This window comes from Aricia agestis, chromosome 10 (assembly GCF_905147365.1).
Source record: "Aricia agestis chromosome 10, ilAriAges1.1, whole genome shotgun sequence".
NCBI lineage: Eukaryota > Metazoa > Arthropoda > Insecta > Lepidoptera > Lycaenidae > Aricia > Aricia agestis.
This window is the reverse complement of record NC_056415.1, coordinates 10048937-10121025: the sequence shown is the minus strand read 5'-3', so window position 1 is coordinate 10121025 and position 72089 is coordinate 10048937. Positions and strand designations below refer to the sequence as shown.

Sequence of the window (72089 nt, the reverse complement as noted above, 5' to 3'; positions counted from 1 at the left end):
ATATAAAATTCTATCATTGAGAGATCGACCTAGCGGATTTTTAAAATGTTGTATATTTATCGAGTTATTGCGAAAAAATTAATTTGGCGATGAATGTGCTTGAGCAGTGCGCTCGACTATTATAATAAAACGCTACTACTACCCCCACATACATCTTCGAACGCGCGCGCTCCAACGGCGCTGCCGAAAAGCTTCACGATAAAACCAGCCTTAGAGATCTTTTCAACGTGCCGATAAATGCCGACTGGACGTCAAACGGATGAAATAAATTGGTCAAACGGCCGGACGGACGGACGGACGGACAGACAGACAGACAGACAGATAGACAGACAGACAGACGGACAGACACACTTTCGTATTTATAATATTAGTATGGATAGCCAACAATAAGTAACGTTCGATCGAAAAAACAAAAGGTATAATTTAAAAGCAATTAATAAATAAAAAATCAATTTTGACATTTTCTGCCCTTTTAATTAATCACCCAATCTTAGGGCAGATTAATGCTTTAACCAATAATTCTAAAAATATAGCCCTTCTAATCGGATTGAGTAATATTGAAATTTCAATGGGTATAATTCTATTTGAATTCCTCTATTGTATATTAATTAACCCGTAAATCGTTTTATCACTCTTGTATTACAATGCGCTCGAATTTTACAATGTTGACTTAAGTGCTGCAAGTTCAAGAACTCTAACTTTTATGATTTCATACACAAATAAATTTTATATCACTTCATCACTTTAACCAGAGGTGTGCAGTGAGCACTAATTAATAATTATTGTTATCATAATTTTCATGTTACTAGAATCTAGACGTTCCGCCATAATTGCGCGCAGAAACCGCACAAATTACATAATAAGGGATAAAAAATATCCTATGTCCTTAAAGTATCTTCATAGCAAATTCGGTCAGCGGTTTGGGCGTGAAGAGGTTACGGACAAACAGACAGACAGGCATACTTTTACGTTTATAATAAGTATGGAACTGGTCAACTGGATTATTTACCTTTTCAAGTTTAAGTGACTCAATGTTTGTAGCGAAAATTACACATTAGGGCCTGTTTTACCACTTTCTGATAAAGTGCTTAGTAGGCTATTCACAACTTTTTTGACAGATTCTCCATACTTGTTCTGTCAAGTTAATTGGTGGATAGCCTTATCAGGAAGTGGTGAAACAGGAACTTAAAGTCCTGTTAGTGCTAGAATTCGTATCACAAAAAATGTGAACGATGGCAAAATGGTGAACGAAGTTGTAAACGACGGACGAAAGCTATTAAATAAATATTATTTAACGTTTTCAAGCAAAACCTCAACTATGTTTTGTAAACTTCCTAGTAAATAAATTTGCAACTGTCCTTCTGCAAATGAAGAAACACTTTTTATACTGTATATTAATGAAGTCGGGTCGGTACAATCCGTAGCGATATCTAAATAATTTATAGCCAAACCAGGTGTCAGCCCGAAGGTAAAATACATAAGTAAAGAGACCTATAGGCTGTAACAAAGTTAATATCTTTTGCGACCCCGTCAAACTTATTGGAGTCGTTAATAAAAAATGTTTAGATAAAATTACAGCCATGCGCACCGTAACTTTTCTCGGAGAAAATAAACTTCGGCTTCTGATTTTATTTAGTTTTTATAGCAAATGTTACTTAACTTAAATTATACACTACAAAGTTACAGTTCTACTCGTACACGTTAAGCAGGCCATACACGCAAGGGTACCTGTACCTGACAGGTTTTCCTGAACAGGTCAACTATTCAGGTAAACCAGAGCTCGGGCAACTGCACAGGCAAACCTGTTAGGTACACCCCTGCGTTTAGCGGCCTGATTTATATTTAACTTCCATTATAACTCAACACCTGCATGCTAATTTTTATTTACAGAAATACTATCATCATCATTTCAGCCTATTGTCGTCCACTGCTAGGTATAGGCCTCCCTCAATGAACGCCAAGATGACCGATCTCCTGCTACTCGCATCCAACATGGGCCTGCAACTAAGCGGAAATACTATCAAAACCCCTTAATTAATGACCCGAATTAATGAAACCCAAAGAATTAGCCAAAATAAATGAAAGAATGAAAGCAAAATTAATAAAAAACAATAATTACAGGTTACAATTACGACGAAGTGATGCCGCCGTAGATTGTAGACTAGAGAGGGTCGTAGCGGTGACGAGACGAGGGCCATTTTGTCAGGCTAAGTGCTACTTTCTTACGAGAGCATTCTACTCCTCTAATATATTTATTTGATAACGGATTTAATTCGGCAAATATAAAATTAATTATGAATTCCTTTCGTCGAAACGTACCAAATATGGCAAATATTTATACATGATTTTTTTTCCATTTAACAAAATATATGTGTTTAGATTTCCAGCAGTAATTTAAATTTTGTTTAATGGATAACACAAGAACGCGGTATTCCGACGCATCTATCAGCCCGGTACGTTTAGATGGGCTCCATAAATTATTTAGGTTAGGCACTCACATATTTTTCGAGTGGCTTCAGTCTATTTTACTCCGCTTTCATTTATGAATAAGTAAAAAGGAAAATGTCCGTAGCAATTGAAGGGAATACAGGAATACGTTCCTTTTTAAATTTCGATAGCTTTTACTTTGTGGTCGACCTAGCGTATTCTTCGCTCGGGTCTAGTTTAAAAAATAAAATCTTTTGATTTCCTTGGTTCGGTAGGCAACAATAGACTGTATTGAAGTGGATTTGGGACGTATTCTGGGTTAGCAAAACAATACTTTAATGTAACAACCTAAAATTCTGGGGATATTCTTTAATTATTTAAATTGAATAGACGTTAAAAAGTGAAAAGTGCCACACTGGCCAATGATGGACAAAATATATTTAAGGCTTATTATAGGTTGGTCAATTATTGCCCATAACTAACGTCGATTACATACTAAGAACAGCAGCCATCATGATGTCAATCATGGTTTGTCTATCATGCCCAACGAAACGTCTTAATATTTAATCAGAGGTTGCTGCCCCTGAAAAACGCATTCTCATCCGTACCGTGGATGGAAGACTCCCCTCATATGCCTCCATTCATCCATCGCATTCAAAAAGTACCCAAACAAAGAGCCCATATACACGGTAATAACAATCGGAAACCGCTGTTAGAATTACGGCCGAGCGGGCTATTGCTCCTCGACTCTCGAGCAAACAGAGAAGCAATAAACCTTCAAGACGACTGTTACGCTCCCACTATCTTAATAGTGCTTTTATCAAACGGGTGGGGTTACACCATATCGTTTTGTCGCGCCTTTGTCCGCTCACTCGTGTTTTATTACGCTTGTTAAACTTATCTTTTTATATCACTTTACACCGAGGATACTTTTATCGATAGCTGTTTGCGTTAGAACCTATTAAAATGCTGTTCAGTTGTGGTAACATTGTGAATTGATTCCATATTCAAAATTGTTTGTATCACAATGTATTTATATGAGTAAAAAGCTACGAATAATAAAAACTAGTAAAAAGGAGTTGTACGTAATAAAGTTGTGGACAACAACTCTTTAATTGATTATTTATGTCATTATAATTGAAAAAGATTTTTATTATTTTGACAAAATAGATGAAATTTAGGCCAAGGCCAAAAAAAAATTTGTACTGGCTGTAAATTTTAGTATTGTAGTGATGTCGATTTACGTGAATTATTTTATATTTTGTAGGTTAAGTTAACGTTTCTTCGTTGTGCCAGAGACCAGATATTTTATTACTCTATGGTTGTGTCGACATAAAACTTTTTAAGCTCAATGTATTCAGAAAAATAACATCCACTGGGAAGTGAAAAGTCAATATTAATTTATAAATCCAAACATTATGTAAAATTCTAGGAATGTTTTGATAAAGTAATGGTCAGATATAAAATATGAAAGTCCATAAATTAAATTCGAAAACCATAACAATATTCAATCATTTTTACAACGCTTATACAAAAATATATTATCCATCACTAACATTTTTCTGATTTTAATCCAAGTTTGGATGTCACGAAAATGTGTAACCTTTTTTTCATAGTTCGGGGTGATAAATTAAGAAGCACCTCTGAGAACATAGTTAATAGAATCAGGCGTTACTTTGCGGAAATCCATGGCTTAAACGTTAGTTTACGCATATTATTATTTTTAGCAATATTCCGCGAAATATTGCTAAAAATAATAATATACAAAATTTTAACCTCTGAGAACGACCATTGATCGGGGGTCAAATACATGAACGATCGGGGGTCAAATAAATAAAAATTAAATTAAACAACCAAAAAATGCGTAATTTTCCATAGTTGCAATCATCCAACGTTATTCTCCTTTACAACCGTTGCGAAAAACAAATAACTTAATACTTTTTAAGATTCATCATTTGAAACATAGAACTATAGTTTAAAATTCATCGAAAGGTTATCTTGGATTAGTTAATCCGTAGCGATAGTTGGCGTCTATCTTATCGACGCAGTTACCCTCGTTGCGTGTTTCGTGGACACGTGGGACTTGACAGGGCTTTGTTAGTGTGCCGCTCGAGATAAGCCGTAATATAATGATTAGTTGGGGACAAATTGCCGTACTTAGCTTTCAGTCGTGAAGAAATAATAAAAAAGAATACCATAAAGGTGCCCCCTCACCGGGAATTTTCGAGTGTAATGTATCATTATAGATTCAACCTTGAGTATTACATCACAATACCTACCTCCCTGACTGATGAGCATTTGCGTGGTATGGTGCAACAGTAGGTATAGATTCGACTTTGAGCATTCCATAGCAAGTTGACTTCACGGTCACGTAGCATTGATGTTACAAGTTGTATCAAGGTATTACATATTGTAATATCATTACAAGGTGCGCATTGTAATGCTCGGTTCTCCTCCCTCACTGATAAATAATTAAATAAAACTTTAATGTCTTTTATTAAATACAAATTTAGATAGGCACACAAATATTATCATAGCACCAAGGTTTACAAATTAAAGTGCGCAACCCCTACACTAAGAATACTTGTGATGAAGGGGTTGACTAAAATAAGGGTAAATAGAATTCAATAATCGTATTTATAAATTGGTAACTAAGACGTGTCTTTGTGTGTGTGTGGTGTGTTTGGTGTGTTTGATGTAATGCTCGACTCTGTAACGTTACATTACAAGCGAATGCTCCCGGTGAGGGAGCACCTTAAGAGGTATTATTCTAAGATGGTTCGATTTTTTATGTGATTACTTCTAGAGCATTGTGTATTAAGATTGGGATGAGTAAAAACATCGAAAATACGTTAGACGCAACGTAGTGGAAAACCACGTAGAAATTGTTTTCTCTTCTGTCTGCACTCCCGGGATGCTTGCTTTTGTACTATCAGAGAAGTTGATTATTAGGCAGATTGCGGACCTACTATACTTAATTTGGTTGCGTTTTATCAAACCCAGCTGACACACAGACAAACAGACATGCTGACAGACAGACAAACAGATCACGAATTACATTGAATTGACATAATCCGACCAAATGACACAGGTCTGTTAACTACCTATGGGTGTTCGATGGTTTTATTATACAGGTTGTTAGGGTTAACACTGTTATCGTTAAAACCGTCAAATGAGCCCGTCAAAATGAGCAATTTTTTCTATGAGAACAATGCTGAAAACCAAAATATCCATCGTCATACCCATATGCCGATCCGGGCAATTTGTATGGGTATAACGGTGGATTTTTTTTGAGTTCATTTGATGGTTTTAAGGATAACGGTGTCAACCCTAACACCCAGTATTAGATCAGTTAGGAAGGAAATAAACGTGAGTCCATTTTAGGTTATTTGGTTACTCAACATTAAACTTTATCTATACAATTTCTTAACGAGAATTAATATTACCCCAAAAAAGAAAAGTATTCCGACAAATTTAAAAACAAAACAAATTGCCACTGCTTTACCTAATTACGGACAAAAATATTCACGATCTCCCGCTTCAGTTGTTCTTTATAATAATTTATTAACAAGATACCTTTTTACCTTAGCAATATTTTTCTTCAAATGTTGTTTTACTGAATAAGAGAAAACCATTCCAGAGTTATTCAAAATTTCTTCTCTTTAAGACTATCAGATTTTGATAAATTTTGGGAATAAAAATTAAACACGTATAATATAATATAGGTACGAGTCAGAAAGGTTTATCATGTTCTAAGGATGTTTGACGCTTGGCCGAAATTGAACGTAGTACTACCATCCAATATAGTAGCAATTATTATGAGATAGCTGCTTAATTGTGATACCCATGTCCTAATGTCAATTTAATTCAATTGTTTTGAATAATGTAACTAAATGTTTTGTTTAAGGTTTGGAACAAACCTTATAAGTACCTAATGGTTTATGTTAAATAAGTCATCTGATGGTTTAGACCATACGCTGCTTTCAATGACGCTAGCCAACAGCAGATACTGCAGTAGTGCTATCGCAGAAATGAAATTCGCAGGCAGATGGCGGATCTATGAAATTTGGGAGACTAACATTGATGTGACATAAAGCCGACCAAATATCCTAGGCCCATCATCTCCCTATAAATTTCTCCAATGGTACCGACTTAATATTTAATTCTTCCTCAAAAGCAAAGTGCAAATTACCACATGACCAACATACCTGTATTTATTAGATTCGGAAAGGAAATTAACTCTCTACGTGCTTCAGCTCTAAAGGTGCATCCACAGTACGTGCTCCAATTCCTAAAGGTGCATACATACCGCAGCTTGTGGAGCGTTTCCTGCGTTGCCAAGTAGTGCTTTACAATGATATGGTACATTATTATATAATAATACCTATATGTTAAGGTAATTGTAGATAAGGTAGTTATGGGTCTAGAACAGGGGACACCAAATGGCCGACCGCGGTCCTCATCCGGATCGCCGACCCACAAGCATTTTCGAAGATGAACTTCGTTAAAAATAAATTTCGATCTCGACTTACGATCTCCAGGATTTATGTAATGTCAATAGCTTGCAACAATTTCGCTCCAAACACCAGAGAGATAATAATTTAATTACAAAAATTGACACAATTCTCATTGATAATAAGTAAATAAATACGTTTGATTTCGTAATTACCTGGGTTTATTTATTAACCCCCGACAAAAAAGAGGTTATAAGTTTGACGTGTCTGTCTGTCGATCTGTGGCATCGTAGCATCCAAACGGGTGGACCGATTTTGATTTAGTTGTTTTTGTTTGAAAGCTGACTTAATTGAGAGTGTTCTTAGCTATAGTTCATCATCATCAGCCTGCTCCGTGCTGACAAATCGCGGTTCATCTGGGTCGTGAAGGGCCGATTAGCAACTTGCAGTCGTTTGGTGGGCTTTATTGCATTCTAGTTCGTGACTTTTTGTTTTTGTTTCGTGACGTGATTGTGACGCGTGATTAATGGAAAGTTGACCTGGTGCTGCAGCATCACCTGGTAATCAATAGGATACCCAACTCTTCACCAACTTAGAGCAATGGTTTCGTGTTTGGGCTCATTTTAAATGCGACAACTAGTGAGACGTAGATAACCAATAAATGTTTGCATGCTGCTGCTGCAGCATCACCTGGATTCTATGGGAGCCGAGCTCTATATGAACCCAAAGTAGAGGTTTCATGTTTGGACTCATATTGACGGACTCATCCAAAAGGACATTCGTAGATGGTATTCATTGGGATATAATATGATCCTGTCGATAGAAATTATTATAACCAACACAAGTTTAAAAATCATGAAATAAAATAAAATTATGAAATTAAAAAAACCCCCGCCAAACAACTTTAAAAAGTAATGAAATAATATATTTTATTCACTGACTTTAAGTTTAAATAATTCCTAAGTGTGAAGTGATATTTTAGTCCATAATTGTTGTCACGGTGTGTCGGGGGACCGCCAACAGTGTCTTTTGCATTTTGTATCGCCATGTCACTGATTGTCTCGATATTTTGGTTCACTGAAAACTGACCCCTAAACTATAATGTTAGCGGTCCCCCTACATACCTTTTTTTATTATTTCAATATTTTTTTCCCAAAAAAAGTGTACTTATGTTTAGTTTAGGGTACAATTATTTCACTTTTAATTTATAACTTTGTTCCTAAAAAAAGGATAATCAAAACTCAACAATAACGACGCGATAACACTTCCACGAGTTTAGGGGGGTGCAGCCCCCCCAAGTTCCAGCCTAGCCCTCCATATTGATAATTAAATGATAGTCAAAAAGTGTATGTTTAGTTTACGGTACAATTATATTTCACTTTTAATTATTTATAACCTTGTTTGTAAAAAAGGAGAATCAAAACTCAACATTAACAACGCGATAATACTTCCACGAGGGAGGAGGGGTTTGGGGGGGCGCAGCCCCCCAAGTTCCAGTCTAGCCCTCCATATTGGTAATTAAATGATAGTCAAAAAGTGTATGTTTAGTTTACGGTACAATTATATTTCACTTTTAATTATTTATAACCTTGTTTGTAAAAAAGGAGAATCAAAACTCAACATTAACGACGCGATAACACTTCCACGAGGGAGGAGGGGTTTGGGGGGGCGCAGCCCCCCAAGTTCCAGCCTAGCCCTCCATATTGGTAATTAAATGATAGTCAAAAAGTGTATGTTTAGTTTAGGGTACAATTATATTTAACTTTTAATTATTTATAACCTTGTTTCTAAAAAAGGAGAATTAAAACTCAACATTAACGACGCGATAACACTTCCACGAGGGAGGGGGGGTTTGGGGGGGCGTAGTGGTTTAAAGTTACGAGGGAACAGATGAACATCCATATCCACATACATACATACATACATACATACAGGCCAAAATCATAACCCTCCCTTTTGCTTCGCCGTAGTCGGGTAAAAATATATTGCAACATTGTACGAAAAGTGTTATGACAATATGTTTCGTTTAGTAGAATATTAGCATAAATTATACCCATACACAAAAAACATAGACGATGAATTTGCCAAACATAATACAATTTTCTAATGCAATACAGTAACAATAATTTTATTGAGATCAGTTAAGTCTTACCACACAGAAGTTATATTAAATGACTGTTCCGTTCGCTTACGTAACGATTAATGAACGCTGTATTTCAGAATGCACTAATAATATGGACGAACTTAAACCAAAGCAACTGTAGATTAAGCCGGCAGCATTCTGAGTTAGTTTCCTTTGCAATAAAGTTATTATCGCTCAATTGTTTTGAAATTTTCAATTCCTTTTCCAAGGATTTAGAAAGCTTTTGTCCTAAGCGGTTCTATTATTCTTTATTTTGAAACGAAACGGTTTATGAGTTGATCCTCTTGAGTAAAATAAAATAAAAATTTTAAAAAATATCCACGAAAATATAGAAAGCATTTGTATTAAGCTAAATGGAACAAAAAATAGATTAGTTTATTCAGAGTTCAGACACAAAACCAGACCAAAAGTTACAAGAGATTCTAATTCTAATTACTCGTTTAAGTTCAAAGATAAACTTATAAATAGAAGGAAATTATCTCTAACTCCATCTTTTGAATCTTATTTAATTAACATTAATTATGGAAGTGGGCTCGAAAATGAATGTAGAGACGTCTTCAATCCTCTTTGATCTCGAGACTAAGCGATCGTATAATAACTGCGTATCATAAATGGAGAAAATTAGTGAAAATCCTTATAAATGTATGAAATATTAAGTCTATTAATTACAGCAGATCACAAAGGAGGCGCGACGCAAGCGAGTGAACGCTCAGGATCTTAATGATGATAATATGATCCCATTCGCCGGAGATTTGTGGAGTCAACACAATCGCGTAATGGAATTATGAGGGTTGCCTCATAATTGAATATATTTGAAATTAAAACGAGTTGAGCACTGGAATTGACACGGATCACAAAAGGGATTGAGGTGTTTCCGAAAATCAGTTAATATCTACATCCCTAGTTTGCATATTGCTTTTATTACCTTGTACAGGTAAAGTTTCAATCTAATTGGATTCGCAAATGGTGAAAAAATATGTTTCATAGTGATGATACAAAGTTCACCATATCAGTTACATAATTAACGAGCTTTTGCCCGCGGCTTCGCTCGCGTTAAGAAGTATTGGGTGTGCGTTGATAGATCACCATGTCAGTCAGTCACCTCATATAATATATATATATATATATATATATATATATATATATATATATATATATTATGATGAGGTTAGAATGGTATGTTTAAAAAGTATAAAATATATAATAATTAAAGAAACATAAGCACGCAATAATCAATATTTTGACTGATTTAAAAAAAAACAATATTTGAAGAACCAATTGAAACTTACAATTATCCAAGCTAAACCTTATCGAAGTTCAGACACGTCTGAAATCTGAATCCATACTTCCATACTATCTATACTATACATAATATTCATAACATATTTCCATACTAATATTATAAATGCGAAGGGTGTGTCTGTCTGTCTGTCCGTCTGTCTATCTGTCCGTCTGTCTATCTGTCTGTCAGTCTATCTGTCTGTTACAATATCTTCACGCCCAAACCGCTGAACCGATGTCGCTGACGCATTCAATAATTGAATGCGCCAATATGAAAGTTGATGACGAAAATTGAAGATGAAAGTGTACAGTGTGGACTCCTAAGCTATAAAGTCGAAATGAATTGAAATAATTCCGGCCATCAGCGCCAATCTAACGATGTTTTGTTCCTTTGTTCGAGTTATTATTACCTTGATCATTATAATGTCAATAATAAGCGAAGGAGAAAATGCCTTCCAGTTAATATTTACTGATAATGAAAACTTATAGCTATTTGTAAAGTTGGTTTCTCGATCAAATTAATCCGTACTAGTGCGATTAAATGCGAATGTGTCTGTCTGTTTGTCTGTTACCTCTTTACGACCTTATCGCTGTTTGGTATGGAGATACTTTGAGTCCCGGAAAAGGATATAGGATACTTTTTAACCCGGAAAAATGTACAGTCTCCGCACGATAAACGAATTTTGGCGCAACGGAGATGCGGGCGTCATCTAGTAAATAAAATAAATTTATTATTAATAAATATATTTTTAGGCATACTTCTATGCCTAAGATTTTGAATATTTGCACATACGTTTTAGGTTGCTATTCTGAACCTGGCACGTTATTTACTTTTAGTGTCTAAACACACCATGCCAAAGATACGCGGCCGAAGTTACGTGGCCGATATTACGTTCCGGCGCATTCGGCTGATATGACACACGAGAGCCGAAATTACGCGGCGTGAAATTCAGTTGCGTAACTTTGTCCGAGTACTCAGTACCTCGAACGCCACTGTTTTGGCGAAATTGATGCCGAAAAAATAACTTTACCGCCGAATCGCTGCCGTACTTACGCTTGACCGAAGTTCGGCTGTACGCTATAACGAGGCGTAATTTCGGCATGGTATGTTTCGGCATGGTAATTTAAAATACATTGCAGACGTAATCATGCCGACTTCAGCCGCCTATTTTTGGCATGGTGTGTTTAGACACTAAGACTTTTTCTCCAATTTAGACGTTCTACAAACGAGCAAACGGGTCATCTGATGGAAAGCAACTTCCGTCGCCCATGGACACTCGCAGCATCAGATGAGCTGCAGGGCGTTACCGGCCTTTTAAGAGGGAAAAGGGTAATAGGGGATGGTAGGGAAGGAAATAGGAGAGGGTAGGGAAGTGAAAAGGGTAGGGGATTGGGCCTCCGGTAAACTCACTCACTGGGCGAAACACAGCGCAAGCGCTGTTTGACGCCGGTTTTCTGTGAGCCCGTGGTATTTCTCCAGTCGAGCCGGCTCATTCGTGCTGAAGCATGGCTCTTCCACGTCAAAGATAATACGCGATACAATCAGTCTCGTCGTGTATACCGTATATCACCTTAAGGACCTTACCGCGACAACAACTGCAAACGCACACCAACGCTAGTTCCTAAACTCGGTTCCATATCAATTTTCAAAACAAACTGCATACAGATGCGGCTAATGACGTCACTACACGGCGGATTTATATGAAAGAGAAAGCATCCTCTGTTGAAATTTTAATGAGCACGCCAAATGAGCACGCCACGAGAGCCACGACATACGAATGAATATTTCCTCACTTTTAATGTAATTAATTACTATATTATGATATCCAGTTTTCGTGATGTAAACGGCTGCTGCATTATTTTAATAAATGTACTATAAAGAATATTACGTTTCCAGAATTAATGTCGACGGTGTTTCCTTTATTAATTCTCCACTCGGTCAGAACTCTGAATTTTTTTTTCGAAAAAGACAAATTGATTAATTTTACTTATTTGAGAATATTATTTTTACTTTGGTCGCAACTTGTTTACTTTTTGCTGACGAATTTTATTACGTGTATTATTACACATAAAACTGATACGATATCAATGTTGAAATAACATAATATTAACAAATAACAAGAAATTAAGTTTGTTTTGTTGACAATAAAGCTTTTGTTACACCATCCTAACTACGATACACCTCAATATAAGTGTATCCACCCCTTTATTTTAATATTCAGAAACCCAAGCGTGCATACAGCTTTACCGCGCTGTACCGCACACGGTGCAAGATTTCAACATCAATTCGAGGGAATATCCAAGTCAGCAGAAGCGGCTACCACCATCGTGCGACCAGCGGAGGACCTCATTCTTTTACTTCACTTCAGTAGGGAATCACTCTTAATTTGTAATTTGTAATTCATAATTAGTAATTTTAATTTTAATTAATGTAAAAGCTATAATTAATAAACTATTATTTAAAATTTGCTTTTTTTTGGCACCCACGGCTGCAGCTATCGTTACTCTTTATTAAACAAGTATTAAAGTATTTTTGACTATTGTAAGCATACCAAATAAACATAATTAATAATTATGACTTTAAATATGTCTCCTTAACATTACTTTCTAGTTAAAGTGGTAAATGAACATTTGTTTAGGGTAACGAAACAATTAAAACACATTTCACGTACGCGAATTTGGCTGTAACCCAACCAAAACCACAGGCCAAACAATATCCTACCAGAACAATCTTTAAGACTATGATCTACGTAATAACTTTGCTACCTCGAGTAAAACAAAAGTGTTTTGGTCGCCGCCATAAAGTAAATATACCTAGCGGAATAGAGCAACAATCTCGAGCTGTCAAACGAAACCGAAATTGGTTTTCATCTGTGTGAAAAATATGTGTACGTATACACTTACACAAGCATGATTGAACATGAAGTCTATTAGATTAAATTGTCAACGTGCGGCACGGGCCGACTGGACGTCAAAAAAGAGTGCTGCTGTCATGTATCACACGTCTCTTTTTACCACGAAGTTTTACTGATGGTGACATCTCGCTTGCTCGTACCTTTGTTTCTTTATTCCTCTAGGTATATTAACTTTATGGTCGCCGCTGTAATAAAATGACTCATAATAATGTCATATTATTGTCATATTATATAAGTAGCATAATATCTCAAAAAGACTAGGTACATAGGTGTTTAGGAACATAATAGTGTGTGTATTTACGTATAAGATTATTTTAAAATTCATGCCACAATGTAATATTTTAAATCTAATAAAAATTGTTTATCAGTGAGGCAAAGAACATTAACGCAACATAAACTTGTGTATTTAAACCATACATTATAAGAAAGAACAACGGAAAAACTGAACAATGAACAACAATTTTGCTAAGTAGATTCTAATGAAAATAAGGCTTAAATTTTCGTGAATCAGGGTCTTAATCCAGCTTGGATGCATGCAACAAAGCCATTCACAAAATGCTACCATTTTCCCACCTCGCCTTCGGAAATGCAAACATCGCTCTATTAAATTAAGTAGTCAGTAATGAAGAGGCTAGGCTGGTATTTTTATGTTTGTTATCTATAGATAAAGCGTGCGATTCATACTGATTTGTTGCTGCGATTTTAAAATTATTATGTAAGATATATTATTGTTTACTTGAAAGTAATGAAAATAACTAACAACTATATTATCATCCTATCTTTTGTAGATAAATATTCATAAAAGTCTTGTAAAATAACATTTTGATTATAAAAACAACAGAAGTACAGTAAGTATGAGTAGATGACTATTGTATTAAAAAAGCTTATATTTTTTAGTATGAGTTTGCATTATCTCTTTATTATTTAAATAAAAATGAGTAAATAACTGATAAAAGAAATTACTTTTTTCATAATGTTTGATTTTAAAATTATTTATATTGGTTTCGCCGTCGGCATAACAGTTAACAAACGTTTGAAACGCAGCGTAAACGCACCCCGTATGAAAGTGCCCAGGTGTCAGAGAAGGAACTGAAGAATGGTCAGAAAGGATCGCGTGCCCCGGTCTGCGTGACCGCCTCCCATAGATCACGATTCCTAGGAGATACGACGCGAAAGACATTTTTTTTCACACGAATCGCCCCAACCACCGAAACGTTTACTCTTCAGCCTTTGTCATCGATTCCTTTGATCCGAAACCAACACCTTTTATCGAATCCCGGCTCGTTATCGGAATCAGTGGAATAAGCACGTTTTTTGTGACGTAAGACCTCGTCGGTGATGTTCGTAACAGATATTGAGGTCAGAGTAGACAGAACTAAGGAGTACCTCGAAATATACGCGAGTTGGGCGCAACTGTCACTTTCAACATGTTTCACAGCTGAGTACTGCATTAAGGGGGCGACTAACCCAAAATTTTCGATTTTATAATTCATTTTTATACGTCTTGAAAATAAGTCCCGAATTGTTTTCTAAAATTAGATACTAAATATTTCCAAGAATTCGACATAAGCAAAAACATGATATTATCTTAAAATTTTCTCGATAAAAAAAATCACAAAGATGCATCTAATTTTCACAAATTTTTCATTTATTGCCATAACCGTGCATTGAACTTAGTTAGTATTTTAACACGTTGTATAAAATTCTATCATTGAGAAACTGACCTGGCGGATTTTTAAAATGTTGTATATTTGTCGAGTCATTGAGAAAATACTAATTTGGCGATGAATCCGCGTCGTCCTTTTTCACCTGGCATATGAAAAACGGGCGTGAGTGTGAAGAGAGAAGGACGAATTTTTTTTGGGTTAGTCGCCCTCTTAAACGGCGCGCGCCGGCCGTTATTATGACATACTACCGAACGTCAAACGTATAAATTTCGAGATCTCTTCTGAGTTGGCCTACTCGTTAGTTCTGTTTACTCTTTTTATGTGCTGCGTGTCACTTTATGCCCGAAGTGTCATCAACACTCCTACTAGCGTGTCAGGTGGTGTCATTTACACAGAGGCGTATAAAAACCCGGCACTTCGTATATTCCGTAATCAAAGGAAACTTTGTTTAGTATTTATGTACTAGTATTTAAGAAGTGTTATAAGCATCAGATGCATACAAACATAAGAACAGAATGATGCGATATATTTTATTTGCTAGAAAGTTATAACGAACTAGCTGGTGCCCGCGACTTCGTCTGCGTGGACTTTGGTTTATAGTAAGAATAAGAATAAGAATAAGAATAAGAATAAGAATATGTTTATTTTAACACCACACAACACATGTAAATAACACAATAATACAGCTGAAGCGCATATTTCTACAATACCTACAATACATATATTGTGTGATGTCAAAATTGGCCCAGGCTCAGCTATACGCAGCAAGCTAGATCGCTGCACTGGTATTCTGCCAGGGCCAATGAGTGACTTCACCACAAAATTAGGCTAATCTATACTATACCTACTTACTCTAATAAAATTAAAAAAAAAAAAACAAAAAAAAACAAAAAATAAGAAAAACAAAACAATAACGAACATACAAAAATTTATAATATGTAACTACTAACAATAATATTAATTAATAAGAAAATAAAAACTAATGAACACACCCCTTAGACCTCAGTCCTGCAGTTGGCTCTTTATGACAAAAAACACTTTGCAGTTTGCAGTAGCCATCCTGCGTTGGCAATTTGTTAAGGCCGCCATGAGGAAAGGAAGAAGAAGAAGATTCAAGATCTAGGTACATAATATATACCGTATACTATGGTGTAACTATTTGTAAACAAAATGTTACTTTCTAGTTTCTACAATAGTGATTTGTGAATTATAGTGATTCAACTTAAAAATGGAAACTAATATTTTATGAGAAACAGCACGGGTCGTTTCGATATAATTAATATGAGTAATATTTATATAAGAAATGGTTGGTGCAACCCACCCTAAGAAATAAAGAAAATAGATTCATTAGTGGACACCAAGAATCTTATATATTATCAAGTGTTTTTTAAGTTTCTTGGTGGACACAGGATAGTACGTTATTATCTCAATAAAACATAGGTACAGAACACCAATAAGCTTGTAAAGAGTGGCATCGTCTAAAAACAAAGATTAGTAAGATCGCCCCGCCGTTGGATAACAAAACAATGCAGATCGAGGTGCATAAGTTTCAGGTATTGTATTCGCTTGTTTTTGAGAAGTAAGTAAGTAATTTTTATAGTGGCGACTAAACGAAGCTTTTGATTTCAGCGCTCGGAGAGGAGGTGGGAGGTTATTCCAACAGCGGGAGGCTGCATATCTAAACGATCCACGGAATGCTGCTGTTCTATGCTCTGGTGTTATGATCTGATACTGGGGGGCTCTGGTACGCATACTCACATCGCTAGCCCAAGATAGTTTTTCATACAAGTAAGAAGGCGTTCGAGTTAGTATAATATCAAAAAGCAGTGAGGCAAAATGCAACTTCCTACGCTCCTTCATCCTCAGGAAGTTTGCATTATTGATGAAGGGAGTTACATGAGCACGTGGAGGGACTGTAAAGCAGAAACGGACACAAGCATTTTGAACTCTCTGCACAAGCTTCTCTGTTCTGGCAAGTAAGTTTACTCCTATAGCAGTGTCCGCATAGTTCAACCTCAAAAGTACAAGTGTCTCACAAAGTCTGATTCGTATGTCCTCACTGAGATATGGTCTGAATCTGTAAAGACTTTTTAGACGGAAGAAACATGTGCTGACAATATCCCAGATGTGTTGTTCGAACTTCAATTGTGAATCCATTATGCTGACAACATCCAAGATGTGTTGTTCGAACTTCAATTGTGAATCCATTATGACTCCTAAATTACGAGCAACATTTACGCGTTCAATTTGCTGTCCGTTTATTGAAACAAAAGGTTGTTTATCCAAGATATCAGCAACCTGCTTCTTGGTCCTAAAATCATGAATTTTGTTTTAGTTGGATTTAGGACCAGCCCACAAGACTTAGACCAATCTGATATACTTCCTAACTCATCATTGATCTTATTAACAGCTACTCTTGTATATTGTGGATCAAAACTTATATAAATTTGTGTGTCATCGGCGTAAATATGGTGTTTACAGTGAACCAGCCTGTGCGACATGTCTGCACTAAAGAGTAAGAATAGTAGAGGGCCCAAAATAGATCCCTGAGGTACACTTTTGTGTACTTCCGCGCAATTAGAGAATGTCCTAGTACCATCACTAGCTGTAACTTCCACCTTTTGTGACCTCCCTGTTAGATAACTACAGAACCATTGGACTACGGATGGTTCGAAACCATAATATGATAGTTTAGAAAAAAGAAGTGGTATGTTAACCATGTCAAATGCCCTGGAATAATCCAAGAGTACTAGGATAGTCCCCATGCCCTGATCTTGAGCAGAGATAACATTGTCAATAACGTCAAGTAGAGCAGTAATTGTGCTGTGCTTACGTCTAAAACCAGATTGATACTTAGGAAGAATTTTATTGGTCTCAAGATAGTTAACCACCTGGTTGTAGACAGCTTTCTCAACAATTTTTGAGATACAGGGTAAAATACTAATGGGGCGGAGGTCACAAGGGGAGGTAGGGTTCGGTTTCTTCGGGATAGGTTTTATCAGAGCTGTCTTCCATATAGAGGGAAAGGTAGATGTTAATATATATCTATTTACTATATTCGTAATGGTACTTAGGGTATTAGGTAGTGTTAAGGTCAACATCTGCAAGGATACATTATCAGCACCAATAGAATTAGATTGAAGCCCTTTGTATAATTTTCAGTACAGTAGTTTCAGAGACTGGGGAGAGACTAAATTTGGCCTCACCTACTGTGCATGACTGGTAATGATCCATCAATGATGTACAGTTTAAGGGGTCACCGGGTACATTGAGAAAATGTTGATTTAGGATATTAGGGTCATTACAGGAGTCAGGTAAAAAGGAGTCATAGGATTTGGTTAGGTTTAAGTTGTTTTTTTAAATTTTTCCATAAAGTTTTTGGTCTATTTATATTTCTGTTAATATTTCTATTAAAATAAGCATGTTTCTCTGAGTTGATGGCCGATGCTGCAAGTGATTTTAGATCTTTGTATACTTTTTTGTGAGCCATAGTTTTAGTAGATTTCCATTTGGAGAAACTCTTGTCTCTGAGAATCATCATTTGTTTAACTGTATCAGTCAGCCATGGCGGGGATTGCTTTTTAATACATACTTTTTTGACTGGGGCATGAAGGTCAAAAAGCGTGATGATGACTCTGTTAAGCTCAGTGACCATTTCATTGAGGTCCTCTATATTTAGAATATATCCCCAATCTATCCTATCTAAGTCACGGCCAAAATTATCCAACAAAATGTCCTTGAATTGCCTGTAAGAAGTCACAAAAGGTGCAAGTTTAGGCTTCTTAAAGTTGATAGTAATTGTTCCCGTACATCGATTGAATAGTTTACGCGCAAATCAAAAAAGCATGGAATCGCACATTTTTCCGGGACAAAAAGCATTCCTTGTCCCGAGATTCGAATTAGTATCTAGATGCCAAATTTCATCAAAAAAGATGAAATAGATTAGGTAAAGATAATATAAAAATATTGTGTGGGAACCGTACATTTTCCGGGACAAAAAGTATCCCTTGTCCTTTCCCGAGACTTAAAGTATCTCCATACCAAATTTCATCAAAATAGATTGAATGGTTTAGACCAAAATCATAAAAGTTAATTGTGCGGGAACCGTACATTTTTCCGGGACAAAATGTATGCTATGTTCTTTTTCGGGACTCAAAGAATCTCTATACCAAAATTTCAGCAAAATCGGACCAGCTGTTTACGTTACGCGTGATGTCGTGACCAAGGGATATATGGATTCATTTTTACATATTAAAAATATACAGGGTGTAGCAAAACTAAGTGATAATACCTTAGGGTGTGTACGTGTTCCTTGTAGAGAGTTCACTGTGATAGTAGCAGCGCTGAAAGAGCTAATTTTTTTGTGATTTGTATGGGCATTGGGCAAGCGCCCCAGCGCAGCGTCACGAGTTTTCCCAAAGTGAAATAAAAATTTGGTCTTTCAGCACTGCTACTTTCACAGTGAACTCTCTACAAGGAACACATACACGCCCTAAAGTATTATCACTTAGTTTTGTTACACACTGTAGATATGTATTTATACAGAATGTAACAAAAATATGTGACAATATTTTGAGGTATCCCTTATATTTATACGTGGGAGAGTCATGCTTCGGCACAAATGGGCCGGCTCGACCGGAGAAATACCACGTTCTCACAGAAAAGCGGCGTCAAACAGCGCTTGCGCTGTGTTTCGCCGAGTGAGTGAGTTTACCGGAGGCGCAATCTCCTACCCTATTCCCTACCACCTCTATTCCCTTCCCTTCCCTACCCTCCCCTATTACCCTATTCCCTTTTAAAAGGCTGGCAACGCACTTGCAGCTCTTCTGATGCTGCGAGTGTCCATGGGCGACGGAAGTTGCTTTCCATCAGGTGACCCGTTTGCTTGTTTGCCAACTTATTTCATAAAAAAAATATATAGAGTTCACTGTGAAAGTAGCAGAGAGGAAAGAACATTGTTTTGGCGATTTGTATTGGACCGCGCACGATCTTTTTTGCCCATACAAATGTTTAAAAAAGATAATCTTTCAGAGCTGCTATTTTCGAAATTAACTATATACAGGGAACTCATACACACCCTAAAGTATTATTATTTAGTTCTGTTACACTCTGTATCTCTATAGTTAGTTTAGGAGTAACTAAAATATGAGAAAGTAATAATTACTTTCGTTATAAAAATAACGAATTTGTTGCATGCTTTTACATGCAATAAAATTCTCGGAAGAAAAGTGCAAGTGGCCAAGTTCTAACAACGGTACTAACTTGACAACTTAGCAGTAAATGGTTTTACTTTAGCCTCAAATTAGCCTTTGTAGTTAATACCTACGAGTTAGCCTGAATTACATAGTACGAAACTTAGCCGCATAATTAGTGCCACAATCAAATACACATTTGAAAAATATACGTTTACTCAAATGAACATGTTTTTATAAATTGTCTGGCAGTTTTGAGTAATCTTTCCTCAATTAAGATTTTTGTCCAAATGTTTTATTGATGTAGCATAGTCTTATTTCTATGATACACATTAATTACCTATATGTATTTTTCTTTAGGTAGAAACGAAGCATTGTAAATAATAAGAAGAAAACGCAAGGTAACAATTAATATTGAGTTAATTCCATAAGCAATTTATTCATTAATGACGAGAGTAGAATGATCGTTCCACCTTAATTTGTATTGATGCAGTCCAATTATAATTAACCTACTTGGCGCCTTGTTTAAATTAAGAACAAAGATTGAGCGGCGCTCCGTTTTTCCTATTATGAAATGCTCAAATTTTCAATTTTAGAAACGCTTCAAACAATGACGAGCATTCAAATTTAATAAGTGCAAACGAGTAGCAACTCCGAGTAGAATGTATAGTCGAGGACTCTCGCGGCGCACCACCTTCGAGCCTTATTGTCGTAGTAATAAGGTTGAAATGTGGTGCACCTGAAATGCCCGTGGCTGTACTGGACGTTAATCTACTTAAGTGGCGACTAAATGACGTTTACCTGTGCCGACCAGAGCAAGTTACCTTTGAATATTCATTCATTATCGTTAAAACCGAAAACTTCCCCGGTAAATGTACAATTAAAGGTATTTCTGTTTTACGCCGTAATACAGAACAGCTATTGTACAGCAACAATTTTTAAGTTTTGTGTATATTTTTGTAAACAAAACCGAAAAATTGTATCTCCTTTATATTAATAATAACTGTACTTAGAACATAAATGTATTTAAATGTAAATTGTCTACAATAAACTTCTAATATCTTGGCACTTGGCGTTTTTGTGCTTTAAGTAGCTGACTAATAAAATAATTCTCTAGTAACTTAAAATAACAATAGCAGACTGACAAAAACATATTTTTTATTTATCAAAATAATATGCGTATTAATCCATAACCCCTCTTAAGATCTCTCCAAAAAAGGGTAAAGATAACGGATTAAGAATTAAAAATACGAGAGTAATCTTGTTAGCGAGATCGTATTATGTTTATCCTGTACAATCGAACTCCTTGAGTAATATTCGGTTCTTTGTGAGCTCGCCATATGCGACGAATTACTTTCTTTTGTGAACGGCTTGCGGGCTTCATATTGTCTCTTCAACTGGGAGCAAAACATCATTCGGCTTACTCGGATATCCTCAATTTATTCCATTACTATAATAAATACATGGAGCGCTAAAATGTTGCAAATACGTGCCTAATCCATAGTATCATAAATGTTTAATGGTCGAACCGCTAAGCCTATTTAGATGCTGTTCTTGGAGGAGGGCATAGTATAGTTTTATGTAGCAATTGGTACGGTTGCCGCAAAAAATCTAATTTTCCCATAAAGAAAAGTAATAGCAACATATATAAGTCGTCATATTATGTGACCTTTTCGCACTTTATTCGTGAGTCAGACTCAGACCAAAGCAAATCAGCTTTTGATGTCAGCTCTGTGGCTCAGTTGGTGGGCTGTTGGTAACTTGGTAACTCAAGCAGGGGGTCGCGGGTTCGAATCCCGCCGACGGAACAAAAAGTTTTCAAAGTTCCTGGGTCATGGATGTGTATTAAATATGTGTGTCATTTGAAAATCTTAAATATATGTAAAGTATAAAAGTATTAAATATATTTCCATTGTCTGGTACCCGTAACACAAGTCCTTCAGGTACTTACCACGGGGCCAGACTGACGTGGTGTGAAGCGTCCATAGATATATAAAAAAAATATTTTTTCTGACATTATAAGAAGCCTTCAGCCCACCACTATATAGGTAGCTTTTTAGTTAAAAGTAGGTAAACAACGTTCGATGTTACCGTTTGTCCCAACTGTAATTAGTAGTTTGCGGCCAAATTACTTGGCAGGATAGCGCACTAAAGCACTCTAGTCGGTGTTATATTGTTTTTTACAGGATTATACCCTTCTACATCCCCTTCTTTAGACGTACTATATCTGCAGTAACTATGTCATTGAAAAAAGATAAACATTATGAAAAACTATAATACTCTGAATAATTTGTTGTAAAATTAATAAGAATTATATTTTGAAGTCTTAAAATTGTGAAAAGTGATCTTGATTTCATAATCGTACGATACTATAAATTAATATCATTCAGAGTCATGGTACTGAATTATGCAGTTTAAAAATATAAAAATTAAAAACTAAATAATATATGGGACGGGACATATTACCCGCATGCATCCTGACCACTGGGCAAAGATCACCATAGACTGGAAAGTAGATGGCGAGATGAACTTGACACATACAAGCCAGGTTGGCTGACGGTGAAAGGAAGGACTTGTCGAGGCCTTTGCCTAGCAGTGGGACAGCATAGGCCCTTAAAAAATAATAAAAATATTATATGAGATTGGATAATTGTGTAACAATATTGACTATATTATAATACAACATTTCAACCGACCCTATTGACCAGTTGCTACGAGCGCCGTAGCGGCGTAGCCACGCGTAGCACCTTTTAATTATATTAACGCTACGTCCATACTGTAGTTTTAATTATTCTGTTACGTCAATGATAACCGATGATTTTTATATAATTGATTATAGAAAAATATATATTTGTATAATTAAGTATCTATTTCATCATTTTGTAGTAAAGTGTTTATGATTTATACGAATGATTGATTGATTACGGAGAAACATTCTAGTACTTTCTATTAGCTTTCAAAATAATCGAATGCTACACATTAAAAGACAGAAAAATATTATACGGTTTGGATTTTAATTTATTTTTGATACACGATAAACTGTTTAAAATTACTAAATAAACAATAACCATTGAACTATTTATCATTTAATACCACAAAATATTATTTATTTAAAACTTTAATACGACAAATACGCCGCAGCTGTAAAGTTAACAATGAGCAAGTCAAGGTACAAAACTTTATTCAAAACTGGACACGCCCGCAACTCCGTAGCGCCGAAATTCGTTTATCGCGTGGGCACCGTACCTTTTTTTAAGGAACTCAAAGTATCTCCATTGTTCATACCAAATTTCAGCAAATTTGGTTTAGTGGTTTTGGCGTGAGGAGGTAATAGACATACAGCTGTGTATCAGCTGTCGCATTTCTAATATTAGTATGGAAGTACGGAAGAGTGTCAATATTCGTAACAAATTCTGAGCCCAATCTCGTCTCGTTATTTTGTTTAACTGACTTCAAAAAATGAGGTTATTAATTCGACGCGTATGTATGTAATACTCTCAGAACTGCCCAATTTTTGCATATTTTTCAAAAGTGTATGTATATAATATGTATGTTTGTGTTCGCATATCTCTGGAAGTAACATTCCGATTTCAGTAATTATTTTTTTGTTGTACTAGATATTGTTCAACTTAGGGAATAGTGCAAGTTTCATAAAAATCGGTTCAGTAGTTTTGGAGAGGAGAAGGGTTAATTCTCAGTTACGTATAATTTTGAAGTCGGTTTTATCTTTTTAAAATACATTTAGCAACGGTTATAATATCTTTACTGTGGCAGTACTGTGGACGCAGCCTAAGCCATTGAGCCACCGCGTGGGCGAAGCCAAATAAATAAGGCGAATTGAAACTTTTACACGAGTACAGAACTCATATTGTTTTAGTATTTCACTTGAAATATTAAGGTCAGCGGGGTTTTGTTATATTGAAAACCCCAAAGTTCGTTATAAAATCTAGTTTATTGTACTTTAATAATTAGACAAAACGTTATTAAAAAAGGATAATATTTTTTCACACAAGCAATCATTCTCTATATTTTGATAATAAAGATTTTTACTCTTTAACATCTTATCTTATCTTATATATGTCACCGTAAGATTGTAAACACAGCGACATTGTAATATGACGAAGTGATGGATTACAAACAACCAGTTTTCCGGTGATTATAAATTAATTATTTTGTATTTAAAATAACTTCAATTGCCTGAATATTTGATGTATTGAATATACTTAAAGTGCAGTTTGAATTATAAATTAGGTTAATTTTAATAACCGAACATTTAAAAAGCACTTTAAATATATCTAAATTTTATTTTATGTTATACATCTCATACCATTTGGCATTAAAGTTATTTTAAATAGGAAATAATTAATTCAAAATCACCGGAAACCTGGTTGTTTACAATACATCACTTCGTCATATTACAATCTCGCGGTGTTTACAATCTTACGGTGACATATATAAAATTCTCGTGTTACAATGTTAGTTACCGTACTACTCCGAAACGGCTTCACTGATTTTTACCAAACTTTATATGCATATTCAGTTGAAATTTAAAATTTTTAGTTTAGTAATATTCAGTTGGCCTGAGAAACGGCTACTGGCTACTTTTTATATTGATAAATGGACTTGTTGAATAAATAATAGTAAATTAATACAATCGAGACTCACCGCAACCATTGTTTGTGCGACGGGATAGCGATGGACGTTGCCATGGTGCCATACTTATTTAGTCACTTCAATAAAATAACATGGGCGAAATACTTTATGTCGAAAAATAACGTTTGCCGGGTCAGCTAGTAATTTTATCATATTATATCCAATATACAGCACAATAAAATTACGCGGTATGCATTGTAGTACAGAACAGTGTGAAATATAGTGAAAAAAGCAGGAATGTTATTTAAAATTGTTTAAAACATTTTATTCCGGAATAATGTGAGTCTAGTTCGCCCAGTTGAATTCATATTGCTTTTTCAGCGTATCAGCGCAGCCGGACGTTGTTTTTTGGTGTAAAAAATAAGGTCACTACAGCATTCGATTAAAAAAAGGTATTTGATTAATGTCATTCGAAACATTCTTTTTTCAAATACAGTTTTGTTTTTTTTTCTTCAAAATAGTGGAATATAAAACCTACTTCAATGGTCATCCTTACCGATAAACATTTTTACGCAGTGTTTAACTATTCAAGGTTCGCTCCCTCTGTCTGTCGTGTCATTTCAAATATGTCAAACAAAGACAAAGACAAGACTCTGTGTAACTATTTGCTTTGTAAAGATCAATACTAAGTGGGGCATACTATAATAGTCTTCTTTATACAATCTTGTAAGGTTTCTATATTATTACCAGCTGCTAATCCAAGTCTTGACAAAAGTTGTTTCGTCACACCTAATTATATAATAATATTTTCTACGTAATTTTCCCCAAAAAAATATTCAATGTCCAAACCCCCTCCTCCTGAATCCGTACATTTTTTTTAATTAAATCTGTCCAGCGTATATTAAATCTTAGTAACTTAGTTATTTAATTCCTATATCGTAATTGTTCTAGCTAAAGGATGGAATCTTACTCAAAAATTAAACATACATTTTTAGGCAGTCTCTATAAAATAATGTACCTTTCTGGCACAAATTAAAAGTGTGCCCTTATTTTCTCCACGTATATCAGGGTCAGGCGAATGAATTGTTATATTTTAAACCTGTTAAAATATCTATTCTTAGTGGAAGGCCATAACTTCTATAAGAAGATGATCTAGGCCAATGAATATAATTGTAATCTTCTTATTTTCTTTACTGCACTATTTTCAGTTTTATAAACTCCTCTATTTATTCAACCTTTTTTTTACCACCTCATGTAATACGAGCTTAGCACCTACTAAATGTTGTCCGTATTTCGCATATAGCGCAAGAACTGTAGATTTTGGCGGTCTGAGTCAGAAAAGGCCCGAAACTCAAAATATTATAATATTATATCGTCTTACATTTTATGCAAACCGTTTCAAAAGTTTGTCAGTGAAAGCAAATGAAACATCAGTACATTAATTGTGCTAAAAATATTGAATTTCAAATATGTATATTTGAAAGTACAATCAAATTATACTGATACCCAAGAGTGTGTAACTGACAACTGTATAACACCCTAATAAAATCACATTAATACTTATTTGTGAACAAATTAGTAAGCCGGCACCTAAAGTATTTAACTCCTATTTCGAACCATCCGGAAAGTTTTAAATTCTCCCGACGTAAGATTTAATAAAACAGGGGCTTACTGTTCCATCAGACCCTTGGCTTTAATGACATTTCTGTCACGAAACGACCGCGTCTGATGACATAATTGCCATTGTTTATATTATTGCCAATCTATTTTTAACCGACTTCCAAAAGGAGGAGGTTATAAATGTTCGTCTGTATATTTTTTTTGTATGTTCAACGATCACTTCGCCGTTTGTTGACCGATTTTCAAGATTCTTTCGCTATTGTATAGGCTATAATCTGAATTTGGTATTGTTCATAATAGTAGTAACTTGATGATGGGATCCATAAGTAATCGAGGGAATTCCTCGAAATTTATACTAAAAACCACAATTCATCTGGATGACATTGTGATTTCGATTCATCTGAAGTATTTCATATAAAATGGAAACATAATATTATTATTATGCTTTTGGTTATATATTTTAATAATATATATTTTATGTTTAATATGGTACATACGATTAATCATCATTATCTTCACTACCCTTATATCTTGCAAAATCACATTACGACTCTATTATTAGTATTGTTAGTGTTTTTCATAGTTTTATATATCGAGACAGCTGATGTATTTGATCATTATTCCTCTGTTTGTGGGCCGATTTCGAAAATTATTTTGTTGTTGTATAGGGTATAATCCGAATTCGGTACAATGTTTTCGAAGATGATGATCTGATGATGAAATCTATGAGCAATCGAGGGAAATTCTTGAAAGTTATTAAAACACACATGGTGAATGTTGTTTCTAGTAACTCAAACGTAAGTTGCAAATAAGTGAAATTTTATACGAAGGTGTCTCTGGATCCAAAGGCACTGAACAGAACTCCTAAACCTTTAAAGATAAAACTTTGGAAATTTCAGCATCGCTTAGATAACTGCAAGCGTTTACCACAATTTCGCTTACAGTAATATAATTTAGGTAGGTACGCATAAGATGGTCTTATAGATAACTAAATAGAGTAAAATTATAATTTTTAACAAAAAATTTAAACCGAATTCCAAGGCAAAAACGATATTCTTGAAATGATCTAAAAAGTATGAAATCTCGTAGAAGTGGTGACAAAACCTTCACATTTCTTATTCACTCATGCAATAACTAGGTGTTTCTTGCGACGCGCACATAATAGTGTATCCATATTACGTCATAATAAATGGATTCTGAAGGCAGTTTGCTATATTTTGCAAATGTGATCGTTTCTACGAGTATTATAAAACTGAAACATAATAATAATTGCTACTAACACGTAAAGAAAATAACCTTGACCATCGTCCAATATTTCATTTAACTCGACCTATTTAACCGTTTTAAAGCTCTGATTAAATTATAGCAATTTTCTTTACTGCCAGTCGTAAAAATAGTTTCATATTTCCTAATTTATTCACAACACAAATATATGTGTACTTTTCACGCACTTTAATACTAAGCAATGACTACACCCTTTTGCGTGTTTCCAGTTATTAAGTCGCAACGCGTGTTTCGAATACCACTGCCGTTTGATCTGTGGTTTTAGCAAAATAACATTTATTTCGCTCACCTTACGGTCTACTTTGCGGAACGCGACGTGCCCACGTGAATTGGCCATCTAATTATATTAATGATTATTATAACACCATGCTATTCGAGCGAATGATTTTTCGTGTTGTGAATCGACAATCTGTTTTAAGTTAAGTGTTTTACTTTTGAATTAATGATAGCTTGCACGAGCTGTGATAAAAGCAACATTAATAATAATGTTTACTCAGGCTTTTGGAGGACTTGAATATTAAAATTCAAGAGTCAACAAAAAGAAATTTCCAAAATTATTCTCAAAATACTCAAACTTTGTAATTTCTTCAAAGTATTGTTAACTATTTTTCACGCTACAACCAAGAGATCGTAACGATCTAAACAAACTTGTTAATTCAATCGGGATGGGTTAAGCTCATTAAAATCATCAGCTGAAACTAATCCTTATTGGACTGCTGCTAAAAGGGTCAATAGTGATATTTTATTAAAATATTATACCTTTTCCCCATTAATAGGGAGCATAATCCGAATTTCTGGATAGTGTAAGATCACATTGCGCTACCTGATACTTGGAGCGTGTTGATAGATAAATTTTTAATGATAGGGCTTAGGTGGGTGTAATTTTATTCGACATTAGATGATATACTTTTCTCTTACGTGATTTATAAGCATGTCTAGGAATCACAATGCTAATTTAACGGCTATATCTAAGCTGAGTTTTAGTTAACATAACTTCTGAGATGTTATTCAATTACATTCTTCTCGGCGGGGTAGTTCCCGAACCGGTGGTAGGCCTCATGTAGACACGACGTTTTAAAAGTGTTAACTTTGTTAACCTACTTAGAAATAAATATTTTTCATTTTATTTCATTTCATTTTCATTTCATTTCATTTAATTTCATTTCATTACATACATATTATAAGTGGTAAAATTACAACAAGACATATAAAAATATAACATACGTAAATAGTACCTATAACATAAAAAAAACAATTTTGCTACACGTCTCGGAACCAAAAGCTATAAAGATTGATTGTTTTTATCCACTAAGTACTTGTCTTAACCGAAAATGTCTCTCAATATCTTGAACGTTTTATTATAAATATTGTTTCCGAGAGCGGAGTCATTTATCTTCCATATTTTTTGTCTACGACGTAAAGCTCTTTCTAAATATCCTCTTACATTAATACTCGTACATGTAACGAAAAATGAATTCGCTTTCGATATCGTATTATGGCGATTGAATTTCGTACGAAATATCACAAAGACCGGTACACAAGTGTGCAACATTGCTGACAAAAGAACTTAAGAGATAGAGTTTGTACGGTCCGATCGAGATTTGGGATAAAAATGTGCTTTGTGAACCTCTAAAAGATTTCCTCTTAACACAGTTACATCGTAATAAAAATCTACATTATGTTATGGGGGAGATTTGTGAGATAAGAAATTAGGATGAAAGTGATTTTTCTTTTATGTCCTTTTTAGAGTCACATCGTGATCGGGCGTTTGATTATTAAGTCGTTTTATTTATCGACGATTTGCTTTAAACAGGAAGTAAGAACTTATATTTAGCAGGTAAGTAGGTTACCATACTAATCCTATTTAATAAAAAGAACAACAATGTTTAGTTCCTAAAAACTTACCTGATATTAGTCGAATTTAGTTGCATTACCTGTCTTAATTAACTGCAATCAGTTTCGAACCAGCGAGCTTATCTAATCCCAAATAATTAAACTTTAATTATTCGGTTAACATTTTAAGGCGTTCCGATAGCTAATATTAGAATTATTAGAAGCCGAGCACGTGCTTATATTTCAAGTGTTCACTCAGAAGTTACATTGAAGTAACACTGGTAGGTTGCGTTCAGGCACGATGCGTTGTTGAAACGGACAACGGAATAACATCTGCGTTATAGCAACGCGTGAGGACAGACGGTGAGTAATCTCACCGTCTCTGTGTTCCTTCCCGATTCATCTCTTGTCCGTCGTTCCAACGACGTCCGACAACACAACGCATGACAGCGCGTCGCTACGACAACGCAGCGGAGCAGTGCGACCTCGCTGTTATATGGTAAGTAATACCAAATGAAACTGACATATCTAAGGCCCCCGGCTACCGTAGCCTGGCTGCGAAATGTGTGGACATATTTTGTGGCCGCCTACGACTTGTCCACTGCAGCGTCATAATATTATGCTTATCTGGCGCTATGCGGCTTGGTTGTAGCAACCAGGATAACTATTTAGTGCGTGGTGGGCTAAATTTTGAGTGGTTACAGCAAAACAAAAAACGTAAGAAAATAGACACAAATCGATTGAGAAAGTAGATAAAGATCCAGCATTTTTTATTATACGTATGGTTGTAACGGAAAATGTATGACCAAAAATCTGTTAACGTTGTTTCTAATCTTTAAGATTTATCCTCATTTACAAAAGTAACTAATGTTAACTGGTTTGTGTATAATATGTATCACATATAAATGCATGACCCGGATCAAATACATAATAAACCCTCATCAGTGATGAGTCAAATTCCTAATCACTAATCCTCGACGGGTAGAGAGCCCATGGTTTTTATTACAAAGCTATATAAGAAGTCCAAACTAATGTTTACTTTCAATTTTGTGACTCTCGGACTTCGAAAAAGTTGTGTGACATGAATATTCGAAATAAGTTTATAGGAAGTAGTAATTAAAATTTATCACAAGGACCCGCACGTGGATCTGGTCCGTATGAAAGTTATCTGCATCCTATCATTTCATTCATGTTTTTCCTGTCCTGGGAAACATGCGCTTAGCCAGAAGCATGCACGAAAATCTGCTTTAATACTTTGATTTAAATTTACTTTAAGTATGTTTTTATATTTATACTTTCTTTTAAATCTAACACACGCGTCATACGCATGCTGACCAGGCACCGTACCACGAAACCGTTTTGAGAGTCAAATAATCGTACGACAATGCTGCGTCCTACTCTAGCAAACGAGAGTTGACGTTGTTAGAGCAGGACGCGGCATTCTCATTCGATTGTTTGACTCCCAAAACGGTTTCGTAGTAGGCCCGCAGATCCGGAAGCGTCACGTGAGTAAGAAAAAGCAGTTGTGCAAAAAGCATGATAGTAAAAGCGTCATAACAGGCATTATTGTGGTAATCACAAACTTAAAATTATTTTCGAAATACAGATACTTAAAATGTACCTCTGTACAAATCTAATAAATGATGAATTATTTTGTTCCGTTCTTAGGCAGTGTTCTTAGGTACTAATAATCCAACTCAATAAATTGCACTGAGTCAGCACTTTGATGACATGGCGATTCGATGTATAGAAATTAACCTGTTATGCAAGTCTCCACATTTACAAGATTTAGTCAACAAACTTTGTAGGAAAGCTTAAGTCAAATATTTTCTTGCGTGACCTAAGGTACTTAATGTACCTTCAATACTTTAACGTCGGGGTAGTCAACTGTAATAAAAGGCTTATTTCGACGATATTTTTCGGGAGAACGAACAAAAAGGCCATGTTGTTAAGTCATGTTTATTTCAAACAAATGATGTTTACCCTAACCTATAAATACACTTACAACAAAAGCGATGTGTACACTGTAAGGTAAATAAAATATACAAATATTTCGGGACGTAATGTACATTATGATTAATTATGTAATTCCGGTGTAATAAAAGTATGTTTTATTTAAGTTGATACGATGTAAAATGCAAAAGCAATCACAAACATATTAAATAAAATTAAAAAGTAAGAGTTGATTTTCATTAATACGTCTTATAGTCATTTTTACATGATTTTTAGATAATGACATAATCATATTATAACATCTAACGAAACATCTGATTTAAACTTATACTACTTCAAATATTACACAAATATTTTAAATGATTTCACCTTATCGATCAAAGTTTTCGTTTGTTATTTTGTTGCAATAAGATTAGAAAACCTTATCTTAGTAAAATTCGTTGCTTAAAATATTAAATGTGGGAGAAAATATTTGCTGACAAAATAGCTTTCGCTAATATTATGACGTAGAAACTTTCTCAAAGATTTGTAACGAAAAAATAAATTGTGAAAGCTGAACCAGAATGCTTTGATAATAGGTAATAAGTGTATGTAATAAGCATTCCTATTTAAAACACATAATCTTCATAATAATATAATAGTTCTTATATTTTATAATTGCAAATAATTTTCTCCTTTATTTTATTCTTGGACATTTTATAAAAATGCAGACGGTTAAAAAAATATTCAATAATAATCTATCGTGACTTTTCAAAACCAAAATGTTTATTTTGATATTTAAATAAGTAATAATATAACAAAAAGACATTAAAATACTTTTTGCAACTCAATTTTTTAATTGATTTCGTGTGGTATGAAGATATGTAAAACCTGATATGGTTACTAGATTATAGCTGTTATATTAATACTTTTATAATAAAATAACGTTATCCAGACTATATCCTTTACGAATGTTTAAAAATTCAGACTTATTAATAATCTGATAGTATAAAATTGTGCCAACATCTTCTGTCATAAAGAAAATTTCAACGATGAAGTAATAATTAGTATTTTTTTGGCAAAAAAACAAAAAAACGGTACTCGAATAACATATTACGTTAAAAGATTATTTTAGACACAGTTTAATACCCAAAACAGACAATTAAATTATTACGATAATCATATTCTATTTTAAAACTCGGACCAAAAAAAGGTAAAGTCAGAGTTTGCAAATCACAAACTGAAACAGCAAAAGCCATGCCTTGCCACGCATTTTCGTCTAAAACAAAAAAAAAACCCTCACTTTTTGTTTGACAAAACTCTGTCTTGATATTAAGCTCGATTCATATGCGTCCGCCCGAATGCTCGGTCTCGCGGTGTAGACGCCAAACCGCGCGTTTGGGCGGACGCAATTAAACCGAGCCTTATTTTTTATATTATTTCGGGGATTACAAGACCCAAACATTTATACTTTCTATGCTCAGATGCCTTAACTAATGCAATAGAATCTCACAAGAATATTGTTAGACAATTCAACATTCGCCGCTTACTCTACAACGTATATCTATGCTTTTTAAAAAGAAAACATTCGAAGTGTTATTCACATATTTCTTAATTATGAAGGCGCTCCTAACGTACTATTTACATTTTAGATTACAAAGCTTATCGTTGAAATTGACGTCCTCTAAAACAACACTATCAACACAGTATAGAAAATAAACGCTATCTAGGTTAAGATATGTTTTATTTACCAATTATTATCTATCTAATATGGAAAATAATTATGTATAAAACGAAGCGAGTAGACATGTGAATAGAGAGGTGACTTGATACAACGAGAAAAGGATTTAGCTTCTAAATGTACAAAATTACTATCAGTAATTTCTACGTTAGCATAAATTACAATGTCTTTTATTGTACACACGTGTGTTCCAAAATTTAGAGACTAATGCAGTCTTGATTTAAATTTTAATTTTCCTACAATTTTTCACAAAACGTTCTTTATTTCAGACGAATTTAAAATATACAAACTTGGTTTATAAAACTATATACTGATAACTTAAAGCGTGACTCTCGTAGCATACTCGTAGCATACATTTAGTATGCTACGAAGGTCGCGCTTAAACTGGTCGCACTATAAATAGATTGCACTAACTAAGAACCGTTAATTTTTATTCAAAGTCACCCCTTTATTCGGCGACTCGCGAGATAAAACTATATAACAGGTTTAAAAACAATTTCGTTTCGTACAAATTCCTAACTTCCGAATGTTTATAACACCCTATTATACAAAATTTATCACGTCTCTGATACAATTAGCGAAGTAAAGAGTTGTAGAAAGGGTAGCGTTAACAGTATTACACTCGGCGTAGACACCTCGCCCGCGCTCCTCACTGTAACAAATAAGCGGGTTATTATTTGAGTTAATGGACCAACTTTACGAGAAATGATAGCTCTTGAAAAGTTGTTGACAGTCTCGGATTAATAAAGCAGATGTTGACTTTTTCAGACGTATTACGACTTTGGAAATTTATATTTCAGTTATTTTTGTATTCAACTTGTATATTAGTTTACTTGTGTTTGACAATTTTGAGAAGGTTATGTAAGTAAAAATATATTTTTGCAGTCTCATTATGATAAAATGTCTATTATTACGTAATTGTATCTATACTCGTATGATGCCTACTGAGTATGATTGTAACATAATATTATATCATTAGAGAAATTTATTCATAAAGGATGGCAAACCTACGTTATTTGGCCGGCTACGCCAAGTCATTATTATCTGTTGGCTGAGCTCAGTATTTAAATACTACCAAATTATGAACAAACGCTAGTAGTTACAATGCAAGATACACGCAACTTTTTGAATCGTGAATGGAACATTGAAAGCGCGCGACCTACCAATACGTTTCAGCATAATAAATTTTACCTACCTAACAACATAGCTTCTTTGCTGTCAGCAACATGGCTGTTAGCGATCACCGCTTCGCTGCCTTCCCTCCAGGCGGGCGCGACTCGCGCTGTACATCGCACCTGCATAGTGCGACCAGTCGGCACGCGCAGACCCAACGCGGTAGACAGCAAGCCGTGTAGATGCTGTGTAGGTGGGTATTCCACGAGAAGGTTGGGATCCGTTACCTGGTAACAAAGTTACAAAAGATAAGTATAAATTAGATTGAAAAAAAAAGACCAACACATCCAGGAATGCACGAGCTAAATATGAACAATAAGGGCTAAAAAGGGGTTGGCATTTGAATCACGCATTATAGGAAGAGGGGAGGGAACGGTGGCATTTTATAGAGGTTAGTTACCCCTTTCAAATGGCACCTGATTTGTGCCTAGAAGTTGCATAGTTTTTTACACGTTTGAAGTTACGTGTGACGTAACGTTAATATTTGTTAACGTGTCTTTAATATTAATTTTTCACTATAGTTAAGTTTTGTTTTATGCGTAATTTTTATAAGTATCATAAATACAAGAACAGTATACAATTTTTAGATAATGAATTATAGCAATGTATTACTCCGTGCTGGCCCAATACGACTTGGTTGGGTTAGGTTAGATGGCTAAGGCGGGAGCGTAGTGCAGCGAAGCTCCCGCCTTAGCCATCGTGGTTATTTTTTTCTGAACTACCCAGAAATAAGAGCCCCGCTCTGTCGTCTAATTAAAGCCAGTTGTTATAATATAATATAATATATTTACTTATAAAAATATAGAGGATGCAATAATTAAACCTTTAGTTAGTTTGCCAAGGTGCAATTAAGTGCCTATAATAATTTGTTACGCAAGGGTGATAGAGCATTGCATTACCGCAGCGTTAGAGCTGTATATTTACAATATAAGACAAAGAACCGAGTTTTCCCATACCCAAAAAAGACTAATTTTTTAGTTAGTTCATTAATTTGGATGTTTTATTGAACATAACCTCATAAAATAAAAATAAATATTTTTCGTGGTAACTACTGATTTCCTAACTTAAGGGAGGGTTGAGGGGGTCCCCCTCTCCCCCCTCCTCTCTAGCCCCCTCCTTGCAATGCGTAATTTAAATGCAACCCCCACATACAAATTACAGACAAACATACTCGTCAAACTTGTATATTATTATGTCCTTCTTATATTACCTTTTGTTTTCGTTTGAGCTTATAGATACGGCCACAATATCCAGTTGTAAACATTATAATTATTATGGGGGTAGTACTCAAACAAAATTAATTCGGTTTGTGACGGATAGATGGCGGTAACTATGAGTTACGTCTATCGAAAGTTGTACGTCCAGAGTGCAGTTTCGTTTTGAAGTTATAATATTATTATTGCAAAAACATTTCGTCAACAATAAAAACAAATTGTTTTTACATGCCTTTCTGTAGATCATTTCGATATCTGGTCAATAATAATAGTCTTTTAATAACAAAAAATTATATGAATTATTTAAAAACTGCCCCTTGTTATTATTATATTATGGTACACCACACTATTACTATGTTATATAGTTAAACTTATTATATCCACCATTACTACTAATAACATTTGGTGCATATACCAATAATTTCAGATCATTAGTTACCGGTTTCCACAAATCAACGCTTTATTCATTATTGATTTAACACGTAACTTTATGCCTACGGCTACAAAATTACATAACGTAATACATAAAGGCATAAAGTAAATCAATAGGTATCAAAAATAGAATTACAAAAGAAGAACCTCAAAGGTTTATCCAATCTGTTTACCTATTTACATTTTCCCAAAAATAGGTTTTTCGAAATGAAATTGGAGCGGGCTGGCTTAACAAAGATGGTCTTGATATTGACAGCGGTGCAACTTCGGCGCGTTTAAAATTAAGCTAAGGTTTATAAAGTTTTGTGTCGTAGAAGTTTTAAACGAAGATAAAATTAATTATTATTATAATGTACAGTCTTACAGCCTTATATATAGGTAAATGCTACAGTGCATGACATTTTTGAACCACAATTTATTTTAAGATTTACTAAATATTTTGTGTAAATATATTTGTTTAAATTTTTTGTGAATATTTCCGTGTTACAACTTACAAGTAAACAAAGTTGTAATTAATACGTGGTGCACTCGGGGACTGCTGCGGTAAAGTAAATAAAAATTCACAAACGTCTAATCACACGCACACAAACACCGTGTCGAAGTCTCGCAACGCCGCACCACTGTGCCGGTCAGAGTAGGGTGTGTTAGGTATTTTTCGTTACGGAATTTCTTGATTCAGTCACCGCGCTCAAAGCCCACGATAAAAGTTATGCAGTAGCTAAAAAGTTAAAATAAACACATCATGCGTGGGGGAGCCATGCTTCGGCACGAATGGGCCGGCTCGACCGGAGAAAAACCACGTTCTCACAGAAAACCGGCGTGAAACAGCTTGCTTGCGCTGTGTTTCGCCGAGTAAGTGAGTTTATCGGAGGCCCAAACCCCTACCCTATTTCTTTCCCTACCCTCCCCTATTCCCTTCCCTTCCCATCCCTACCCTCCCCTATTACCCTATTCCCTCTTAAAAGGCCGGCAACGCACCTGCAGCTCTTCTGATGCTGCGAGTGTCCATGGGCGACAGAAGTTGCTTTCCATCAGGTGACCCGTTTGCTCGTTTGACCCCTTATTTCATTAAAAAAAAAACAACACTATACTTACTTTACAATTCAAATAGCTATACTCTATATTTGTAAGCAAATAAATTAAAACTAATCCTGACACGAAAGTTTTCAGCCTCACTGGATATTACACTATTCGGGAAAGTACTAATTCCATTATGCAGTGTATTTTGAAGCTCAAAACTTTTGTTTTCAATTTAAAACTACGGTAATGTGTTGCCGTAACAGGAAATAACCCAATATAAATTTACGAGATCTATTACAGAGTTTTTACTATTATAACTTACGACAGTATAATCAAATATTTACATAGAAGATGCCTCTATGATGTACCGTACATGAAAAGTGTGACGTTACAGATACGAAATTCTACCGACGATATTTTGCCGGAGCGTATGCTATAATATTATTGAATTTCATACCAATCTGTATTGCTAGAAACCTATTGGAAATGCACGGGGAAACCTATCAAAAACTGCAATAGAAGCAGTGGATACATGTTATTTCGCGATGATGTTATTATGCTTACAAGAATTTTAAATTACTGGTTAGTGCGATATTGTTGTTAATAGTAAGTTGAATATTATGATATACTAGTGACCGCAAGTTGAAAACAAGATAAGAAAATTTAAAGGAAAAATAATATCACGATCCTTATGATGAAAATAAAAAAAAAGAAAAGGTCAAGAAGTTTCGGTAACAATAAAAAACTTCGCCGAGATTGCCCATTATCAGGCTGATAATTATAAAAGTATTTATAACTTTACAAAAGATAACCTCCCGTAAAATTTTCAATCAGCCCTTTAATAAAGGCCAATTTATCTTTTTTTCGCTGCGGGAAGATTCTTGACAAAATCTACACCTTTTAAAATAACTCAATTTAGATAAGAAATAACACCAGGTGTTTTTTAACGATGTCAGCTCCGTCTTATTATATTAAAATGATTGTATAGTGGCGGGTCTAGAATTTTTGTCTACTTTTCTTTTTTTATACCTACTTTATTGATTCAGAAGATGAATGATATTCCTAGTTACAGTTGTTTGTTAGCTTTCTATAGCTTTCAAGACCTGGTTGTTACCGTCTCCCAAGGGAACACTGTGCTTTTTCTGATTTCTAGGATCAAAATCTGTTTAGTATTTTGCATAACGAATTAACAAACATTGTGTTCAAAAGCCTTCGTCTATAAATATGTTAGTGGGAAAAGTGTAACTTTAATAGCTTTACAAACAAATTCATAATCCAGCATCACAAACTTTTTCATAAGAGACGAGAACTTTAAAACATTTGTAACTCCAGCTTTTATCTACGAACATTTTATAGTACATTCCACTAAAGATAAAAGGTACTCAGTTATATGGATGGGCCCATATTGTATGTGATTGGACTTACCTTCTCTCCATCGATATCCCAGCTCAGGACTGCGGCGGGGTAGGATCGACCCGAGGTGCAATTTAAGAACAGCGATTCGCCTCTTCGGTTTTCCTCCTCGTTGCCCGTAATTCTGGGTCCCTCCCGCGGTAGATCTAGAACAATTTACGTTCGTCAGGAACACGTTATATAAAAGCTTTCTTGGTATAATAATGGTCCCAAAAGATTGGACATTAAAAGGCTATTTATGTGTGGTTTGCTTTACCGCTTATACTACTGTTTTGATATAGCTCGGACCCTAAAAGCTTATGTATTAACTTGAATTTTAATGGTCTAAAATCTAAAGAGATAATAGTTTTAAACTTTTTATTAATAAGCAGATATTTTTAGAATACACGATACGACTTATTACTACAAAACAGAATTTTTCATCATCAGTAAACTTTATCAATTCTACTACAGATTAAAATCTGTTTTCTTTTCCAAAACTTTCGGGTCAATCTAAAAATAATGTGTGTGTTATATTACTGGAATGATCGCAGATAATTTAAAAGTACTTACTTAACTCTATTAATAATTCATTATATTTCAGACATCCTCAAACCAATTTCATAATATTAATGTACTATAATTATAGGAGAACTCATAAAGAAACGATAGAATCATTTGAGTATTGTAACTAAAGAAGTACGCTTAAGTTTCTGCCACGTTTTAGTCTATTCGCTTGGTAAACGAATTCGAGAAATACATTTGACGCTTTTAGAGGCTTTGCAAGCCGACGCAAGCAGTAAAATGCGAAACACCGGACTTTCAGCCGATATCACAAAGGCTAAAAATAAATTGGTCGCTGTTAAGCATTAGTGTCCTAACCCACATTTTTTTTGTTGATAAATTTTTAATGCAGTCTTGTTCTAAATCATCTAAAGAACATAACTGCATTCATAACTCAATACGTAATTTTTATGTGGGTTAGTACACGAATGCTTAACAGCGTCTAAATAATGCATTTCTGAACAATATACGAGAAAGTCACGTAGGTAAGCTCCATAATATTATAGAGCAAAATAGTACAGCGTTATTGCATAAAACTTGTAACCTTTTACGCCTTTCTTTTGTGCATTGCTTTTAAAGTTCAGGAGCGAAAATGAATTTATATTCATAGTTTCATACTACATAATATACATATTCCAGTTCGATGTCAAAATGGGAGTATTTTACTTTCATTAATTTATATCTTATGCTATTTTAAACCCTGACGACAATGTTCAAAGGTGTTATAGTTTAACGTATGTGTGCTTAAGCGAATTGAATGAATCGATTTTAATCTTCATCAGATTAGAAAAAACAAACTAGTTAATAATGTTGTTAAATTCGGGTTTACCTCCCTAAATCACGTTTTAAAATTAAATTAAAATATATACATAACATATATGTCACGAAAACAACTTTACCACCTAAAGAAAAATTTTATTTATTCAACAACATCAATTTGCATTCTTTCACATAGTATTATCCAGTAGGTAATTTAACGTAATTATTTTACTCTCTCTATTAATTATCTACAAAAGAGTGTTTTAATTTTATTAATTATAGTTTTTAATTCATTTATTAATCAACACTATTCGAGAGACAAGTTTTAATTAAAGGATTCTTTGATAACAACGTTCCAGGCAGCTGGTGCTTTTTTAAAAGTAATTAAAAACTTGCGGTGGGTGCATAAGCGATAGGGACAAATTAATTTTTTATATAAATATTTTAAAAATAAACTACGTAATTTTAAATGCGTAGTTATACTTGAAATTTCTTTTCAATGCAGAAACTTAAAGTTTAGTTCTAAATGCTAGAAATTATTGCTTAGTTTAATAGAGTTTCGACTGACTAACAAAAATTAATCAGTCAAAATCTATAAGCGACACAAGAATCTATAAGACGAGTCAATAAATTCCTTCTTTTTGGAAAACACACCACGTCAGTCGCCATAACATTTATTTAGCGGAAAGATAAAACAAAAAGACCGAATATCATTTCGATTTGGCTTGTCACGTTTTCAAAAACGTGTTTTAATATAACTTACGTTCCTAACTGTATAAAAGTTTAGAAATTATAGAAGACTAAACAAAACGGTAATCATCCGAGCAAGAATAAGAATAAAGTTCATTATATTTGAGGCAAGTTTTCTGCAGAAGTTATGCAACGCGGTTATGACATCGTTGAAATTGCGTTCAGACTTCGGTACTCATATAACCTTTCCTCATACTTGGCTTGCTCCATATTGAGTTCTGTGTACCATTATAAGTATACATTGAACTTAAGTCTTTGCTGGAATATCTGGAATCATGGAGGCTGGTTTGAAAATAAAGTGGGTACTTTGTAGATATGTGTGTCTGGTACTAGAGTTTTAGAATTTTTACTATAAAATATTGGAACGAAGTTCCGTATCGCGCGTTCGGCGTAAAGGAGGCTAGACAGAACGATATATTTTGACCTCGACACTTTTTCATTAGTACCTGCATGATAGGGGCAGAGGGCGTTGATATATGAGTCAGCTAGATGATGTTTTTTGAGAATAAACAGTGACGCGTTGTTAGTATTGCTGGGCTCAATAGGTAGCGTTTTTTAATATTTTTTTGAGTGGTTATGTATAAACATTATACAGGTTCTTTGAACATAAGAAATAACTTCGTTCCATTCGGGTGTCCCTTAACACCTCTCAAGTTTTTTAGTTTTAAAAATAATCGGCCAAACGACTTTATTTTGGTAACTGATTTGCCACCAAGATAATCGATAGTATCGTTTTAATCTAGTACATAAATATATCCAAGGTAGTACGCGTTAACAAATCGCCAAGAGCCTACACTCAAGACAACTCATCTCTATATTATTCTCTATGTTCTCTCTATATTTAGGTCGCCGAATCATTATCAAGGTATTCAAGTGTCATTATTATTAAGCTATTGCATAGTTTTAATCGTGGGCTTTGAGCGCGGTGACCGAATCAAGAAATATACGTGGGAGAGCCATGCTTCGGCACGAATGGGCCGGCTCGACCGGAGAAATACCTCGTTCTCACAGAAAACTGGCGTGAAACAGCGCTTGCGCTGTGTTTCGCCGAGTGAGTGAGCTTACCGGAGGCCCAATCCCCTAACCTATTCCCTTCCCTACCCTCCCCTATTACCCTATTCCCTCTTAAAAGGCCGGCAACGCGCCTGCAGCTCTTCTGATGCTGCGAGTGTCCATGGGAGACGGAAGTTGCTTTCTATCAGGTGATCCCTTTGCTCGTTTAACCCCTTATTACATTAAAAAAAACCACAACGAAAAAATCTAACACACCCTATTCTGGCCGGCACAGCCGTGCCTCGTTGCCGCATCGCTGTGCCGATCGATGCGGCGTAGCCATACTCCGGCACGGTGTTTGTGCGCGTGCGAATTATAATTGCATAAGTTGATAAAAATGCTATGCAATTGCCTTACCGCGGCATTTTTTTAAATCTTTTAACGGACGTTGGCCCACCACAAATCCCACCACTGTATCATGTGTTGCCAGGATCGACAGCAGCATCCAAACACCAAAACTTTTCGATATGATCTCAGGGAGCCCGAGGGACTGGGGACATGCTAAAACTGTCAAGGAAATTAATCAGAAGAAAATAGGAGTCGGCAATTTTCTAAGAAGCTTTACCGCGGCAGTCCCGTGTGCTACACGTATTTTTATATTATCCTTTCAATAGTTTGTACTTACAAATGACTTCCATTCTTCCTTCCCCCGCTGCGGAGGCGAAGCTCGGGGCTTCAGCGGACACCTCGCACCGGTACAGCCCCGACGACTTCAGCGTCACCTGATGTAGGACCACTTTCCTGTCGTCCGACTTTGATAGCTGCGACAAAATGAAACACCATTAACTTGACGCCACTTTAATTACTATAGCCCGTGCAATCCACGAAGACGCGCCCCACCACTTTTTGGGTGAGTATCTTTCCCTTTGACCGTGATGCTTTTTCATAATTGGTCTATTTATTGTAGTGTGCGCGTGCACTCATAGGTAATTAGTGTGTACCGATTATACTCAAACATTGGCGAAAGCTTACACACATATACTATACACGATTAGGTGGAGTTACTAGTGGGGCGCGTCTTCGTGGATTGCACGGACTATAGATGGCGGGAAAACGCGACAAACGAATTTATCATCTATTAAAATAAACAGCAATTATCATTATCTTTTCCTTATAAAGATAGTCATACATTTACAGTACAGTTTTGTGCTTGTTAATACGCCCATTTTTTCAACATTTTAAACAGGGATAAATCATTTAACAGACTATGCATTGTACAAATTATATTTTCTCACCTCCGGGCGGAAAACGTCAACTTTCTTCCCGCTGCGCTTACCGATGTCGTCGTTTTCCGCCTCCGTCGATGAGAAAAATAGTATACGCACCATGGGCAGTAAATAAGAAAGCCCCTGATCACATGTTTGCTGACTTCGGCGCCTCGGCCAACAATTGATCATGTGATCTGAGATATTTCTTATTTTCCTGCCCTAGGTGCGTAATATACTATTTGGTAGAATATGACGCCCACAACTTCGTTGCGCAAAATTTGTTTATCACGCCGAAACCGTAAATTTTTCGGGAATAAATAGTATCCTATGCCCCTTTCCGGGACTCAAACCATACCAAATTTCAGCAAAATCGATTCAGCGGTTTGGGCATGATGAGGTAACAGACGGACAGACAGACACGTACTTTCGCATTAATTAAAATAATAGTATGGATATTAGTGTCACAAAGATTTGCCTGAACAACGCCGAGGGTCAGTCCGCATTGCAATGTGTTATGTGATGTGTCGATGCAATGCAATATCAGTATTAAATTGACATCCAAAGCCTTTATTTCCTACACAAGAAAATACGCATTGGACTAACAGACATGCAGTCTATGCCTGAGGTACCAAAACAGGCAACCCAACAGGGTTGCCAGTTCCAATTTTGATTAGTTTTTAAAAATGCATCGCATTGTCTTTTTATATTTGCTATGTAAACTGACCATCACAATCTTGTGTCAACGAAGTTTAAGCTAAATTGTTCGTTAGTACTCATCCTTCGATATCATAATATTATATATTATCTACATTATTGTTAATATTACAATAATATCATCATAATTTAGGTGATTATTCAAAGAATTCTATTACAACATGACGTGGAAGGGGCATAAAATTGATTTTCTGAATGTCCAATATTTTATCGTCGAAATGTCTTCCACATTATTAATTCAGTGTGTCATGTACAAATAATTTACGGCCAGTCCGTACTGAAGCAATAAAACTGTTTTACTGCTTAGAAAATTTTTATAAGTTTCGTAAGACTTCTCGACAGGGTTTGTTTTATTGTTTGTAGTTTATAGGCAGCCAGTGCAGTATTAAAACAATATAATATAATGTTACAACTCTTTGCAAAAATTGCATTACAAGCATATTAAAGTACGGGAGCCCTAGAACATTTTTATTACTAAAGTAATTAAAAAAAAATGTTCTAGGGCTCCTGTACTAAAAGTGATGTAGTATTATAATGATTTAAAAATATATTTACTATAAAGCTAACCAACCACCAACCCAAATGGTGGCTGCTGTTCAACATCACGGAACGATTTTTATAACAATGCTTGAAACTCTACATATTTACTACATGTATAGATTTTTAACGCATGCCATTCCTTCTTTAAGGCCAACTTGAGCTAGAAACTAGGTATATATCAAAAGGTATCATTATTCGAAATATTTAATGCGAGACCTAGTCTGTGATTCAGTAATTACAACTCAACTGTTTTTGCGATTGTCAGTATTTTTGGCTTGCTAAGCTTCTCAATTACAGTCACTAGTCAGACATCGAAAGCTTTTGACGTTTCCGACGAAATTGAGCCGTTCAAATAGCTTAATTAAGTTTGATGTTCACGGGTGCACTGCAAGTCTCCCAAAGACTTGCCTAAATTTAAATGTCAATGAATTGATGTGTTAACGAGTTTCGCTATAAAATTTAACCTAAAAATAATTGTTATATTTTATTATTAACTAGACGACGCCCGCAACTCCGTTGCACCAAAAATCGTTTATCGCGCGGGAACCGTACGTTTTTCCGGGATAAAAAGTACCATAATAATATGTCCTTTCACAGGACTAAAAATATCTCCATAACAAATTTCAGCAAAAGCGGTTTAGCCATGAAGAGGTAACATACCGACTGACAGACAATATTAGTATGGATAGTAAACTACAGGGAGGGTCACAATGTTAGTTACCATATTCCTCCGAAACGGCTTTACTGATTTTGACCAAATTTTACATGCATATTCAGTAGGTCTGAGAATCGGCCACTAGGTACTTTTTATATTGATAAGTGCATTTGGTGAATAAATAAATGTAAATTACTACAACTCGAGACTGACGGTGACCATTCTTTGTGCGACGGGATAGCGATGGACGTTGCCATGGTGACATACTTATTTAATCACTTCAATAAAATAATACGGGCGAAATACTTTATATGGCAAAAAAACTTTGCCGGGACTAGCTGTCCCGGCAAACGTTTCTCATACCTTTATAAAACATATCATAGTAAGCGTAAAGGAACTGTCTGCTAATGAGTAATCCATCGATTGGCAGTTGAATCGCTGGATTTTCATACAACTTACAAAAATCAGATACGGACAACAAAATGTTCCTGAACATAGACGACATAATATTTTAAGATATAATAGAACAAAGAAAGAATTTAATAGAACAAAACTAAAGTAAAATTAAGGGGTACGCCTACATCTTACATTATAAAATATGAATTTTTATGCAATACTGGCCAGACATGACATCTCTTTTGTAGAGAGGTTATCGGGAGAATAAAGCCGACGTTCTTCGATCATTTTAAAATATTGCTATCCAATGGTTCTTTATAGTGAATATTCTCTTTTATATTTTAATTATATACATTTTTACACACAGTACCAAAAATCTGCATAGGTACAAAATTATCAAAGGCCACATCGTCAAGAATTCCTAAATCTTTTTTAATTCCAAAAACCTTTAAAGGCAAGTTAACAATGCATACAACTGACATAACAAGTTGTATTCTCTGCACATGTCAAAACAGCGTTTCTGAGTCTGTAGCTGGAAACTTGGCAGCTAAGTAAAAACAAAATGTGCTGTTTGTTTTTATTGGAGAGTACTTGTCTTGGCGAAGCGACAAAGTTTTAACGAACTCTGCAAACCTTTCGGTCACTCACCAACATGACACACACACTTTGAGATTCTACTTAATTGTGTTTCAAAGGTGATTGTACTTCTACAAAAACCTAACCAAGGAATTGGACAAAGTGATAATACTGTAGAGTCTATTATATTTAAAATTTTAAGAAGAATTATTGGGTCTCTCCAACAGAGTTCACTGCAAATTAGCAGCTTTGTAAGTCACTTTTGCTGTCTATATTGATTGTATGAAAAATACGCTAACGTCAATTTGCCAAAACTATATTTAAAAAAAACTCTATCAGCGCTGATACTTTCACAGCAAACTCTATAGAGACACGTACATACCCTAAGGTATTATTACTTTGTTTAGTTACCCTGTATAGCTATTTTTACGCCACGTGCAAGCAAAGTTAAAAGTTAATCAATTGGAAAATGAAATAATTGGCCAAGTGCGAGTCGGACTCGCGCATGAAGGGTTCCGTACCGTTATAGAGTAAAAATAGGCGAAAAATTGTGTTTTTGTAAGGGAGCCCCCCTTCATATTTTATTTTATTTTAATTTTATTCTTGAATATTGAAGTGCATATATAATTAAGGCCTTTGTGAAAATATCAAGTGCCTACCTATTACTTTTATTGATATCGAGCAAAAGATGCCAAAAAAATCACGTTTGTTGTATAGGAGACCCCTTTGAATATTAATTTTATTTTGTTTTTAGTATTTATTGTGATAGGCAACAGATATACACAATCTGTGAAAATTTCAGAACTCTAGCTATAGCGGTTCTTGAGATACAGCTTGCAGACAGACAGACGGACAGACAGACATCGAAGTCTCATGAATAGGGTCCCGTTTTCACCCTTTGGGTACGGAACCCTAATGAAAAAATAACTTTAATAAAGTTATGAATTTTTCCGCCTTAAATGAGAGCAAATACTACCTATCGGATACGAAAAAAGTCTGAACAAAATAAATATTCCTAAAAACACTTCACTGAGTATCAAAGGAAGTCCCGAGGAAATTTTTAGCGAAATAATTAAGAAAGTTATCGCTTACGACAATCTTCTCTTTTGACCTTAAATGAAGCTGTGAACGTTTTACAAGACAAACGCAAAATAAAAAAATAAAAATTAGGTCCGTAGTAAGAGAATGAAGAATACAAAACAGAAAATCATTTTATTTAAAAATGTTATGGTAATTATTTAAAAATAGAATAATATACATGAAAATTTTAGTTTATTTATTTCGTTATTTTATTTCGCTGTTATTTATTCTATAATTTTGTTGTTCAAAAGTCATAATTAAAGATGTTAAGACTAAAATAATTATAAACACGTGTACGATTTCGATAACTTCATAGAATGGAACTTGACATTTACCTGCTGAAGCATTTAGTTAATTACACGACGTATAACGACTTCCATTTGAGATTCGGTATCAATACGGTTTTAATTAGTTTGACTAAAAGTCACGTGTTTCTTCAGACAAAGTAAACGCGCGATTCTGTGAAGATGCTTCCTTTTTTGGTGGCCTTAAGAGGATTCCACACCGCCCTTTTTTCCATACAAACGTTGTCCCCTGTTTCCTCCCTGGATCCCCCTTTTCCACTGAATTATTTGGTTACGCTTATTAGCATATTTACATCTTTACTGAAATATATATAATTCAAGTATTTCCATTTTTTTATTGCAACTTATTATTATCAATACTTGAAACCTTTTTTCTCATGTTAAATAGTAATATCAATAGTTTCAAATGATCTAAACTTCTTACATTACATCATAATTAATTTTACTTTGTAAGTCAAACTATCTTCACATCTCTTCGCATAAAACACGCACGAGTCTCCTCACAACCCGACCCGACTCAAACTAATAACTTACATCGACTTTGATGCCTTCGAGTTTGTACGCGTGCTTGGGCGGATCGTATTTAGGCATGTAGCGGTAGAACTCCTCATTGTCTCTGTACCACTTCACCGAGTACAACGAGTCGTCCCCAAGCTCGAACATACAGTCGAGCTGCGCAGGCTGCCCTCTCACCCGGTAAGACGGCACAGACACCCGGACTATTCTTAGTGGGAGCGACTCTGAAACAAACGAGAATCGATATATTCAAATGCCTTAATTGAGGAACTGGGTCATTCGGGAATATATTAGGCTATTAACATTATATAAACATAGTCTAGACGGCCTTCTGAGCAAAGATGGAATAATTTGTCGCTATGTTTCTTCATCATCGACATGTCTCAATTCAGATGTACGGTCTAAAATTAAAATTGTGATTGATGTAGTGCACACGATGAATAGTCAAAAACTGATCCGGCTTGGCATTTTTGATCTTATTTCCTAGTAACAAATGATTGAAAAGTAGTAAACGCCATCTGTTTTGTATACTAAATACGATATGACGATAATAATATAATATGACCATTAATAAAAAGTAAATCAGAACAGTTTAACTCGACAACAAAAAAAATTGATAAGAGAAAACGACATGCTCATAACTACAAAGATAAGCCGACAAACACATCGAAGGCACAATTTGTGTTTAGAACAAGCAAACAATATTTCAATTTCAGAATATAATTGGTCCTGGGAGGTGCAGCGCGGCCACCCGCCAATCACGGCCGGGCGAAATTAGGAATTTATCACGCGCTGCCCGCCATGACTGAGCGTTTGATTCTAATCTATCCCCTAATTACTCCTAATTCAGAATTGTCACTTTTGTACCACTTGACTGATTACTTGGGCTCGTAATTATTATTTGTAGCTAAAATCATGGAACAAAACTTCATGCCAAACCCAGCTCATTTGTGCCGCGCATTATGATTTCGACTGCATCTATCATTTTTTACTTTTTTAAAGTACTCGTATTTATATCGTATTAAATGCTACTATTGCATCTTGGAAAAACGAGAGTTTCAGCTTTAGATTTATTTATTTATTTATTTATTTATTTATTTATTATGGTACAGTTACAGACCACAGAATAACAACATACAGTAAAATAACATTAACAACACACGGCATTTAGACTGAGGTCCAATTACAACTACACCAGCATTGAAGGTAACAATATTAGTATAAGATTTACTTAGAGAAAGGCAGGGAAAACACAAAACAAAATAGAACTAAAAACTAGAACTAGACATCAACTCGCCACAATAACAACAAAGTATAAAATAAATAAAAATATATCCTACAGTAGGTAATACAATTCTAATGACTTAAAAACTAAAACTAAACTCTGAAGGCCATCAACACATTGTTAAACATTTAGATGTTAGGGTCCTTGGCTAGATCACGTTTAAATGCAATCAGACTACAATTGAAAATATCTTTATCATGGCATATTTTATTATACGTATTACAAATTCTATGCAACGGATTATTTTTGGACACATTATTATATGTTAGTGGTACACTAAATAGCTGTTGAATACGTACGGATCGAGTAGGGATCTTAAATGACAACTGCTCTAAAAGAACAGTGTCCATAAGTATATAATAATGTAATTTTAAAAAAGTATTAGTGATCAGCAAGCGCTTAAGACAAAAGTATTCTTGAAACATATTGCTTGAAAAAGCACATGCGAGTAGCTATATATCTGTTAATTTAATAATCATTGGTATTTGTATAATTAACACATAATGACATATGGCAATACCTAACGCTAATTTCAGCTCAAGTTAATCAATTGCTCTTTGTTAAATTAGTCTATTGAGTCCTCGCAATGGCGACCGCAACTCGACTGCAAAATATGCGTGCGGCTGAGCGTGTGGCTGACAATAACCAGTATTCCACAGAGGTTACAATAAATAGCCATGTTCCAAATGAAAATTTTGATTTTAGGCGATTTGAAAGTACGAAACTTCTGGAACCATAGGTTTTTTTTGCGATATACTTTATCCTATGAATATAGAATCAATTCAGCAGCAAGAAGACACATGCACCTTCATATTTAGAATATTGGTATGAACTAGTATGGATGAAATTAACTGTTCACTAAAAATCTAGAATGTCATATTAAACCTGGTATAGACCAGGTTTAATATGACATTCTAGATTTCCGAAAAAAGCAGCTGGCTATTCAAGCATAACCTTAAAATACTATGTTTATCAGTAACTAAAATGAGTATTCACTTATTTATTCCACTCGAAGTCCGTGTAGTAATCAACTAAGCATTCCATAACTAATAATTATGGAAGATAAGTGGAAATCAGAAAGTTTGCACGCAACTTGGCAGTAATTAGCTGGGCGAAGTTCGGAAAACTTATCAATTTCCCTACTTGTTCTAATTTCTCTTGGATTAATTCCTATGAAGTGCGTCTTATTGATGAGATATTTTCCTTGCATAAAATAAGTTAGTTAGGCACATAAGTATAACAGAAATCCATTAAAGTAACCAGCAATCATCATTATCTTTTTCTTATAAAAATGGTCATACATTAAGGTAAGTACTGAAAGTATCTGAGTCTTCCAAATTCCAGCAAATCAATTCAGCGGTTTGGGCGTGAAGAACAAACAACAGTAACAGACAGACAGACACAATTTCACATTTAATATATTAGTATCCAGGATAGTACTTATGGATTACTAGATGACGCCCGCAACTCCGTTGCGCTAAAATTTGTTTATCGCGTGGGAACCGTACATTTTTCCAGGATAAAAAGTATCCTATGTCCTTTCCCGGGACTCAAAGTATCTCTGTACCAAATTTCAGCCCAATCGGTTCAGCCGTTTAGGCGTGAAGAGGTAGCAAACAGACAGACACACTTTCGCATTTATAATATTAGTATGGATTAAAGGAGCCAAAGTTAAAATTTAGAATGTTTATAATTTTCCTTGCAATATATACTACGATACATAATAATTATTAAGCTCATTAAATAAGGCAATCATCTCACCATTTAATCGTGAGCTGAAACAATAGAAGGCTTAGGCGCGAGGTAAACTGCTTACAGCCAATATTATGGCGAAAGCCGTTATATAATTTTACGTATTATGAGATAGTGCCGTTAATTATTATTTCAAAAACTTTGCATCTTTTCGCATCGTTTGTGATAAATGTCTTAAAATTAAACTAATTTTCTTTCTGATTTATTCAGAACAAGAAACAAGGACAATTTCAACCATGTTTTAAAATTGTTATACTTATTAATTTACCATAGATTTCGGAACTTACTTGTCGAAATAAACTTGAAATACCAAGAAATGACATACACAATTATTATAAAATCTGATAGGGAATTGAAGCTTTAAATATTAAATACTTAGTTAAAATTAACAACGCACTGGAATCCATTCACTGCAACACATCATAATTATTTTAATCTATTAATTTTTGTTTGAATTTCATCTATACTATAAAGAGCTACTCTACCGCTGCAGGGCAGGAAATTAATATCAAAATGCGTCTAAATTTATTGTCCATCGATAAAATAATCTGATCGGGATACCTTTTGCCCTTAGTCTCATTAATCGTGATTGGAGACCCATGCTCAAAGGTTGACTCTGATGCGTTGACGGCAACAACGAAAATCAATTCAATTAATTAGGCTCCCGCAAAAGGATAAAGTTTTTCAATTAAAATGGTTTCCGAATGAAAAAAAGACCGCAATCCTACGACACAATTTTGTTTTATTTTGGTTGGAATATCTTAAAAACTTCCACTGCCGCATTCAGAGATTCAATAATTTATTTTTATATAGATAGATAAGACTTTTTTTTAGAAAATGTATTAAATTTATTTCAAAATCTTTGTTAAATCAAATTCGGCCAAGTGCCAGTTGGACGCGCCCACCAAGCGTTCCGTACCGTTTTAGAGCGATAAATTATGTATTTTTTGTATAGAAGTCAGGAGTCGCCGCTTAAATATTAATTTTATATTGTTGTTAGTATTTGTTCTTATAGCGGCAACAGAAATAAATTAAAAACATCGATCGTGGGAATCGCAGACACAATAGATTTTTAATTGTTATGCGACAGCCAGGTGCCGCTTGGAGATTGGTGGGTTAAATAAATACGGAAGTCGTGTCGTGTCGAAAGCGGTCTTGAGATACAGCCTGGAGACAGATAGACAGACAGACGTACAGACGTCTTAGGATTAGATGATGTCTTAGGTCCGGTTTGTACGTCAACCTCCTAACCTCCTAAAATTTTAGACTCTTTTTGTTATAAAGCAACATTTTCGTCTCCTGCCAACTGTAACAATAAAACCTTTTTATTAATGTCTGGATGCAGACAAGAGCTTTAGAGCCAAGACTTTTATGAAAATGAAAAATACATTTTCACAGAAACGGTGTCAAATGTTAAAGAAACGAAGTCCACTTAGGTATTGCTGTATGTCTTTGAGATATGGAGTTGTTTTTATTAGTTGCCCATTGCTATGCCGATATTCATCAAATTGCTCTCGAACCGTACATTTCCGCACATTTCATTTCCGGGATGAAAATAATCATTTAATATGTATATGTTCCGTTAGAATAGAATACGTTAATGTGCACATTACCTTGGTAATCTGTAGATTCCCTGATACCATCCGTTAAAGTGTGAAATTTTTAAGTCAAAAAGCTTAAATATTTGCATTTTACCTAGTTAGTATACATTCTCTTCCTTCGTAAAATTCCTTAAAACTTTGACTTAAGCTTGTCAAACTTAGACTGTTGTTGTTTTTTTTTTTTTAGTTGATACGATCTGTTATATTTTATTAGTGGAGTAACATTTTACTTAAATTTTTATCATTTATTACTTTGTGTCCAAAAATTATATTAAATAATTCTCTACTATTCAATAACATGTTTTATTCAAACAAGAATCTGTTTTATGTAATTTAATGACAATAGAATAAACTTTTTGCACTTTAACTGACTCACCCAGATAATCTGCAGAATACCTTGTTAATCTGCAGTCTAACTGGTTTATGCACATTAACGGTAACATAATGTTTAATAATAATAATCAGTCCTTTGTCGAGACTCAAAGTGAAAGTGAATGTATCACACCTAATTTAATAATCGTCATCGGACAAACTGACACACTCGCAATTCTAATAATATTATACGTATGAATGCTGATTGTCATGGCGAAAAGAATTGGCAATCTTGTGTAAGCAAATTAATCGACGGTGGCAAAAATGCAATCCAATGCGCACAACGCCAAGTTTTTTAATCTTTCATAAGTTCAGAATTTGTTAGCACTTATGAAGCTGGATACGGGGTCCGACTGCCATTCGCTGCCGTTAGTGGCACTTTCGAGGCAGCTGTTGGTTTTCTACGGGAATTCCATTCCATGCTATCCAGTAAATAAACTCCAAGTCCCTTTTATTACTGCTGTTTAACAAGGTATACTTTTAATGACCGGCTCTATAATTAAAGGATCTCTTGAAACAGACGGTACAAAATTAAATTATTATTGCTACTGGCTGTCCAGGATAAAGGAGTCTGGTAATATTACTAAAATAATTATAGAGTTAGATATAATAACTTTTACGAACTTATACTTCTTAACGACTAATTTTTGACGTAGAATCTATAATAATTATAATATTATACTGTGGTTTATTTTAATCTTTAAACAAATTTTTGTATTGGTGACTTTAACCGCTAACGTGATTGTACAATTTTAAATGGGTATTAAGTGGCCTCTCCACATTAGCCAATAATGGACAAATACAATTCGTCCATAATTGCCTACAATCGACGTCGATTATGCAAATGCACGCTCAAAGAGATTACTTAATTACAATATAATTATGTTTTACAAATTTTCGGTCAAGTGACGTGTTCTGACGCGAGGTTAAAATTATTACCCGTCACGAGAAACGCCGCCAAAGAATTTTTCCCTTCAATAATCACAAAACGTTATCTTAATCAGTTACGATATTGTTATATTATTAAAGGGAAGAATCATAAAATAAAGTTCGTGATAACGGTACTAGAGGATTATTGCACTCCGTTGATGAATCCCTCCGGAATTTTCTAATGGATTGAAAGGAGCGTCATGAATATTTAATATAACGCCGTATTTTAATATAAAATATACCTCACGATGTTTTTGTTATTCACGTTGTATCATGGACACTTTAATTCTGTCGCAGATTGCTTGTGAAAGTATTTCACGAATTTCCTTACTGAATTCCTCCTGCTCGGTAATAAAAGTTAAGTTTTCTTTTATGACAAGCGAGCAAAAATTATGATCACCATTTCAAGATTTTACAAGCTATTAGCTGTAGGTATAATAAATTATAGTATACCAACTGCAAACTGTTAGCCACATTATAAAAATCATATTGAATAACGTAAATATATATTATATAAACTGTTAGGAGAGATTAAAGATACCAGTGTACTCTTGTAAAATATGTAAATACAATCTAAAACTCTTCATCCAATTCAAAATAAGAAACTAGAATTTCAAAAACCAACAGAACGACGCTTAATATCAAAACCTACATAAATTGTATCACAGACACGTCTTATCATTTGCATAAAAGCTTATAGAAATATTACCAAATTGAATTACGCGTAGGCTAGTCCACTAAAGTTTAATTATGAAAATGTACCTTGATTGATCATATTGTGATTGAATTCGAAGGTCCGCGCATTTAGATTTTACCTGTAACAGGACCTTTATGCTAATGGAGTAAGGATCATTCTCGCAGGAAGTAAAGAAGTAAACCTCGGTAGTGTACATCGATCTTTGTTATTAAGGTTAAAATCCGTTATGTCCCTATTATTCGTATTGGATTCCTCTCCGTCCGATTGTTATAGAGAATTATGACTATTACCCCTCCAGGAGTAATGTGGAAGCAATATCTTTTGATATCCACCCTATTGTGAGTGATAGTAAATGGAACTGCTTTTCTATTATGTTTAACTTCTTCAAGTACCTATATTGTTTGTCTGTTTTATTGGTTTGTATATTTGTTTACTACTTTTTCCGTTTTTTGTAATGTTGCGCGTCGCACCAAGTAGGTAATCGTTTGAATTATTATAAATAACAGAGAGCAGCATCCTTGATAAAATAAATAAAAAATCAAAATATTATCTAAGAGAGTTTTACTTTATTACTAAGTTTACGTTTTACTTCTTTAAGCAGAAATAACTGAATCGAGTTTGATACTATTTGGCGTAGACTACCAAATAGTAAATCAAATTCGATTGCGTTCATCTCATTGTATTAACGTATAGGATATTTTGAATACAATCACTAGTAATATAATAATAGCTCCCACACCGGTTTCGGTGACGGTGGCCGGTTGCATTGAAACCAGGCCAGCTACGCAGGAGTAATTTTATAGTGCCCAAGAGTGTGCGCAGTACACAAGAGCACTCTCTATTCCTTTACTCTCATAACCCAGTGGGACGGGCGACCGACACGACTGGCGAGAGATCAGGCGCAGGACCAACTTTTAACATGCCGATTCGATGCATGGATCATCTTTCCGTGCCTGGGACAAGATTTTAAATGTCCAGAGGAAAGAACTAGTCAATGCGTCTGGGACCAACTATGTGCGGGTTTCCTTACGATGTTTTCCTTCACCGTACAAGCGTCCGTATTATGTACTTGAGATCAGAAAATGTCTCATAGGTACATGCCTCCACCCGGGTTCGAACCTGCACCCTCTAAGAGTGCGAACCAAAGGTCTACCCAATAGGCCACGGACGCTCTTGTTCTCATAAAGTAAGTAGAATATATTATTATATTTACTAAGTTTCCATTACTTCCATACTTATCCCTCTCAAAGCTTGTATAGGACAAGTTTAGTTTGTAAGAGGCAGATTAATCCCCAATAAACCCTTACGATTCCGACTCAAATTAGTACACCGCTAAACAAATTACGGAACTTTCCTTTTCATAATATTTTCGGTAACTCGCAGCAGCCAGTAAGTCGATATTGACTAAATATAAACTAGTTATTAACTTGTACCGAAGAGAAAATGTACCAAAGTTATTTCTAATTACAGAATCGTACTTGTAAGTTGTGTATTTATATATTTGGAAGGTGTTATTTACACCTTACGTAACTACCTGTTGACACGTCACAAAACTATAATTATTGTTCGTAATTCAAAGGTTGCTTGAAGTCCCTGATGAATAATTAAGATTGCTTGTAGCAGAACAAAAGACGCTGATAATAATAGACGATTAAAGAGGAATGTACTATCAGAGAAGTTGATTCATAAGGTGGACCTACGTAATTTGGCTCGCATTATGCCAAACCCAGCCGACTGGACCACGACTTATCGACGGAGAGCTGGCGACCAAATCGGTCATATAGCTTCAGCTGTATTAAAACTCCGTAAGCTACTTCCCTGAACAACTTTTTCTGATAATCTGCGTGCTGGCAGGCCATGGGCGGTGGGTGTGGGAGTAGTAGGGTGGGAAAAAAAAAGAAAAAAATTTAGGTTCAGCTGAATTAAAACTCCGTTAGCTACTTCCCTGAATAACCCTTTCTAATAGTCTGCGTGCTGGCAGGCCGTGGGCGGTGGGTGTGGGAGTAGTGGGGTGGGGAAAAAAAAGAAAAAAATGTAGGTTCTCTATTTGCATGCTGGCAGGCCGTGTGCGGTGGGTGTGGGAGTACCCACCGCCCATGGCCTGAAAGCACGCAGATTATCAGAAAAGGTTGTACAGGGAAGTAGCTAACGGAGTTTTAATACAGCTGAAGCCACATGACCTATTTGGTCGTCAGCTCGTCGATTATTGAATTGACACTATTCGACCAAATGATGTACTGCTAACTGCCTATGATTCCCAAGAATCAATTTCTTCAATGGTACAAGTTTGTGATCGCCTGTGTTTGCCCATCATGGCCAAAGTGGAGAAGCTGCATAATACTCGCTACACTTGGCATTGCCATATGACTTGTCAATGGTATCTCTACATGTTTATTGAAACTTTTCCATATCTTTGTTCAGTCAAGTGTAATAAGTCGAAGAAAACAAAAATATATCAAAATATCTTTTTGTCCAAGCCAGGATAAGTTTTATCAAAGGAATATTTATGGAGGAAATAATACTTATTTACCGTCTAGTGATTCGCTAGAGAGGACTTTGGATATTTTATTCGTGCTATTTATCCTCGTTCATCTGAACTAATAGAAAAATAAATTACATGATATGAGTATGACGTTATATGGATGAATTACTGTTTCAATGGACCGTAAATATAACTTATGTCCATGTTTTATTAGTTACCTTCTGATGTTTCTACTTTCTAGTAATAAGTCCATATAATATAGTAAAATTTTGAAAGCTTTTCTTTATGTAAAATATAGTGGAGCATACTTTTGGATGTTACGGTAAAAGTTTTAATTCACTTATTTACCTTTCTAAAAATGTATAGGTAAATAAATAAATTAAAACCGAAAAGCAAACAAAACGAATTTTTAATACAATTTATTGAAAATTTTGACCACAAAACCAATACATCTTATTCGATTTTCATTTTTAGGATTCCGTAGCCAAATGGCAAAACAAAACTATTTGGCAGTGTTGCGTGAGCAGTCATGCGCGTGTCCTTTCTAAGGCGAACCGTCGTGTTTTGTTTACGCGTGATCTTTTACCTACGCACAAGTGTCTAATATAACGCAAATAGGGTATCTCCTGGCAACAGGAGACCCTATATTTTAAAATGTATTCTACCCCAACGTATTCAAACCCCCCAATGTCTCAAAACCCCACAACGTCTCAATACCTGTCTCACAATGTCTCATCAATTACCTACTGAAACTCAAGTGCCCCAAGCTTCGAATGTCTCAAGTCATGCGAACGTGACATCCACAACAGGAACAGAACTTTGAATTCTTTAGAAAGTATTCAAAACACTGCTCTCCGCCTATGCATAGGTGTGTTTAAGACTAGTCCTATAAAAAGTATTTGAGCTGAAGCCGGAGAAATGCCTTTAGAAATAAGAAGAAAGCAATTAGTAATCGTATATACTGTTAACATACCATCTCAGCCTCAAAATCCTATTTTTAATTATTTTACAAAGTTTTCATCAGTAGATGCAGTGTATCGTTTGCAATCTAGTCTTCCCCAATCCTTACGCATAAGATCTGCTAAATATCTGGAGGAAGTTAACCTTAGTATCCCAGCTATATTAAATAAGAAAATATTGTCATGTGCTCCCTGGGAAAATCATGAATTTCCTATTAATTTGGAACTGGCAAACAATCTTAAGGATAACACACCGCGTGAAGTTTATATAAATCTTTATAATGAGATTAATAGTAAATATAAAAACAGTAAACTTTTCATTACTGATGGGTCAGTTGTGAATGAGAGATCGGGTTTTTCAATCGTACTAGAGATCGCCCAATGGTCGAAATTCGATACTTTCAACGACATTAGGGTTACTACCACAGATTTTGTTACTACCTATATTTTGTAAAAAAATATTGACTTTATCATATTTTTTTCAACTCTTGTTGACGGGACTCAGCTGATGACTGGACGTGTAAGCATTGTCTAATAGTATCTCAGATTCAATAAAAAAAGCTATAATCCATTTTCAATTTGTCACCTTGTTGTCAACAGACTTCAACCATAAATAATAAAGTATAATTCGTATGTATAGGCTTGTCACTCAAAAATCTGTCATTTTGTGTGTTGTAGTGTGTGTAATGTTTTATTTTTTAAAAAAATGTATGAAAAAAGCATAATTTCAAAATAATATTAGCTCGATGCACTCCTTCACCATATAAACTATAACTGTGCAAAATTTCATTCACCTACGTTTCCGCATTTTTCGTCAAAAGGGTAACAAAGTTTTTGGCTCACGTATTAATATATAGATCAAATAATTGTTGTTATCGATATAGAATTGGAGACTACCACTCTATTTTTAGTTGTGAATCATTAGCTGTACAAACTTGTATTGTTGTGTCAAAACTTTAGAAATTATATTTAATGAACCTAATTCTATAATGTACTTAATTTACTCGGATTCTAAATCATGTCTTACAGCTTTGCAGAATAATAATAATAATAACCCATTAATAATTGAAATTAAAGAAAAAATGTTAAACCTCCTGAATAATAACTTCAACTTTTAAATTGTATGGATCCCGAGTCACATAGGAATAACTGGGAATGAATTGGCGGACTCTGAAGCCAGAAATGCAATTAATGAAATTTACACAGAAATAAATTCACCCCCTTCAGAAATACAAAAATACTGCAAATATAAGGTTAAAATTTTTTGGGATGATTATTGGAAAACTGATAACACTAGTAAATTAATAAATATTAGAAATTCTATTTTTGAAGAGTCCCCCATTTCATTCAGCAGAAAAGATCAAGTTGTAACTTCTCACACATACATTTAATAACAAAAGATGAAAAGATTAAATGTAGGTGTGGGCAAGATATGAGTGTCTCTCATCTTTTAGTGGAATGCTCAGCTTACAATAGAGAAAAACAATTATGTTGTTTACCAAATAGTCTTAAGGAATGTTTAAATAAAAATGGCTGTGATCAGACCTTAACATTTTTGAAAATGATTGATGTTTATAAATTAGTTTAGATGTACCTATTTGTTACATTTTAAGTTCTATTGTCTTCTATTGTTAATTATTGTGGTCGTTAATGACCTTTGTTCTTAAAAAGCGACCTTAAATAAAAAAAAAACTATTTGGTTAGGGACATCATGTACATTACTATAAAAACTACCGGCAAAAATTGGTCGTAACGAGATATAGCAAGTAGTCAAAAATCGTTCATCTCAATTATTTATCTTTTATTCAATCAACTCCAATATAAAAATTAATAAAGAGCATTGCCTACTTATTCTTCATAATATATATCTTATCTATACATATAATAAAATCGTAGAGGTAAAATTTTTATTCATTGAAAATAAACTTGAAAAAACGATTCAGGGGCATGTTAGAAGAGTAGTAAATACATTTTAACTGTTTTTGAAATTTTTGTTTCTCTGTCTGTTTGTCTGTTTGTACAGGCTAATCTCTGAATCCGCTGGACCGATTTCAATGAAATTTGGCATGGTGATAGCTTACATGGTCAACATGGTCAACATCTTAGATACTTTTTTTTAACCGACTTCAAAAAAAGGAGGAGTTAATGTTTACTTTGCTGTTTGTGGTCAGATTTTCAAAATTATTTTTTTGTTGTATAGATTGCTCGAATTTGATACCATGTTTACAATAAAATCGGCCAAGTGCGAGTCGGAATCGCGCACGAAGGGTTATATATAGTAGTTCCGTACCGTTATAGAGAAAAAATAGGCCAAAAGTTGTGTTTTTGTATGGGAGCTTTAATTATATTCTAATTTTATTAAAGTACACATATAATTGAGGATTCTGTGAAATTTTCAACTGCCTGTCTGTTGTAATTATTGATATCGAGCAAAAAAGGCCAAAAAAATCATGTTTGTTGTATCGGAGCCCCCCTAAAATGTTGATTTTATTTTGTTTTCAGTATTTGTTGTTATAGCGGCAACAGATATACACAATCTGTAAAAAATCCAGAACTCTAGCTATAACGGTTCTTGAGATACAGCCTGGAGACAGACAGACGGACAGACAACGAAGTCTTAGTAATAGGGTCCCGTTTTTACCCCTTGGGTACGGAACCCTAAAAACGGTGACTTGTTAAATAATGGAATTGAAAAAACTCCTCGAAATTTACAACGACAACCAAAGTGAATTCTAGCAAAGGTCGATCTTCAAAATTTTTCCTAATATTCGTAAACGATTATCCAAACTCTGGATGGATAATGGATATTGACCACTGCGTATCTCAATTCGTCACTGGCCATGGAAATTTTTAAGTCAAACTTTACGGATCTAAGTTACTAGCATCGGTCGAGCACATAGGTAGAAATGGTAGAATATGTACGACCGAGCGAAGGCAGTATATTTGAATAATTTTTTTTTCTGCCAAGACGAAAGAACTACAATGCTAGACAACCTACAGTGTTAATCTGATGTCGCACACTACGGTGATATCGTGGACAGCGCTATAGGAACCGTGCCTTCAAGCGTTTTTCTCATAAATCATAATTATTATTGGAAACAGTCTAACACAACAAATTCCAATATTAATTTAGCTATAGCTAGCTCAGTTACAATTTTTATTATTATAGTTTATTTTCGTGGTGCATTAAAAATTTCGTGTGTAATAATATAGATCCAAATAAAATAGTCGTAGATGGGTGTTCAATTTTCTAAATCTCGATTTTGATAACATACATTCACGCGGACGAAGTTGCGGGCAACAGCTAGTTATATAATAAATAGTACGGAGAATCCTACTCTCACTTGGCCGATTTTTAAAGTTATTAATTCTATAATTTTCCCAGACCCAAAGTATCTCCAAATCTATTACGTTATGCTTAACGAGATAATAGATAGACGTATAACATTAGTATGTATATTGTATGTACTAGTAATATAATACATAATATTATAATGTTACATTACTAATGGCAACATTTAATAATGTTAACCATATCAGTTCCTATTGTTAGGTCTTAATGCTGTTAACCAAAAGGTTTTTTTTTTTTTTTTTTTTAAAGAAGGCAGGTCACTGTAGCCCTGACGTCACTGCGACCCATGAGGATCTATTGTGACTCCTTCGCACTAGAGTATCATCCCCAACCCTATACTGCTCATAAATTGAACGATATGGTTGGGGTTGGTGCCACGAATTTCCTCTGTGGACGAGTATTCGTGGCGACCAAGGTGCCTGTTCCTGCTCTGTAGTAGAGCAGGGCAGTCGAGGAGAAGGTGAATAGGTGTTTCATCCTCCTCCTCACAGAATCTGTAAGTCATTATGCTACAAATACCCATTCTGTTTAGGTGTTTGTTGAGCTTGCAGTGCCCAGTTAGGCTTCTGGTAAGGATTTTTAATTGGTTCCTACCCAAGGTGAGCACTAATTCTGATTGTTTCTTGTTGATGTCAGGAATTAGTGCCTTGGAGTGTTCAAGGCCAGGGGTCTCAGCCCATTGCTTCCTGCATAGTCTGTGACCCCATTCCTTGAGCACTTGCTTTGTGGTACTGGGACTTATACCACAGACTGGTTCTGGACCATATATGAGACTCTCGGCCCCAAGCCTAGCCAGCTCGTCAGCGGTTTCATTGCCGGGGACGTTGCTGTGGCCCGGGACCCATACTAGGCGGATGTTGTTGTTCCTTCCCAGCATGTTTACTCGTAACGTCTCAATGCATTCCAGAACAAATTTGGACGAGACTTCTGCGGCAGTCAGTGCTTTAAGTGCAGCTTGACTATCGGAGAAGATAAAAACGTTTTTATTAACTAGGGCCATCTCCAGGCTTTCTAGTGAACAACCGAGGATAGCGAAGACTTCAGCCTGAAACACGGTCGCAAACTCCCCCAAACAGGCGTATTTGCCTTTTGGTGGCCTGCCTCCGTAGATTCCGGCTCCCGCACGGTTGTCTTTCCTTGATCCATCGTGAACCAAACTATGTCGCTAGGGCGGACATCGATTGGATTTTTCCTTTCCCAGTCCTCCCTGGAAGGTATAAAAACCTGGTACTGCTTCGAAAAGCTATACACCTTGATCATGGCATCTGATGGCATGGCCATGATAGGTGATTCACTGAGAGACTGTTCCAGCTGTCGAAATGGGGTGGAGACCCAATTCGCCCCACCCGCCGTCCTGGCCCTGAGAGCCACCTTTTTGGCCTCCATCTGAACAAGCAGAGGAAGCGGAGTTAAGTTGATCAGGGCCTCGAGGGAAGCGGTGGGTGTTGACGAGAGTGCACCCGTGATTATTAGACATGCCAGTCTCTGTACGCTGTTTAGTCTTTTGTGACAGTTTACTTGTTCAGCCTTTTTATGCCACACTGCGCAGCCATATGTGGTAATCGGTCTCACTACGGCTGTATATAGCCATAGCATTGCCTTCGGCCGAATACCCCATTTTGAGCTGACAAGCTTCCAACAGGAACCCAGAGCACATCTAGCATTTTTCGTAATATACTCGATGTGCTTATTCCAAGTGAGTCCTTTGTCTAGGATTACTCCTAGATATTTGACATCACCCGCAAACTTAATAGTTTTCCCAAAGAGTGTTGGGGGTCTTAGTCCCTCCAACTTCCTCTTTTTGGTGAAAGGTATCAAGACCGTCTTATCAGCATTTACTGTTAGCTTGACCCTTTGGCACCAATTCTCGACGACTCTTAGTGCTGACTGCATCAACCCAGCGACCACCGATGCGCATTTACCTATTGAAGGAGCTGTAACAAAAGACTTAAACCTGCAATGTAATTATGGTGATGTTGCACAGTTTGATCATTACGTTCGTCTATAAGGCCAAGCAGAACTATACCAGTAAATTATCTTGACTTAATTTTTTTTTTATTAAAGCAATATTAATAATTATTGTCTATGGGCTTTTCGCCCATAATCTTTGTATGTCGCCTTTTTATATAATTTGTTTACGTACAAGTTTATAGTTGCTCTTAATCTACTTTAAGTCCATCACGCCTTAGGGCTTTTTAAATACATGGCTTACCTGATTGTTAACGTAATTTAATAATAATATTGGACTAAGGATCAATCTGCGGTATGGAAAAACCAGTTTAAGTCTGACCCTCGTAGCGTACTAAAAGTATGCTACGAGGGTCGCGCATAAACTGGTCTAATTGATGGCTATTCCCATAAAATTATATTCTGTATATTTTAAATTTTAACTTTGCACGGCCATTCGCTTTGCTTTAAAATAAAAAAAAGTTAAATGTTCTACAGATAGACAATAATATAATGTGACCGTGTAAACGCATGGTAGTGAGTGCAGAATGTTAGGGTGTGAGTTGATATTTTTATAATTTTCATGAATAATGTAACGTTATTATTATTTTAAAAATATATTAAGGGTGAACATGACTAGTGATTGGACAGTTCTAGTCCAATGACTAGAACTCAATAAATATAGTCTTTTTGTGCTCTGTCCAATGACAGAGCACAAAAACACTACATGTATTGAGGTTGCTTTAAAAACTACCTGTTTTTCTATTAAAATCAGGCGTTCTTTTACTTTAAAAACAGACAATTTATAAAGCAACATTAATAAATATTGTGTTTTTGTGCTTTTTCCAATGACTGGTACTGTCCAATCTACTAGTCATTTACCCTACTTTTCCCGAAAACCTTCATCCATAGAGTCTGTGTACTAAATTTGATATTTCTTAGCAATTTAACTTTTACAATGCATGGTAGTTAATATATAAACAGTAATATATTACAATATAATATATTTATATAAGCCGAATCTATTTTTTTAATAAAATTAGGAGACGAACAAGTAAACGGGCCAATGGAAAGCAACTGCCGTTGCCCATGGACACCTACATTTTTAATTATACTAATTTAGCACTAATTGAGACGATTTCAATAACAAAATTTAGAAAATTGATTGAAATTAATATTAGTGAATAATTAAGTTACAATAAGAAAGACTAATTTGCTTCGGTCAACGATCTAGGTCCCTTTTATACCAATTACATATTTATTTTTCCATTATAATAATGTTATATAATATTTTATCTACGACATTATTTTTATCGTAGCTTTAGATTCCATCGATTTCATCAGCGTATAGTATAATATTAAGTATAATCTACCAAGCCGTTTTCGGCTTCAGCGACTTGGTTATGTTTAATTGTTCATTATAGGTCGGTAGGTAGGACAATATTAAATAAATCTAATGAGGTATGTTGACAATTACTATTAATCTATACATATAAATAAAATTGAAGTGTCTGTTTGTTATATTGAAAGAACCGTTTCTTACTACATGCATATGAATGTACTTACGATACATATACCAATTTTGGTATATGTATCGTAAGTACATTTTTTACAATTTTTGTCTGTCTGTTTGTTCCGGCTAATCTCCGAAACGGCTGGGGCGATTTTGACCAGACTTTTTTGGCAGATAGCTGATGTAATAAGGAGTAACTTAGGCTACTTTTTAACTGACTTTCAATAAAGGGGGAGGATATATTTTATTTTTCTATATTTGTTCTCGGATAACCCCGCCGTTTGTGGACCGATTTCCAAAATTATTTTGTTGTCATATAAGATATAGCCCAAATTTATGTAACATGGTCACAAAAGTGGTGATCTGATGATGCAGTCCTTGAGAATCGACGGAACTTTTGCTGACGCGGACGAAGTCGCGGGCAACAGCTAGTCTTCAATATGTTTGCAATGATTTATAATGGTTTTAACACACCATGGGCTAACTGGCAAGTACTTAGATATAATATTTACATACTTTGGAGTTTGGACATTAAAGATAGATATTACTAGCTGTCCCGGCAAATGTTGTTTTTCATAAAATGAGTTTTCCTGTTTTCCTACTTTTCTCTTAAAGTTTTTTACGATTTTTTTTCTATAGACCTCACGGAGCCCGAGACCCTTCCAACGAATGCAAAACCGTGGAAATCGGTTCGTGCGTTTTGGAAAACCCGACTTATTTTTATATATTAGATTATAAAAATGTACTTATAGGAAGTCATAATAATATTCTGATATTTTCCAATATGATATTTTCGATGATTTAAGCCCGTCACAAACTTAGCTATAATATATATTAATATTTTTATAGCTAGGCATATTACTATATATTTTCTATACTAATTTTCGCGCGACCGCACACTCAGCTATAATATATATTTCTGATAGCTACTATAATATATATTATAGTACGATATATTAATATATATTATAGCTAAGTCTGTGACGGGCTTTAATCGATTTGTTATGCTTAGGTTGAATACTAGGTCAGACCTAGGTTGGACCTAGAAGATTTTCAGTAAGTACTAAATATATAAAATTATAAAAAGACTGCCACAGTAATCTAATTCGTATACATTTTATAGAGTCAATTTCACCCTAATATAAAATATCACCTAAAACACAATCAATACCTGTGGTCCCAAAATTGGTTTGAAGGTAATGCTAGCGGTAAATATAAACAATATTTCGCTTAGTCCCCTCGGGACAACCTCTATAAAATAACGAATAATACTTCGATATAATTTGATTTTCCTATTTCGCCCCAGAATCATTTTGTAATAATAGGAGATCAGTGAAAATTATCCTGGCCGTTTCCTTTTAAAAAAAAACTCGTTTTACAAGTAGTACCGTTTAATACAATGTTGTGTAATGTGTATGTTATATACTAAATATTTCAGAAAACTTATCATACCCATATTTGTCGCCTTTATTAGATATTGAATCAAAATCAAAACTCGCCGTTTTAAAAAGTCCGTAATATCAAATAGCAAAGATTGTTACTTAATACCTAAGTACTGTAATAACTAATAATATATTATAGTCAGTAGTACAACTGAAGTAGTTTAAGGTAGGTTAATTCAACTTTTATTAAGCAGTTATATTATATTCCTGTCCGCCCAGTTTCAAACTTCGCCTTTGCTTTAGAACGCCACAAAATATTAAAACACAAAGGTAGTCGCAACAACTGCAGTGTACCTACAGTGCACATGTAATCATACTTGAACTACATAATATTTACATAATATTATGAGTGTGTGTGTATTCGATTTAACGGCGCTGCTATACGATTTCTATCGTGTGTCTAGTTGAGCAAATTTGCCGATGATACATAAAATTATTCTACTTATTCTACAAAGAGTCAATTTTGATAATTAAATCTAACATGTTAATATTTTGTTACGATATTGAAATTCTGATATCATAAATGTATTGAGTATTATTAACTATTTACGGGGTTTCTAAATATAGCCTTAATCAATCATTAATTAGCTGTTCTTTACGTAAAACATAAATGTGAAGCGATAATTTTGTGAATATAAATTATTTATTCATTGTAATTTATACAATGTTCTTTACAGACTTCACGTTCATAATACATATTATAAAAAAGTTATTACTTAGTCCACTTTTAACCAACGTTAATATAGCATAAGGTTAATCAGGGTAAGTTTGGACATAGGGTAAGTCCAAATAATTTAGCTTATCACTTTTTTTTTGCCTGGCGCTACGGTGCATAAACGCCATATTGCACTGCAACTGCAAACTGTAGTACCAGGCGAACAAAATATTTAATTTAGCGTTTACTTGAATTATCCGGGATTACCATGTGTCTGAACTTACCCTGATGAACTATATTTAAAACTACTTCGTGCTATCTTTTGCACGTGAGCGGTTTACTGGCCGTGCTTTACTAAGGTTCTATTTTAATGGGTCCGCGCTAACGAGCGATTTGGCCGCCACACCGCGAGATCGTAAGTAAATGTTACGTACATAATAGGCCATAGGAGCACGACCGTGCCGCTATTTAAATAAATCGTTACATCAAAAAAAGTGCAGTTTGGGAGAGGAGGGAGGTACTATACGCATGTCTATGCGTACAGTCACTCATTACTTACAGGTTGAGGTTTATTTCGCGGAATATTGCTAAAAATAATAACATACTAAATTTTAAGCTATGGATTTCCGCCAAGTAACGCCTGATTCTAACTAATTCGTTACATACAATCGCTTGTGATCTCACGGTGCAGCGGCCAGACTGCTCGTCCGCGCGGATGCATAAATATATATATCGACCTTTGAGTAACTCACACAATATGAATGAAAAACTGGTCTTTTTTTGTTTGTATAACTTTGTTATCTGTAAAATGTTATTTATATTTTATATGTTCTATTTTGATTTAATATTGAGAACATATAAAGATGTAAACAAAAGTTGATAAAAGTATCAACAAAGCCGATTATCAATATTATTATGAGCAAGTCTAAGCAGCACCTACTGCCTAAGTATAAACATTAGGTAACCAAACCACATAACACTCACGCTGGAAAATTCCAGAAAAGTATTTTTGTCCTCAAGCACCAAGTGTGAACATTAACGAAAATCACCTTTCATGAACCAATTTAGGTAAATATAATCGGTTAAATTATTATTAATTATTAATATTCATAATTCACCAATTAATAAACACCAAATGTTTTTTTTATTTATTTATTTTTATTTATTTATTTATTTATTTAAAGGTCGCTTGTAACAACTATGGTCATTAGCGACCACAAGAATTTACATTCAATACAATATTAAGGGCCTGTTTCACCACTTTCTGATAAAGTGCCTAATAGGCTATTCACAACTTTTTTGACAGATTCTCCATACTTGATCTGTCAAGTTAATTGGTGGATAGCCTTATCAGGAAGTGGTGAAACAGGCCCTAAATCAAAGAATAATAACTAATCAATGTTAAGAATTTTAGAGTAGTCCGCTACTGTGTACTAAAATTATTTTATCGCCCGGTGACCAAATTTTTTTATCTTGTGTCCACTTAAACTTATCTTTGTAAGAAATTCGGAGTGTAGAGGCAATAAACATAGACACTTATGCATTTATAACTGAAGTAAAATAAAATTTAGGTTATTTCCAAAACTTTCCAATGATTTCCTTAATGTTTTCTTAGTAGAAAATCTTTAACAATATTATAATACCTACTGCGAGTACCTACACAGGTTTCTTCAATATTGTTCAGTGAAGAAGAATGTAAGCACTAATTGTGAGCTTATCTGAAAAATTGCGGGCGAGATAAGGAAAGTGCAGGATAGCATTTCAATGATACGATCTAGCGTAATTGTTCTTGTTTTCCACGATATCTTTAAGACTTATTCTACTTGCAATTGGTAGAATATTTCAGATATCTCGTACATATTCTTATGTACGAGAAAAAAATCATATGTAAAAAAAATATGTAAAAAGAAATATTTTGAGCAAACACACCTCTAATATAATAGTATATCACACCTTGGTAATAGTTATTATTTGTTGACAAAACTACAACATACGACGTTTTAAGATCAGAGTTTTTGAATTCACAAAATACGAAACAAAAAGTATCCAATCGTAATAATCGCATATTCAAAAAAAAAAATACCTTTCACAAGCAAACTGAGGAGCGCCAATAAAAAATACATCCTTATCAGTTTATCCAGTTTTCATCACATCACTAGAATGTTGTCGTCACTTCGCACTAACTACGTTTGAGCGCACTGTATACACGTCCGTCCTCGGCGGCGCAGGCTTCGAGACTGAAGGCTTTGGCCACGCTGCCTCCCCGCGCCCGCATCTTTTAGGTTCGAGTTGATAAACTTTATAATTTGATTATATGATATCGCTCCATCAATTTTTTTTGGACGCTTTGTACATTCGATGGATTTGATCGATGGTCAGGCGATTAGGCAAGTGGATACGGTCAAATGATAGTGTGCTAACGTAAATTATTGTTTGCAAAATGTGAGTTTAGAATGTTTTCAACGGGCAAATTTTACTCATAATTAAAATTAATCGTTGGTTTAAAGCCTTTTTCACAAATAAAAAGATTTAATGATTAGTTAACTTTAATTAAATGAAGATTTTGATTATTCCATGGAAATTTTTTCTTTCGAACTCTATCATATTATTACCATATTGTATTACCATACAATCTCTTTCAGTGCCGCCGTTAAACTCGGACTCAAAAGTTATTTAAAAATATGATATATAATATGTATAGTTATTTAATATAATAATGAGCTAACGGGTCACCTGATGGAAAGCAACTTCCGTCACCATGGACACTCGCAGCATCAGAAGAGCTGCAGGTGCGTTTCCGGCCTTTTAAGAGGGAATAGGGTAATATGGGAGGGTAGGGAAGGGAATAGGGTAGGGGATTGGGCCTCCGGTAAACTCACTCACTCGGCGAAACACAGCGCAAGCGCTGTTTCACGCCGGTTTTCTGTGAGAACGTGGTATTTCTGCGGTCGAGCCAGCCCATTCGTGCCGAAGCATGGCTCTCCCACGTCTATATAACTACATATATACTATATATTATTATATACCACTACAAAATATACTACCCTCATTTAGCATTTGTGAACTTAAATTACGTACGCCGACTAATATAGTTAATGATGGGGACGTCATTCGCCATCACATGATAATGGAAACGGAATTTAACTATGAATTTGTGGAATGTATGACGTGAATTCTACAGCTAATTAGTTCGTTACATAATAGAGACCCATCGGCGTAGTCATAATGAATCTTGATGTAGATGTTGAATCTAATGAGTGAGTGGTGAATCTAAAATGTACTTTTCATGTCCGATACGTAGATCGCGCGGACTTTTTTTTTACGAAATAAGAGGCAAACGAGCAAACGGGTCACCTGATGGAAAGCAACGTCCGTCGCCCATGGACACTTGCAGCTTCAGAAGCGCTGCAGGTGCGTTGCCGGCCTTTTAAAAGGGAATAGGGTAATAGGGGAGGGTAGGGATGGGAAGGGAAGGGAATAGGGTAGGGTAGGGAAGGCAATAGGGTAAAGGATTGGGCCTCCGGTAAACTCACTCACTCGGCGAAACACAGCGCAAGCGCTGTTTCGCGCCGGTTTTCTGTGTGAACGTGGTATTTCACCGGTCGAGCCGGCCCATTCGTGCCGAAGCAAGGCTCTCCCACGTCTAATAATCACGCTTGATAATCACGTGAATTTTGTTACGGTAAAAATGATTATATATTATATTAGCTTTTGCCCGCGGCTTCGCCCTCATGGAATTCCGAGAACGACATAATTTCAGGAAAAAAACATATTTTTTTATACATAAAAATATATATTCTACTCAATGTCACTCAGAAACACACCAGCTTTCTATCAAAGTTATTTTTTTCAATCGGACCAGTATTTTCAGAGATTACCCTCTACAAAAAAAAAACCTTTACTTCTTTATTATGTTAGTGTAGATTAATCTACTAATCCCGGGATTTAAATCATATTTCATCAGTCGGGTCAGTGTTTTGAGCGTTTTGAGCAAGACAGACACTCCTAAATTCATAATATTTGTTGTATTTTTTTGTTGTATATGACAAAATGCATCTTGCATACTAAAGCAATATTTATAATTTAAAATCTACACCATTTACAATATTATACGATACTAAAACCTTTAAACTTGAAACTGAAATTTGCTTTAACAAAAATATAACATACCGAGTATTCACGATTTATAAAACTCCACCAGAGAAATCGTGGTTCTTCACAGTCATATAAACGATAATAATAACGCTATCCAACTAAACCTGAAGCACTTACTGCAGGAAAATCTACCGCAAAAGTCAAATGATTGCACCCGTGGGATAGAGGCTAACACAATATAAATACAGTAGAGTAGCTCAACCGTATCCACGAAATTTCTCTCAACACGGTAATATTTGCTTGCTTTTGTAATAATGTTTTGCTATTTTTAATGAACTGATATCACACTAATAGGCGAAATGTCAGATTCAAGCTGTTTAAAATAGATTGGCTTACTGTTTAGTATATTTATATTGTGCTCATAGATCAAGGAAAAACCTTAGCTCGACTGTACAATTGCTATGAATAACTTGATTTATACGACGACTGTGTGACTCGCTTGGTTAGCGCGTCGACGCTCAATTTAGTTTGGCGGGTTCGAATCCAACTAAGGACAAAAGTTTTCGACATTCCTGGGCCTAGATATGTGTTAAATATCCATACAAATATTATAAATGCGAAAGTGCGTCTTTTCGTCCATCTGTCTGTCTGTTACCTCTTCACACCCAAACTGATCAACCGATTTCGCTGTGGTATGGAGATAGATAGTTTGAGTCCCAGGCAAGGACACCGGGACGTAGTTTTAACCCGGAAAATGTACGGTTTCCACGCGATAGACAAATTTTGGCGCAACAGAGTAGCAGGTGTCATCTTGTTACCAACCTACACCTACAACCTATACAAACCTGAGATATTTGTATAGAAAAAAGTTTATGTTGTCTAGTACTCGTAAGTCGTAACACATTTACACTGAGATGTAAAGCGTGCAATAAATACAAAATAAATACAATATATTATTAATAAATATCATTATATTATACGCCTTTTCAATAAAATCCCAGAAAACGTTCAAAATCTTTCCATTAATAAATTTAAGAAAGTATTCAAAGAGCGTTTGTGTGCCAAAGCCTATTATAAGGTCAATGATTTCATAAATGATGGCACATCTTGGGAGTAGGATGGCTGCTTACAAGGCTACTTCTACATTATTGTACATGACTTACTATGTATGTATGTTGACATTGTATAAATTAAAGTTACAGCATTGTAAATTTTATTTTAAAAGATGAATTTTTTTACCTCACTTTTTTTTGGTAAAAAAAGTGCGCCCCGTGCGAGTTTCTTACGCCGGTTCTTCTCGGCGGGATAGTTCCCGAACCGGTGGTAGGCACCGTAGCTAATATTAACATTCTGAAAGTATTTTCTTAAAATCTACTCAGAAATAAAACATTTTTTATTTTTATTTTATTTTTTTATACATTTTTGATCTCTGTGGCTCAGTTGGTGGCGCATCGGTAGCGCAATCCCTGGGTCGCGGGTTCGAATCCCGCCGACGGAACAAAAAGTTTTCAATGTTTCTGGGTCTTGGATGTGTATTAAATATATGTATGATATAATAAAAATCTTAAATATATGTAT

General features: G+C 35.0%; 1 protein-coding gene across 1 annotated transcript; it reads right to left on the bottom strand.

The window, feature by feature from the left end:
* Positions 1–32565: 32565 nt before the first annotated feature.
* On the bottom strand, positions 32566–68633 carry LOC121731287. The gene is made up of 6 exons (XM_042120656.1): positions 68500–68633; positions 47448–47653; positions 42065–42200; positions 38347–38480; positions 34278–34482; positions 32566–33734 (listed from the first exon to the last, which is right to left on the bottom strand). Exons 1-6 carry the CDS (start codon positions 68537–68539, stop codon positions 33640–33642), a joined length of 816 nt encoding a protein of 271 aa, XP_041976590.1. The 5' UTR covers positions 68540–68633; the 3' UTR covers positions 32566–33639.
* Between the last annotated feature and the right edge of the window lie 3456 nt (positions 68634–72089).

Coding starts and splice junctions, on each gene's coding strand:
- LOC121731287 (XM_042120656.1), bottom strand. CDS start 68,539: ATGTATTTTTTATTGGCGCTCCTCAGTTTGCTTGTGAAAG. Junction 38,481..42,064: donor AGGAAGAATGGAAGTCATTT/GTAAGTACAAAC, acceptor AAATTGTTCTAG/ATCTACCGCGGGAGGGACCC. Junction 34,483..38,346: donor GGGATATCGATGGAGAGAAG/GTAAGTCCAATC, acceptor CTTTGTTACCAG/GTAACGGATCCCAACCTTCT.